This window comes from Heloderma suspectum, chromosome 1 (genome assembly GCF_057233095.1).
Source record: "Heloderma suspectum isolate Gila_16-S chromosome 1, 16-S_ref, whole genome shotgun sequence".
NCBI classification, from domain to species: domain Eukaryota; kingdom Metazoa; phylum Chordata; class Lepidosauria; order Squamata; family Helodermatidae; genus Heloderma; species Heloderma suspectum.
This window is the reverse complement of record NC_139458.1, coordinates 106,101,022-106,173,110: the sequence shown is the minus strand read 5'-3', so window position 1 is coordinate 106,173,110 and position 72,089 is coordinate 106,101,022. Positions and strand designations below refer to the sequence as shown.

Below are 72,089 nucleotides of genomic sequence, written 5' to 3'. Positions count from 1 at the left end.
CCACCCCTACTCTAAATGTCAGTCCTATTGAGTTTGATAGAATTAACTTTCAGACAAGCATACTCAGGTTTGCAGCCTTATTTTAATCTTCTGATTGAGTTACAATTTGTATGTGAAACGTGCCATTCCATCAAATAACAACATGGAGCCAGCACTGGAGGTGTGGGTGATTACTTATCTGGGTGAGTTCTTTCCCCTCCCAATGGTAGGCATGCCATTCACCATATACAATCGATTAGTAAAGTCTGAAGAATAATTCAGCGATAATTTTGATATATAACAAAACTAATAAGAGTGCTTATATTCTAAGGATGCAATCTTATCCATGTTTAGACAGAAAAAAAAGTCCCATAACTCCCAGCCATGCTGACTGGGGGACTTGTACGATTTTTTTTTTCCTGCCTAAACATGTATTGGATCACACTCCAACTCACTCATCTTCTCTCAGAGTTTGTTAAGTTCACTTGCTACAGTCTGACCATCAAATAAAACAGACAAAAAGGTTCCTGCCAAACTTATCCTGCCCCTTACCAGAAACAGCATCCTGTGCCTGATGGAGACTGAGATAGATTTTTAGTGAGATTTTTGCAGGATAAAATTAAATACAAATGCAATTTTCACAGAACTTTCCTTTCTGCTTAGTAAATTTGAACTGAAAAGAAAATCCAATTGATTGGTTATTTTATTATCCACGACAGCTTATTTTAAAACATTTTTGTGCAGGAAGGATTGTCAAATTATATTATCAAAATCTTCTTCTGCAACCCTATAATAAAGTTTCAAACCAATTCAACAGCATTTAGCAACTGAACTGGTAATTATAATTAGCACCTTTAGAAGAAAAGGAGTGTAGTGGGTGTGGATTTTATTTCAGTAAGGTCATTAGAATCAAGACCTATCACATCAAGTGATTAGAGATCTACTGGAGCAGGTGATCGACTGATCTGTTATTTATTCTAAGAAATATTTATATTTTATGTGTGTTATATTTAACAAAACATGAGAAGTTCACAGCTGCCTGTTACAAATTTATCCTCTAAAGTGAAATGGAAAAAGAACTCGTTAGTAAAAAAGAATCACATAGGCTTCAGTCCAGAGAAAGTTAGCCATACCTAAGTCCTGATGAAATCAATGAGACTTGTCAATCACAACTCATTGACTCAGTAATAATTTCATTAATTCTGAAAGCAATTAGGTCTGACAACTTTTCTTTGGATCAGGGTTATAGTTTTCGAAGGAGGCAAAAGCATTTCAGTCTGCTGCGTAATATTATAAACCTGAATTACATTAAAAAGTTTTCAGTCTTGTCTCTCAGCTCACTTAGAACTCTCTTCAGCTTGTTTCTCTCTGGAAATGCTATACCATTATGGATATATAAAGGTATCTTAAAAGGAGACCTATAATATAATTATAGGTTTATACAGTATTGTAATAGTGTAACATGGACAGGGCTGGCAAATGCATTTTGCTGCCTGAGACCAAGGAAAAAATGGTACCTCCCCCAGTTCCACATACAGAAGTGGAACTAGACTGGCAGCTGAATTTTACTTCAACACTGGTGATGGAACAGCATCCTTCGTTGCACCTGGGAGTAGCAGCAGGCCCGAAGCCAGGTGTGTGTGTATGTGTGTGTGTGTGTAGGGTCCTGAGGCCTTTTTTTTTTGGACTACCTCACAATCCCACTTCTAGTCACCACTTGTGCGGTTCCCTTTACCCCCCCCCCCCGGATGACTACAAAACTCCTTTTCACTGGGTCTGCCTTTCCTAGTCACCAGGTCAGCTGCTTTAGTCAGTGTTTCTTCTCACACTGCCACTTTTAGGCCCTCACCCACAACCCTCTGTTGGTGTGGTGTGATGCTTCAACACTCTCTCAATTGCTGCCACCAATAACCCTTTTAGAGCTGCTTTCTTCCTTTTGGGTAGCACAGACCAAGCAGCCAGCATGTGGGGGTTATTCCATAAAACCCTTCTTAATAAATAAAAAGGCAAATGTCTTTTAAAACTGAAAACAAAGAAGGTTTATTTGGTACAACAGGACTGGAAATAGGACCTGGGTTGGGATGAGGAAAGGATATCAGGAATGATTATTAAAATAAGGCAACACTATAAACTGCACAGTATAACTCCTGCTTTTTTGTTCTATATTCAAAACCCTTCACACCTTTTCTCACGCTATCTCACCCACAGACTATCTCACTAGATGTTCTCAGTTTTATCTTCCAATCTAATCCTAGACTTATCTAGGTGTTCCCAATCTATTTTACTCCCAGACTTATCTTACTCACAGAAGCAATCACTCCGCCTTTTATGCACAAGCTCTCATCCAATCACACTGCATTCCATTCTCACTCAGCCACTCCCCCTTTCTTCCACTTGCCAAACTGTCATTCTTGCCCACACTTTGCCAAACCCCGCCTTACACTCACCTGTCAATCATTCCAGATACATACCAGCGACCATACCTATATACAAACCTTTACTATTTACATGTTGTACATGGGGAATCGCTACGGTGGGAAGTAGGGGGAGCAGTTCCTCTGGTTTGCAGACCTTTTAAAGACAACATCTTAAGCTGTTTTTAATTATTTGTTTGTAAATAAAATAAGGGGGGGGGAGAAAGTGTAGGGGGGCAGGCCCCCATAGCCCACCCCTGGCTACAGGCCAGAGTAGGAGGTTAGCTTAGGGAAACGCAGGGTGGGCTGCAGCATGGCACACACAGCAATGTCCTCCAACATCTTGCTGCCACTCTCTGCCCCTCACCACCTGCTGCCTTCCTGATGTGGCTGACTCTCTCTCATGGTAGGGCTGGTCCACAGCATAGACTTCAAATGAGAATTTGCTTAACTCATTAGTCACAGTATGGTAATACCTTTGTTAGAATCAACCAAAATGTCAAGAAGTCATGAGCAAGCTTTCAGGTTCTCCAGGCCTCTTAATCAGTCAAGGGCCACCAACATGGTGCCTGCGGGGACCTCCAACAGTGCCCATGAAACTTTCCAGGCCCTGCCCCCTTCAAATATTTAAGAAAAACCTTGAAAAATGTTAGAGCCCAGGTTCTCCTTCCAGCTGCTGCAGATCAGTTGTTGGCAGGCAGGCAGTTCTCTAGTGTCACCCAGTCTTTGGCCCACACAGACCTTTTCCCTTTGCTCTCTCTCTCCCCACACTCCCAGTTTCTAGCCTTGCTATTTCTCTCCCCACTACCCCTTTGCCTTCCTATTTCCCCCTCCTTCCTAGCCTTTAGCTTCACTATTTCTCTCCCTCACCCCTCTTTAGCTCACTTTTGACTAGCCAGGCCCCTAGCCATTATGTGACTAGCCACATCCTAGGGAGCCATTTTGTAGTTGTGTCCACAGCAGTTTCTCAAATTCCCAAATGTGCCCATCGGTCCAAAAAGGTTGGGGGCTCCTAGGCTAGATGTTAAACAAACATGGGTAGGGGGAGCACAGAAACGAAACCTGAGCATAATATTGGCCCAAAGTCCACCTTTAACAGCCTTAAAATGGAGGGGAGGGAGCGTTAATTGGATTAACTTCACTAGGTGCAAGACAGATGGCAAGATGGACTCAGGGTTGTTGGGACAAAATAGCTGTTCCGCCCATTTTTGAAAATATAAAATCTAGTAGTTACTTACTCAGTTCTGTCTCATTACCTCATTAGTAAACAGAGCAATGAAATATTATCAGCAAATGTAGGGAAAAGATAAAATATACAAAGTACATGGAGAAACTGGGAGAGGGAGATATAAATGATTTACTTCTTTTATGATTAGACTATTGACTTTATCCTTAACATTTATTTAAAATGTGCCTGACCTTATAGCTCTGGTTGTATGAATTTAATCTCATTTTCTGATTTATTATTCAGTTCAACATTGTGAACTCCTAGTGTGAATCTATGAGTCCTTTGAAATCCAAGTGGATTTATTTTTAGCTCCCTCTGAATACTATAGCCATGTTTGTAGTAAAGTGTTGCCCTCTGCTGGATCTAATAGTGTATTTTTCAGAAAATCTTCAGGATATCCATTTTTTCCATCTGTAAAAACATTGACTATGCTGAAATGACAATAGACAAATAGGCAAACTGGTATTGTTTGACATTGCTTTTATTGTTTTATCAGACTAGATGCCATCAGTCAAATGTTTTGCTGGCTATTTCAATTTAATATGGGAACTTCAGTCTCTCACCCCTGCAGTTCTTGGCCATGTTCACTTTCCCCCGCTGCCCACTCTCTCTCCGAATTTGTTTTCCCTTCCCTGGCTCCTCCTTCCCTTGATTGCATTTATCTAGACTACGTCCTGTTCCTACCCATATTTCCTAGCCCCTCCTCCTCCTTTGCTAGGTCTCCTACTTGTTTAGGTGCCCATCTGTTCTATTTCCAGATTCTTCTACCCACTCATGATGCAGGGTAGGATCTGGGCAGGTTGGTCAGTGGCAGACAGATACTCTGCCTGCCCTTTCCTCCTTTGGAAATGTCCATCTCTTGGACATGACGAGAGAGCAGCCTGTCACTGTCAGATGCTTTGCCGCACCTCCTTCTGCATTTTCATCGCCCTTTACACATGGAGGGCAACAGCCTGGAGAGCCTCTTGTATCAGTGGAGGCTTTCCACATGACACAGTGCCCTGATTTTCCAGCGTTCTGGCTCATGTGGAAAACTTCCACAGATACAGGAGGTTCTCCTGTTCAGACTGTGGACCTCCATGAGTCCAGAGCGACAGAAATGCATTAGGAGAGGGGAGGGGTTAGAGCACTCCCTTTCCTCACATGCTGATTGAACTTGAAGAAAGTATGCCTGAATAGGGCTAAAGACATCACAAAATGCCTAGCGCTAGATCATAAAAACGGTCCACAGACCCGGAGAATGCATTTTGAGGTAGAGGACTTCTTCAGCAGCATTTATGTAACAATTCAAGTCTGATGAAAGAGCATAGCTGGGAAACCTCCCTGGCACTAAAGGCAGATAGGCAGTTTCATAAAGCTCCAGTACAGACCTTCCACTCTTGATAGCCACTCTCTAATTTCCATAGATTGAATTCATGGCCCACATATATCCAATAGGGATGCAGTTGCCAGCTCTGTCTGTAAAAAACTGGAGAGAACTATAATTGTATTCTATATACTCAAATGTGTATATATAATGTGCCACCCTGTTCTTTAGTGCAGGATTGGGCAGAAGGTAGATCTGGATCTACCAGTAGATCGCTGGGTGATTTGCAGTAGATGCCAAGGATTTCTGACTCCCATTTGTTTAACAGTAGCACCAACAATATGACTCCCATCACCACCCTAAATTATATGCTGAAATGAAGAAAGCTTGGGGTAATCAGGAGTGGATTTTTATTTTTTTTTTAACCAGACTCTGGTTGTTGGATCTCAAGATTCTAGTAAAAAGCAAAGTAGACCCACCCATGGAGTCTACTGAAGTCTGCCCACTCCTGACTTAGTGCATTGCACAGATTTCAAAATTATTGTGTTGAATCCATTGTTCCTGGATCTCTAATTACACAAATACCAAGATCCTGTGAAATCTAATCAATTACAACATTTAATTGTCATACAGTGCAATCCTATGCATGCTTTCTCAAATGTAAATTCCACTGAGTTCAAAAGGATTTCCTACCTAGTAGGTATGCTTAGGATTGGAGGCTCAGGTACTATGTCTGCCAGTTGACCCACTGATAATTTAATAGTTTAATTCCCGCTATAAATGTATGTGAAAGATATCTGAAATTGATAGTTTGCTATCTAGAAAAAAATGGTACAGCTGCAATCAAATGCAAAGCTAAACCAAAAATAAAGGCTTTCACTCTTTTGAATTCCTTGGAACTTACCAACTCAGTGATCGTGTAGGTATTGCTTTGCAATTATAAGAGGTAAAGGAAATTTAAGAGCAATATGATTTTTAAAATGACTGCATCTCTTTAATGTTAATACAATATTTTTAATTATAGATGCTTTTAACCTTTGATCCGGTTATATGCAGGTGTAGAAATCAGGTTATATCTTTTAAATAATCTTAATCGATAAAGTCATTTCCCAACATGATCAGTCAGTTAGAGAGAGAGTCAAACTTTTAAAACTGTCTGATGAAAATGGTTCATTGATAGGGCTCACCTATCTGAATTAAGGCAAAGCTACTTTCACAAGGTGAAAGAGGGATGGTATATACAATATAATTGTGGGTTGTACAATAGGGATGGTGTAAAAACAAGACACTCTACTAAAGTAGTTTTGGCAGCAATCCTATATGCATTTACCTGGACATAAGTCCCATTGAAAACAATTGGACTTTCTTTGGAGTAGACATATATAGGATTGTGTTGGAAAGTTTGGATAAAATAGATGAAACAGTTGATTACTGGATCCACAATCGATAACATAAGCAGTGGTTTCAAAAATCAAAGATAGGGGGATTAGGGCCTGGTGGAGACATAACACTGCCAGATTGCCTATGTTTAGGCAACTGAGAGTTCCCATTAGGGAGAGAGTCCCCAGTGTAATAGCAGTTTAGCATTGGAATAAGGCTCTGAGGGAGTATGTTGCAAGCCACATCTGGGGTTTCCTTTTTCCCGAGAAGAGGCAGGATAGGAAAGCAAAACATCCATAATAAATACAGGAATATCCTGTTTCAAGGCAGGGGAATTGAAAGTATTTAATAATCCTGCTATTCTATTCGAATAAAATTCAGGGGTGTTTGAATACAAAACCTTGTACTCTGACTCACCTTTTCTCTTCCTTCCCTAAAGCTTTTGTTACCAAAATCCAAAAGTTTTCCCTGTTAGTATTGCCTTCTCTTTTATTTTGGGCAGGCAGGTAGCAAAATGAGTGTAACCTGGTATCACAATTAAGGGTTGAGTGCAAAGACCTAGGACAGCCTTGTCCTTAAGCACTAGCCTGGTAGCCATAGGCAACCAATAATTCCATGGAGGTGAGTGGGGTGGTGGGCGAGGGATAGAGCACTTCACCCCTCCCGGGCCCCCAGCATAGAATCCAAGCAGGTTGCTAGAGGAGGGAGACCTCCTCATGTCTGCTTGTGGACTTCTCATAGGCATCTGGCTGGCCACTGTGGGAACAGAATGCCCAGCATCAAAATGCATCGCACTGTCCTTCTTCTGCCAGTCCACAGCAGGCAAGATTATTTTTTTGCTGGGGGGTGGGACAGGCTATCCACTTTTCAAGGCTTATTTACAAGGCTGACGGGTTGTTTCATTTTTATCTCCTTACCCTGCTGGCTCAAGCTCACACTCAGGGAACCCGAGACCCCAGTTTGTATGTCTGGGTAAATGAGTTCCCACTCACACACGTGTGATACGAAGAAAACAAAATAAATTTATTCAGCTACCAAAAATGGAACGCTAACCATGAGAGAGACCTGCTTGTTGGGCACATGTGAAACGGCTTTCTCCTGTATTGCTTCCAGACTACGGAATGTGCTCCCTCAAGAACTGTGATTGGCCCCCACACCCCCAGTTTTTTAGAAAGGGTGTAAATTTTGCCTTTTAAAATGTGTAGCTTAATGTTTTTATCATTTTTAATATCCCCGTGTTCGTTTCGTTTCATGTTTTGTTTCAAATTGTTGTATACCTCCTTGATGTTTTTCTAGCTGATAAGGCAGTATATAGATGCTGGTAATAAATAACTAACTAAACAAACAAACAAAATATGAAAACCTGTCTGCTTTGTCAAACACAAGTGCCCCACAAGTCCAAGGAATCTTTACCCAAGTTGAAAACAAATGTTTCTGAGTTCTACTCCATTTTCCTGTGGTGCAATTGCTGCCAAGCATCTAATACATCCTACTTCTGAAATTGAGGGTGCTTCCAGATGGAATGCTCAGAGCAGTACTAATCAGAAGGCACTGTGCAGCAACTGGCTTTTTTCCCCTAACTGATATTCCATGGTAAGAAAAAAGACAGAAGTGGTGATGGGCAAAAATGGGAGGGTTACAAGTAGATGATGGCATCATCTGGAGTCCCTGTAAAATTGTGATCAAAATTTACAAATTGTGTAAAAATGATCAAGGATGATGGCACTATAAATGCCTTATCTAGAAGCACCCTGAGAGCATTGCTGTTGTCAGGATGCAGCCTGACTTGCACATGAGACTCAGCATGGTACTCCATAGTTGGTGGTGTGCTAAGTAAGACAGGGGAGACCTGAGTTCAAGTCCCTACTCAGCCATGAAGCCAGTGATGGACCTTTGGCCAATCTCTCTCAGCCTAGCCTACTTTACAGGGTTGTTGAAGATAATGGTGGAGGAAACATGCACACCACACTGAGAAATTGCTTACTCCTGTACAGACCTGTCCAAACAGTGTGGTTATCTTTAGAGACTCTCCTTGTTGTACCACATCATGGAGATGCTCATCTGGCAATGACCAGAAGAGCTTTCTCGATGGCAATGCAATTTGTTTTGGAATAGCATCCTCCCAGATAAGACATGTGCCAATACTATTACAATTTTGGCACATGTTGAAGACTGTTTTATCAACCTTGGCAACTGGCAGCTTGTAATACTAGCTGTTATGGTTTTAAGTTGTTCTTAACCACTATGTATATTGGATAGTCTTGGATTTTATTTGTATGTTACGTGTGGAATTTTTATGTTTTACTCTTATTCTTGTACACTGCCTGGAAATGGTAATGTAACAGGCGGAATAGAACTACCGAAATAAATAACTCCTTGGAGGAATGGTGAGATAAACATATAAACAACTAACAAATAGTTCCTCAGCTATGATCCATGCCCTGGGAAACAGGGCCAGGCACCCATCTTCCTCAGTAAGTGAACACAGAACAAGGGCTGGATGACGGGGACCATGTCATCCTAGTGATGTGAGCTCTGGAGCCAGAAATGCAGTGCAAATAGTGGTATAACAAGTTGCTCCTTCTCTTTTCAGTAGTTTGTTAACCATGACCAGCAAAGACGTTTGTAGCAATAGCCTCCTCGGTCTATAAAAAGTGAGCTTGGAACCCTTTAGTACCTCTCTTTTCCCCAGACCATACATAGACATACCTTCAAAACAAAAACCACCGAGCCCTGAAAAAAATAATCTTCCTCCATTCTAGGTGTTTCTCTTCAGAACTTGCATTCCTATTATTTGCAGTACCATTCAGGTTTAGGGCAAGTCATTTCTTCCTCTGATAGCTGAGGCCCCGGAGCAAGTGTTGTAAGCCTAATTCTGGCATTACCACTTTACTGTTCCTACACTTCAAAAATCCCTACGACTAAACATGTAATTAAGACCCACCTAACTATAAAGTGTCTATGATGACGGCAATTCAGCAGGCAGCATGTTTCCCACCACTACGTGGCTGTCGCGTGGTTTACCATTTCCCAAAGTTTGTGTGTGCGCTGCTTAGCCTTTCACCTCAGGAAACTGGATTCAAATTGTGCCAAGGGCATAAGCAAAATGAGATTGATGACCTCCAGCCTGCTCCCATGTAAAAATAGATCCACATGATAAAAATCCATGAACTTCACTAAAACAGGGAGTCTTTGTTCTCCCAGTTCCAGGTTTCTGTGGTGAGAGAGGCTGAAGGTCAGACTTGAGATACATTTGAAATGTAGAGATAAAAGCTGACTCAATCTGCAGGCCTAGCTTTTTGTAGTGTTAGCAGTAATTACATTTCATGAGTCAGAAAAGCCAACAGGCTGAGAAGACCAACCACAGCACTTGGGAATTTGGGAAAGAAATGAGAAAAAGATAGGCAGCAATTAGTACTTGTTATGCTGAAGCGAAGAGTATAATCCTTTACAAAAACATCACAAATACAGAGTGTGTCTGGGTGTCTACCAATAATTATTAATTGCACAAACCAACGGCCAAGGGGCTCTACAATACATGAGTCATTTCATTTCCATGTTTACATTCAAACAGCATTTCTTTTCTTCCCTGCCAATTACCTGAAAACTGTAAGAATATGGTGGCAATTGCAGCTCCTCAGGAACTGTTTTGTCAGTTTTCAGTCCATTAATGAAAATATTTGCATCATTAATAAACTTGGTGACTAGACTCAAATTTAAGCAAATGTAATTAGCCGCACTGTTTGTATTTCATTTCTGACTGTTGAAACTTGTATTCCCTTTTAGTCACAGAAATCAGTGCACTAGAGAGTATCTTAACAGTGCAATCCTATGCATGTTTACTCAGCAATCAGCCTACAATGTTCAGTCTTGCTTACTCACAGATAAGCATACACAGGATTTGAACCTTAATATATATCTACTGAGACCAGCATGGCAAGAAATCTCTAGCCTAAACTTGAGCTTCAAGTACACCAGAACAAAATCAATGACACATCTATATAGGGGCCATACAGGGTGGGCAGACTTCTGGCTTGTGGAATCGTTTTTTAATGTACCCCTGAGATCCACCAACCTGACACAAAGGACATATAGATAGGCCCTGTTCAGGCATTCCGCTTGAACAGGGTAGGCTAAATGGGTAAGGCACGGGGCCATACATGCAGGACCCACCCCTTGCACCCTCAGACATGTGTAAAGGTCTACTCACATTCAAGCAAATGCAAGCAGAACTCCCATCCAGACCTTGCCGCTCTACAGCAAGGTCTGAATTGAGGGGGCAGGGCTGGCGTGCACTGGGACGTAGGGCGCTGGTGTACATGCATTGCCCTGCTCCCCACATGCACACTCGCCCTATCAGTTCAAGCTGAACTCCTTAAAATTAAAGAATTCTGAGCCCAAGAATTTGTTTTGAAAACAAAGCTGTACTGAGCTCACAGTCCTCTTATACAAAAATCCACTCCTGGTTACCCCAACCTTTATTTCAGTGGTATAATTTAGGGTGGGGGTAGGAGTCATATTGTTGTAGCTATTGTTAAACAATTGGGAGTCAGAAATCTTTGCCAATTTACTGCTAACCACCCTAGAACAAGAAGCCCCCTAAATCACAGGCCCCCTTCTACCTCAGACCTGGTGAGAAGTAGGGTCTGGTCGTGGTATTCTCCAATAGTCATAAGCTGAACTGCATTTTCAAGCTTATATCCACATTGCCCTTAAAGGGAAGGAACACAGCACAATGACAGCTGTGTGTTCATGTTTTCTTAGTTTACCTCTGCCAGCTCTCCTGGCGTTAGTAGTCCAGCCCAAAGTTTGAAGCTATCTAATGCAAGTGGTGGAATAACACCCTTGCTCCGCAATGCAAGTCATCCCTCTCCACAGGAATCCGCCTCCGACTCAATTGACAGCGTCACACTGTAAGACGGGCAGCTAAGAGTCTCATCGATGGGCAGTGCTGAGTTAAGGAAAACAAGGTGAACAAAATAGTAGCCCTCCAATACCTACAGGACCACATGCTAGATTAATACAACAGGAGCACACGCTAGATGAATTCATAGGCTCAGTACAGCCTCCAGGTGGTCAGCAGTGTTTCCTCTTCATTCCCAGTTTTTATTAGTTACCAATTAACTATCCAATCCAGCTGCCCAAAGTTCAATTAACTACACAATGACACCATGTCATGTCTAAAGATTTTTCAATACCCCCTTTTCAAATCCAAAATCTTTAGAACACTCTAAAGAAATGGTGGTGGGTTTTATAGAACAAACCTATGAATCTTTACTCAGAAGTAGGCCTCACAGTCTTGAATGGGGCTCACTCCCAAGTGTGAGCAACACTAAGACTGGCTGGATACAACACTTGGAGGACACAATCCTATGGGGATAGGCGGCTGCCTCCGAACTTGGAGGCGAGTGCCTATCCAATGGAGGGCAGGAGAAGCGCGGAGGCGGTCATCCCCTCCGCGCTTCAGCTGCCTTGCATTTGCAGCTAGACAGCCAATATCAGCTGTCTAGTTGTGGGAAGGCAGAGTGGGGGAAGTGGCTGCTGGATGACATATAGGACGTGTCGTACTGGCATTTCCGCCTTCCCCACCCTGGAACGCCCCGTTTTCGCCACTCCATGCTCCTCTTCGGAGTATGGAGCCGTTCTGAACTACCTGCGAGGCAGCAGGGGCAGCGGGGGGGGGGGGGGGGAGAGGTTGGTTCAGAATCTGATGCATCCTATGGCTGTCTAGCCACTGACTAGCGGCCATAGGATTGCTCCCTTAGTGTTGTATCCAACCAGTGTCCACTGGTGGAGCAGATTTCCCCCTTGCAGCCCACCTAAATCTGCTCCAGGGGATTGGTGGGCAACATGACCAAAATAGCAGCTCCCCAATACCTATGCTCAACAGTGAATGAACAGCAGCACATGCTAAGTAACCCCCTGGAGATTTGGGGGACCCAGAGTGAAGACAGAAAGTGCAAATCTGCTTGTGTGACACTGGATAGGGAGCTCAGCCTCCATTTTGGTATTTTTCCTGTCATGAATAAATGGAAGAAACTGAATTCATTATCCAGTAATTCAACAAAAGTTTCTGTAACTACATTAGCATGTAATACTATAGCCATTTCAACCCCTTTTCTCCTACTGCCAAAGTAAGAGCCCTTCTGCATCAAATCAAACAGGTATCAGGATGAAGTTTAGTCAGATTAAAAAGCAAAGGGATAAGCACCAAATACTTTGGCTCAAATCAATCTATTTATTAGCATGACTAGATAAATGACAGTAAGTACAGAAACGTTCTTCCTCTTGCAGACATGTTCATAAAGAAACTAAATTTACTTAATATTGCCTCTTTGCAAGGATCTCTAGTAGAAACAGTAATGTTTTCCTGCCAATAGAATAGATTTTTCTGAATGATCTTGAACATCTCATTTCTTCAGTATGCGCTATGCACCATCAGTTAATACTCATGGAATTATTTTGAAGTGTGCAGAGGATTGGAACCTGTGTTTTATTAACATACATGGAGCACCATACATGCTAGCCTTGAATGAACACTTCATGTTTAGTCAAAGAAATAATTTCCCAAAGAAAGCAGACAGAAACACAATGAAAGCAGACAGAAACACGAGCGCCACTGTCCACTTTGGCTTGTTTAAGCCATGGTGTGTGCTGGACTGTTTCTGAAAATTGACAGCTGCGGCTTTGTCATGTCATCTGGACCCAGGGGCTGTTATAAGAGGGTTAAACAATCCTTGCATAACTCATGGTCTGTTGTTAGGTTCTGCAAAAGTTGTTTAACCCTTGTATAACCCATGGTCCCTGGGTTCGGATGACAGGACAATCCACGGCTTGAATATTCAAAATGGCTGCCAGGATGCGCTGCGGCCCACCATGGCTTAAACTAGCCACGGTGAACTGTTCAATTATGTGAAAAGGTCCAATATATTTGAATTACTGTTTTTTGTTTCATCCTTACCAATTTAACACAAAAATTAACATCAACAGAATTGTATACGATAGTGTGCAGCAATACAGCTTGCAGATATGTATCTGCCAATACCAAAAAGTATAACTGATTTTATTTTGTGTAAAACAGTTGCAAAATTTTTTATCATATTGTAGCCTTTGCTACTTCCAAGAGACTAAAAATTTAATCTGTTCAAATAGCTTGCCGGCAGTTAGGCAGGCTGGTAAACAGTTTTAAGTGATGGCCAATTTTTGTACATATCTACATGACCTTCACTGTCATGATATATTATATCAATATATGAAATCCATTAAGGGCGCAATACTAACTAGATAGGCGGCCACCTCCGAACTTGGAGGAGACCACCTATCCAAAGCAAGGCAGGAGAGGCACGGGGGGGGGGGATCATTCCCTCCGCACCTCTCCTGCCTCGGTATTTTTCGCTAGACAGCCATTTTCGACTGTCTAGTGGTGGTGGTGGGGCCGACCGGGAGAGGAAGCTGCCATATGACACACTGTATATGTCGTACGTGCAGCTCTGCTCTCCCTGCCCCGGAACATCCCTTTTCAGTTGCTCCGTGCTCCTCTTTTGAGCACGGAGGACGGGGCTTCTCCGCGCTGCCTCCGAGGCAGCGTGGACGAGGGGTCGAGGTCAGTTTTCCGGGAACCGACCCCAGAGTCGGGCTCCAAGGTCGGTTCCCGGAAATCAGCATATCCTATGGCCCTCTAGACAGTGTCTAGTGGCCATAGGATTGCTCCCTAACTCAAACAAAGTTTCTCAAAACATTCTAAAGTTTTTTAATGTTAAGCCCATATTGATTTGGATGTATAAAAATTGTAGACAGCCATGATGGTCCACTAGAAAATATCTAGAAGCCATAGTAATACCTTTACTATTGAGCAATAATGACTGTGTGACATTTTGGTTGGTCCTAAAAACAGTATTGCCATACTGTGGCTTCTGGATTGATTTAGACATGAAGCAACATGTTCTTTTTATGAAAATGAGATGCCAGGTAGAGCAGTTTTAAAATTTAATAAGCCTTCCTACTGTGAACTTCTCTTTATAAGAATTTGCTAGCGGCTGGGCACAATTAATTTAGATATGACATAACTCTAGCCAAGAAGTAATATTTAACTAAATTAAAATGCAAGTGATATCAAATTATTTTAGTAATGTTTGGTCATATATTGTTATAGGTGACAATGAAATGGTTTCTATATACGTATACTGAAGTGACACACTATTGCCCCAATCCAGTGGCTCCTTGTATATATTCCAGTGTTCTTGGAGATCATCCACATGCACATTTTTTTCTACATCAAGCAAGGAGCAGCTCCACATGTGCAAATCAGAGCACCTATGGAATTTTAGATTAAAAGCTATGGATTGAATTCCACCTCCTCTAGTTTCCAATGACAGAACGCCACCAGCTTATTTGCTTTCCATTACAATTTGCTTTTCTAGGTCAGAACAGGTAACAGGATAAATTTCTTGCCATGAGCAAAGTCAAATTAAGCTCCAGGCATAATATTTAGAGCAACCTTCTATGTTTTACACATAATCTATGGTCTTAGCCCTACTTTCAAATGGTGGTCAGCTATCCTGACCAGGTCTCATTTACACAGTTATGATCCTGTACTCCAGGGGTAGGCAATGTGGTGCCCTCCAGATGTTTTAGACTACAACTCCCATAAGTCCCAGCCAACATGGCCACTGGTCAGGCATTATGGGAGTTGCGGTCCAAAATATATGGAGGTCACCATGTTGCTTACCCCTGCCTTACTCCCTGAGGTGTCAAAACTACAAAAATAGCCCTGTTCTAACCTTAGATTCTATTAGCAATATTCTTAATTTGAGGACATGTGAGGTTGTCCTATATCCTTGCGAAGAACAATGATTACGACATTTATAATACAAGATTCTGGTCTCCCTAGTTGTGCTCATATCATTTACATTCAAGTAAATAACTTGTCTGTTTCTCAAAAGCTAGAGAGGACTATCGTATTTCAGCCGAGAAGTTCTCTGTAAGGTTGCCTAGAGACTCAACTATAAAGTCCTCAAGCAGTGACTTCATATCATAAATGCTGTCTGAAGTTACATCTTTGATAATTGCTTTCCTCTCATCACAAGCAGTGAAATACTATTGAAAGCATAGGTTAGAATTCCTTTGCATTCAGATTTGAAAAAGCCATCCCAAATATTTGCGCTTTTGAAATGGGCCAATAATTCTTATTTTTTATTGAAAAAATGAAAATGTGTCATCTTCTTAAAAGCCTCAGTTTGACATTTATATTTTGTAACCACCATGCAACATAAAATTTATCAAACTGCCAATCTACCAAGTGCCAATACTGGTCATGGCTGCTAGAGCTTAAAGTGTCTGAAGTAGTGGTCACATTTTTGAAATTGGCAATCCTGGATTTTTCCTATGTGCAAAGAGGGGAAATGCATGGGAAAAGTATTCTCTCTACAGAGTACATGGCTAATACTATTCCTGTTAATCCATTTGTCCATTAATAAATTCTCAGATCATCAAGTAATGTTCTAGTTTTGTTTCTTTAGGGATGACAATGAGGTGTAATTAACTTTGACATACAGTCTTCACATATATCACATTGAACACTAACTGGAAATCTGAAGAAATTCTATGCATTTTTATATGTGAAAATCTTTAGAATGTCTGTGCTCAAATGACATATAGGCTATCCCACTTGCTTATTGCGAATGATTTCCCCTCCTTCTATCTCAATTTGCTCATACAGCCACTTGCGATCACAGCGGCACTCAGGTCCACACTTGCTGGAACTACACTTGGGACAAGCATAGAAACATCCCAGGCAATCTTCATCAAGACAGTCACAGAGGTCTATCCCACTATAAAGCAGAAGTCCTTGGCTATCGTATACTTTGCTCTTTGCGGGTATTAATTGCCTGGAGAAGAAAAAGAGCACAATTAACAGCAATTTGTAATCGTAGATCCTCCATTTTAAGTCACTGACAATTCAGTTTAAAGCTCTTGATAGTTACATTTACTCTGGTTAATTCCCTTATGCTGAGAAGTGGTAGATCTAAAAGCGATGAGTCATCCACAAGGAGGCTGCTAAGCGACCACTGGAAGATTCGAGTCTATGCAGAAGCCATTACATATACACGCAGTTTGGCATATTAACCAGCCCTAAAACATGAGAGTTTCTCCATGCAATAGATCTGCTCCAAGTGGTAACCTGAGGTCCGCACCACATGAAAATGTTTCTTGGTGGCTTCCATATGGGTGCTACAATATAGGGGAGTAGCTTTTTGTCTCACTATTAAAGAATATATCTGATATAGTTAGATCCGTATTATTTGTTCCAACACGAAGCAGAGCTCTCTTCCTTACTATGTATTCATATGCTAGTATTAACAGAATAATCCTAGTGCAGGTTATTTTGGCACTGGCATAAAGAGTTCATAAGACAAGACTGTGTCACTGTTTCATACTAAAATGCCACGACCAACATACAGAACCTCTGGTTGCAATCCTAAACACATTTAGTATTAAGTGTACTTTAAAAGACTTTCAAGGAACTATTTTAATTCTTTAGCACCATGAACTTAGTTTTAATTATTTAGTTAGAACTGATTTAGAAAAGCAACAAAACAAATCATTTTAGACAGTGTTTTGGTGCTTACCAATTCAGGCAAATTCTTAGCAGAATTCGGCTGTCAGCGTTTTAAGGACATTCTAAGAGGAAACTTAGCTAGGATACTGAGGAGGGAAGTGATGTAAGAAACACTTTCATGCTTGATAACACTAAAGGTTGTTTCCCAGAGCACAATGGCATTTGTAATGGACAGCAGTGAAGGTAGTGCAATCTTGAAACCTCTTGTTACACCTACTCAAGAAATTATGCAAGTGTAAGCAATTTACTGAGCCAGTTGCGAACTGGCTTCACTCCTTTGTTCACACTGTCCAAATTATTTGCATTGCAGCTCCCAGAGACCAAAAAGGGTGTTTTTTTCTCCCTATTATTGTACTCCTGAAAGTGCATTTCAGCAGTCACAGTCACTTTCTTACTTTAAAAAAAAAATTAAAAGAGGGAGGTGGGGTCATGAAGTAGGATCAGTCAATACTGATCCCACTGCTGCAACCCTAAACCCCAAATCAATCCAGGCTGCAAAACAGATCTACTGTCACAAAACAGATCTACTGGGGCAAATGTACATGGGCACAAAGTTGATGTACAGTTGCCAGGGGAAAAACCAGTATATTCACAGATAAATATTGGCTGGAGACAGACCTAATATTTTCAGAGATTTTCTCCCAAATTGCTTTGGTTGCTGCAACCCCAATCCAGCCTTAAAAACTTGATAACCAGACAAAAGTAACAAAGGTGACTGGAACCTTGCTAATCTACTCCAGGGATTTGGTGGCGATGAGGTGGCGATGGGAGGAATAGGGAGAAAGAATGCCTAACTTGGCTATGGTAATGTCATAAGTAGTAGCCAAAAGGAGTCTAATGCTACTGTGGACAAGCCTAATCAGCATTCACCTTCCTTCTCAGTGAAGTACTCTTTTCCCTGATTCAATACATATCATGCCAAAGAACATATTGGATTGGTTTATTTAGAGCCCACTTTGGGGCATAAAAAAAATGTTATCAAGCACTCAAAAAAGATTCTATCATCTCAAGCAGATCTGAAGCATAGTCCAGATGCAAGTAAGACTTTTCCCCAACAAGGGTACGAAAGCAAGGATGAGCGTAATCAGTGCAGAAAACCCACCTGTCTGAATTAATGGATGTGCTTTTTGTTTGCAGCCTTCTTTTTTCTCTTTTGTTTGCTTCTGGAGCAAATCCAGTATGCCGTCCTGGATTAGCAAACTGTAAGGACTTCAAGGCCTTTGCTGTACGCCCCTGAAGAAATACAGACAATTTCATTTGAACCAGCAACACAAAGCTTAATACATATGCCACTGCTAATCAAGTTAAGGCGTTGTCACATCTCACATAAAAGGCAGGTAGAAAGCTGAGGCCAAGTGTTACAAACTCCCACCTAGTAGAATTTCCTACAGATGCTGAGCACATAAATATAAGGAGGGGGGAATGGTTAAATCATATGCCTGTTTCCATGAACAGGGTACCCACTGTGAGTTGCTCTTGATCAATGGCAATTACAGGGCTATATAAAAATGTGAACAAGTGACTGCTACACATTGTGGTATAAAGCTACATCCCCCATGTCTTGTTAACAACATCACTTGTTTGTGCCTCTATGTTGCTCATAAGGTGACTCTAGATCAGGAAGAGGAGTGGTAAGGAAAGTTAAAAAAAAAGAAGCAAAGGTATTTTCTTATGGAGCAGATAAGTTGACCATGAGTATATCCTCATTGATACAAGTTAAAAGAAACAGAAATAGTGAATTGCTACTTTAATAAGTAAACAGGGCACTTTGTCAGTTTTGTCTTGACTTCCCTTTCCAAAATTTAGCTGCAGTATGTTGAGTACTGCAAAGCTGGAGAACAACTTCAGTCCAAAGACGTATAATTTACATTATGGTGCTCTTTACTGCTTGAAATAGATAACCTCCTCTATCAAGTTCTATAAGTATTCCTGGGAAGTGTACCACTTTAGACTGCAAGTAACAGATCACATTTCTGAACGCTCCACCTTGCAAAGTATATCCTGAGAGTAGAACAGTAGCCTAAGAAGAAGCAGCTAAACTAGAATCCGTCTCCCTGATGTGTGGGAGGGTTTTTTTTTTTTTACATTTTCAAGGAGCATTTTACACAGGGGAACATTTAAAAAAATGTGTTCCACCACCTGCAGTCTGAAGTAGTACAATCCACTCCAAGCCATCAAGACTCTTACACCTTGTTCTGCTGAATTTGTAGACTAGGCTCCACTGATTTCACAAAACATGTTGAGGTCTCACCTTGACTGCGCTGCTATGAATTCACTTCTCCTTACTATGGAGGAGTTCAGGTGATCATATCTCCGCTTAGTAACCTGATATAAGCATGAGCCACTTGGTAACTATGGCTAACAGCTGTTGAACAAGCTAGGATATTAAACCAACTTTAGTTTAATATCCTGGCTTGTTCAACAGCTGTTAATCACCATTTCCAGGTTCAGATAAAACAGGAAGCTACAGTTAATTGAAGACTTCCTAGTTTGTTTTGCCTGCTCATGTGAAGGGGCTGCATGTGTGGGGAAAAAGGCTTGTGCAGGCTTTGGCTTACTAAACTGAACACTGTCTCCCCATTCTTATGTAAAGTAATGGTCTCTCTTCCACAGGACTAGGGCTGATTCATACATGCATAATATATCATGTGAGGGCTTGCAGCTGGATATGGTCATACTCCATTGACCGTTATTGGATCTGACATGATGTGAGGTCACATGAAAGCTCCATTTTTGGTGTTTGATTTGTAAAGGCTGTTTCACACATGCACATTTTTTATGTTGCACTTACTGAGTGATGATCATACATGTGGGAACTGCAGAATACCTTAAATACCATTGGTATTTAAGAGGGTTTTAAAAAAATGTAGTTATACTATACTTTCTGTGCAGCCCAGTCCCTTGGTACATTTACTCAGAAGTATGTGCCAGCTTTTTCAATGGGGCTTACTCCCATCTAAATGTGCACAGGATTGCAGCCTTAGTCCAATATTTAGATAGGTGAAAAAAATGGTCCCATATACATACGTCTGTATCAAGTCTCCTTCGCTGACGGTCTTCAGAATCAACCTCTGCATTTCCATTTATTATCTGTGTACATTTTGGACAAAGCTTCCAGCCAGGTATAAACTGCCGTCCAAACTTGGCACTTAGAAAAGTTGCATCATCTATGTCAATTGCATGCAAGTTTTTCCTTGAACGTTTTTTGTGCATATTAAAAGGATCACAACATGACTTTTGCAAGTCTTCATATCTATCAAGGTAAACCTTAGCATGATGGAAGCAGATTGTATGGTTCTCTGAAAGAGTTATCCCAGTCCTAAGCTGAAGGAGTAACAGATCAGTTGATGATAATTCTTGCTTAGTCTTGAAGCCAGTGTGACAGGTAAAGTATGTTTTATGGCAATCACTGCTAGCTTGCAGCTCATTTCCAACTGAACATGGATCCATTTTACTTGACCAGTAAAATATATTTCATTGTCTACATTTGTCTTTGTCGTCTTTAGCAGCTGTTACGAGGATTATCCTGGAGAAAGCAGTGAAGTAAGTGAGATTCATGCTGCATACCTTTGTTTTCAACTAGATCCAAAACAACATCAACCCTAACATTAATGTTCAAGTCGTATGTCCCGTACGCTTATTATTGTTTCAGGGATGCAGCTGAATTATGCAGTTCTTTTTGCAGGCAACTTTTGTCTTTTTAAAAACATTGTAGACAATCATACAAATTTTGTGTACAGAAGAGGAACTTGGGGCCTAAACTTTAGATCTGGCCCTGTCCTACTGTAATGTTTAAGTCTAGAAACTAGAATTCTCAATTTATTTTATGTATTTATTCCATTTATATACTGCCCAACAGCTGAGGCTTCTAGGCAGTTCACAATGATTAAAACAATAAAATACAACACAATAAAACATAAGACTTTAAAAGTAGCATGTAAAACCAAAGTAAAACCCAATCAGGTTTTACATTTTATGTAAAACAGCAGTTACAACCCAGGGAAAGCCAGGGTGAAAAGGTGTGTTTTTAGGAGGCACTTGAAAGATGCCACATTTTCTGCCTCCCAAACTGAATGGGGGAGGGTTTTCCAGAGGGTGGGTGCTGCTACAGCTGGAGTGCACTAGCACAGGAGTTTCCATCAGATTCCATGCATGAAGTAACTGCCATCCCATTTAAGAAGCCATCTTATAGGCTTTCACAGACCAAAGGAATGCCAGAGACTGGTATAACTTCGCACTAGCCTCAAGAAGTGGAAATGAAGGAAGCTGAGAGCGGAGCCAGATGGATTGGCTTCTCTTTGCCAAATGAGAGGTGCTTTAGTAGCTACAGTGACACAAACCTCAGGCTTTCTGATATTTCAGGATGCTCACTGGTAAGAGTGCCAGGCCAATAATGGATATTTGTGTTAGTGTGATTGTTGGCATTAAGAATCTAGGGCTTCCCCCCAAACATGGTAAACTTTATTTGTTCAAAAACAGGATGTCAAGTTGTTAGCAAATTAGTGAGTCTTCTACTTACGCAGAAGAATCTGGCAACCGACCTGATGGAAAATCGTACGATTTTGTGGTAAAAAGTTGAGATCATTATATTAACCTAAAACTTATACTGATAACAATATTAAACAAGATGTCCAAGGAACATATTCTAATGGACACCTCTCGTTATTTTCCTGTGCATAATTTGTATGAGTGGAAGTAGTTGTAACATGTGTCTTTGTACCTTGGGAACAGACATCTCAAACATATTTTACTGAATATGGTAGTGAGATATGCAGCAGACTATTTCCCACATTAGAGGTGCATCTTCACACCACTTCCATTATTCTTCTTAAAGCAGGAGCAGCCATAAGAAAATCTAAATTTACATTTTCTAATGGCAGTTCATAGAATTATATATTCAAGCAGGAGTAATAGCTAGAGTTGGCAAGAAGGATGGCGGAAGCAAAGCCAAAATGCAGAAGCTGTGAAGCCACAATCAACATTACAGATATCTATGGTATCTAACAGCAGACATGCTCCAAAGCAGACCAGTTAACCCCCCCCCACCCCTGCAGCTTTTCTTCTCCACAAAGCAAGAATTGTATGTGTTTATGTTATGACTGATGTTTTTAGAAGGCGAAACTGATATTTTATTCTGAATAACTAGGATGTAGTTCTTAAAAACAAAACAAAACACTAGCATCACAACAGTCGTGGGTATTGGAGGGGCTATAGCACATGGCTGGCATGCAGAAGGTCCTGGGTTCAATCCCCAATATCTCCAGGTAGGGCTATGAAGGAATCCTGCCTGAAACCCTGGAGAGCCGCTGCTGCCAGTCAGTGTCGACAGTACTGGGCTAGATGGACCAATGGTCTGACTGAGTATAAGGTAGCTTCCTATTCCTACAGAACTTGTCTCAAATATACTCACAGCTCATGATCCAAAGAACTCCCGGTATGCATATAAACGCTTCTGCACATGCACAGGAACTACAACAAATTGTCCTTCCGGCTTCAACCTCAGATCACTTTGGATGCTTGTAACCTTCTAGAGCAGCTTTTCATTCAGGAGGACAAGAGGTCAAGATGAGGTTTCCCTCAAAAGTCCAAGTGTGTAGTGGAGACTTGCAATCAGTACTCTAGAACCTAACTAGAGTCTACTTTGAGTCTATTCCTCTTGCGTTCTTGAAGACCCTGCTTTGGGGCCTAAACCAAAATGATATGTGCACTTATGTCTGGGGATGTTTTAATTCTTTGTCTTATTTCTCATGCGGTATTATATTTTGCATTCTCTATTCTAGCTCAGGACTTTGTAGAAACTTGATACACAGAACAAACAGATTCCAGCCTCTCTACAAGTATTTGACTCCATTCTGAAAAATTTCACTTCGGGAGCTTAATCTAACAGATCGGTTGTAATGTTTTTTGTTCAGTGACCATATATTTTAATAGAAATGAAAAAGACAAACAGAAAACTATTATTTAACTGCTTAATAATTTTAACTGATGGTGTACTACTTTGCAGATCTAGAGACCTGCTAATATTCTAAATCCATTTGGAACAGAAAAAAGGTGTATAAAAAGGTATCCAGACCCAGTTTAAAATGACAGGGACAAGGTTTGAAAACTGTTGTCATTGGCAACATTTCACAATTATGAATGTTGCAACATCTGAAGCTTCAGTTTTGCTCAGCTCTGATGAAGCATATTTTAAGTGAGGTATGATAGTGGGCAAATATTATTAATAGAAGATGCCAAGGATATTGCATTAATTTCATGTAGGTGTGGAACGTAGAAGATAAAGTGCTGATGTCCTATGAAATGCTCATTAAAAACATAGCAGGTGGTATTACTGAGAAAGCAAGAAAAAACTGCTGGTGTTTATGAAGAGAAGGAAAGAGGGAGGAGACACTACATGGGCATCACTCTGACTTGGGGACAAGATGGAAGAGAAGAAGGAGAAACAGCAGCAACTTCAGGATCACATTCTTCATTATTGATAACTGGCATGTTTCTCCTACACACCTAGAATTGCATCTTTAATGGACAGTTTCTTCTTGTTTGGTATTTTCAGTTTCTTCAGAATGTCAGCATGTGACCTGCATCAATCCACACTGCAGTTTTGCCTTTGGTGAACAGGCTGCACGAGTGCTTCAACACAATCTCAAGACACAGGCAACCGCTACTGAAAGTGCTCAGATACTTCATCACGTGTGGGTATTTCGATGACCACTTCAGCGCTATGTAAATGCTGACATACTAAACTTTAGTAAGTAAAGCACTGTGGGATTTAGCTTGAAGGGGCAGGTGCTGTTTGCCAGATGTCTGTTTCCTTGGAATGAGCAGTAATTCCTAAGCAAGGCACCAAATAGGAAACTATATTAACTTTTCCTCCCCACTTGATTCCCCCCAATTTCTCACCTGCCACTGCATTAGTCTAGCTGCCTCTGTCCTACCCCTTTGAAACTAGGGCAGTCAGCCGAGAAACAGATGCTATTGTGAGTTCACACCCATGATCTCTTCCCTTTCTCTGCTCTCTACCTTCCTGGCCTTGGCAGCAGATGAGTTTGGCTGTGGGGAACAAGGGGTAAGAAATGACACCAGGGGGTAAGCAAGTGAACTGAGGGAAGGGGGAGAATGATTGGCCGGTGAACAACTATTAACAAGGCAACTATCTGTTGGACAACAAGAATTATTGGAAAGATTCTGGTCCAATGAAAGGTCTTTAGGTGGACAGTCCTTTTAAGGATGCAGTTGTATTTCCGTTTGCTGCTACAAATCTGAGATACTTGTTTTTAAATTATAATTTTAATGTTAAAAATTGACTACCTTTAGATATGTTTTATGCAAAGGTATTGTTTTTAATTATTGCCTAATTTGATTGAGGAGCTTGGAAGTAAAGGAGCATTTCAATGTAAGTTAAATCAAATGGTTCATGCCACACTCAGTTTCAACTTGTATATTGAAGAGTGTGTGTGTGTGTTGGGAAGCAGAATGAGGTCAAGAATTTACACTGGTTAATGCAACATGTTGCACTAACCACATAGAATCATAGGGTTGGAAGGGGCCTACAAGACCATCGAGTCCAACCTCCTGCTCAATGCAGGAAGCCTGATTCTGAGGGAGTCTCCCCTCCAAGTACTAACCAGGGCTGACCCTGCTTAGCTTCCGAGATCAGATGAGATCAGGTGCATCCACAGCCAAACACTGCCTGGGCTGCCGCAAAAGGTTGTGCTGTTCCCATAGAGATGAATCTGGTGTTGGTCTCAGGCAAGCAGTTGTTTACAAGGAGCTGCAGGGAAGGGAGCCTGCAGTTAAGACCAGGGCCTTGTCCACAGCATCATGGGGTGGCAGAAAGTTTTCTGGAAAGGGCCTATGGAGGGGCAGGAAACCATTATGTACAGATTCAGCTACAACACAAAGCTGGCAGTGGATTAAACTGAACAGGTGGACTGAAGCTACCTTGAGGAAACTCCTCCCACAGTTACAGGCAAAGGAAGTGCCCAGTCTCTTAGTGGGCTATAGATATCCCATAGGCAGGAGTCTACAAGTAGTCATTTAGACCATGCATTTAATGCTGGTGAACTGGGGAGCAGTATGCCACCAGTAGAGAGCTTTGGCTATTGGGCGGTATAGAAATGTAATAAATAAATACGTGCTGTATTTTTCCCTTTCAAAAAGAAGTGCCACTATCATCACTCCATGTAACAGCGAACTTGGCTGACAAGTATCAACAGCCACCGAGAAGCAGGAGGGAGATATCGGCATACCAAGTTTTGCAAAAGTATAAAAAATATTTAGGGAAAGAAGCCACAAAGAAAACAACCCAATAAGGACTAACCATGCTCAGTAGCCACAGAATGCTTTATGTCTGTTGGTGAAAAACTGGAAGGAGGGGAAGAGAAGAGAGAATGGAATGGAACAGCCTTCCCCAAACGGGTGCCCTTCGGATGTGTTGGACCACAAATCCTATCATCCCCAGCCAGAATGACCACTGGCCATGGGGGATGCATGGCTGGTGGGATTATGGGAGTTGTATTCTAACACCTGGAGGGCTCCAGGTTAGGGAAGACTGGAATGGGGTATCCTGGAAGAGGGCATGGCTGGCTTCATGCAGCAAAATTTTGTTGCAGGTTTCACTTGTTCCCTCTATTAGTGAACTCAGGTGACTGAGTGCCTCTCTGTTCGGAAACAAAAGGAGAGCATTCAAAAACAAGATAGTGGTTTCTACATAATCAGCAGAGCTCCCAATGGAGGTAAATACATCTGCACATTGAAAGAAAAGGATTTGTAAAGAAAAGCCCGAATAGCCTGAAAAGCACTGGTAAGCTTGCAGGATTTAGACTGCTGATAGCAGAGAGAGGGAAAAGGGGTCTAAAAAAGTGGGGTCAGAAAGACAGTAGTCCTGTTCAGGTGTTATTGCAAGACATATAGGGGCACTGAGGTGCATACATTGGCCCCATCCCCATCCACTCTACCCCATGTTGAACAGGAATACCTGAAGGTTTTTAAAAAATGTTTGTTCAGCTGAATACACATAAAGCCTCAGCACAAAGCATGGATGACATGTTTTATCAGGGCTCCTGATCACACAGAGGTTTCTCATGTCAATTGAATGCAGATGGAAGTCACCTTCAGATGCTCCACTCGACAGAGGGAGGTTTGGGATGGGGAGGGTCAGGGCTCTCATGGACACTGGGATGGCACCAGCGAGCACAGCCCTTTGGCCTCTACATGGGTTGCAACTCCTCAGGCATAAAGCCTGAACAGAGCTAGTGTGAGTCCACCAACAGCTGAAAGCTGCTGAAACACAACATGTTAGGAGGAAAAGAACTGCATGCACACACCCATTATATAGTTATAAAATGCTCTGGTTTGGGTTTGGCAGCTCTCTAACACTATATATGACAATGGGGAAGGAGTGGGGGTGGGACATGGTGTTCTTTACCAGTACCGTACTGCTGAAAGTGCCCACTTCCCCCTCAAAAGTATGAACAGAGCTACAAGGCTTCTGTTCCGGGCTGTCTGACGCCTTGAAAAGAACACCCTTCTCAGGGGCTGAGGAGATACTGCAACATTGTGAGGCAGGTCCCACCTGTTCTGTACAAAAGCAAAGTTGGATGATTGAGTGCTGACAGGATTGGAGTCAAAACAGGGGCTACTGAGAAACAAGAGGTATCTGTATGCTCAGCTGAAACTTAATGTACGCAGCAGGACAAAACAAAAGTTCCCCCCAGATGGAAAAGAAAAATGGAAAACCAGGGGTGGGGAGTGACTTGGCCTGCTTGATTCCGCCACAGTTTAAACTATTTTGGTGGGAGGGCATGACTGGCTGGAATTCTGAACAGGAGCACTCATGTTAAGGAGGATACAAATGAGGACTCGTGTAGGGGCAGCTACAAAGAATAGAGAGCCAGCCTAAGACAAGGGGAGAGTTGCAGAGGATGAAGGGGAAGCATTTTTGTGGAGAGCTTCTAGACGGGAGTCGGGAAAAATTAGGACTGGAACGTTTGGGTGAATTATGTTCTTTGGTTTTGTACAGTATACTTGCAATGGAGGTAGAGGCAGTGTTTAATTTCAAAAAGAACAGGGCAGGGGTTCAAGCCTGGGGAGGCCATGCCATCTACCCTATAAGCCTCTCTCATCGAATGGGGGGCAAACTGCACTTACCCAGTAGGAAGAAGCCCTCTGCATATGTTCAAAGGCTTTGTATATTACTGCTGGTTAGTAAAATTATTGCCAGCTACCAAGTCCAGCTGCAATCTGTGGATCCCTTGTTCATAACCCAGTGACACATTTAGAGGATGAAGCAGAATTAGGAGCGCACTTAGAGGAATGGACAAAAGCAGCAAACATCTCTGAGCCAGGCAATCACATGAAAACAAAAGAAAAGGGAGAGGTGGGAAAAGCTCCCCACCATTACTGATTGTATCTCTGGCCATACAGCTGGGATAGATTTTATGTTCCACTTACTTGAATTTAACCTGGAAACCAGCAATTACAGCATATTACAGACAAATATTAAAGCAAAGCAGGCTTTAGTTGGGCATCTGCAAAACGTTTTACAGAGACAGAAAGGGTACAAAGCACACAGTTTCACAACACAAAGATATAAAGCTAATAGAACATATGGGCTTGTACAGATTATTCTTTCTGCGCTACAACAGGAGCAATTTCCTTTTCGAATTCAAGTGGCACTGGTCCTGATTCAGCATCAATACCCTGATAACTATGAAAATGTAATGGGAGCAGGGAGAGAGATCCTCACAACATGGAACAAACCAGCTTACTCTGTTTTCCTAATTGAAGCTGTTGGTCTTGAATAACCTAAGGTTACCACAACAAACCCAGGTTTGCCACCAACTATACACTCAACAAGGAGTTACAGCCAGTGGCTGTCTCCTGACTGGTACACCTGATTGGCAAGCATATTTGCAAACCCATGCTTGTCACATTTATAAGTAAAACATCTTAGGTGTACACATAAGAATGTAGTGTGTAAAGTGGCTCTCATATTAGTTCCATACAAATGGAGTGGCAAAAGTGACTAAACCAGACTGAAGCAGCTTTAGCCTATTCAAATTTATATGTGAGAGTTTGCACCGCACCCCCTCCTTAAAGGCTATACGCGCACACATTTGGGTACACACGTATCTGTTTACATATCTAATGGGCTCATGGCTGTCACACCCAAAATATATGCACATGTATTGCTGCACAATCAGTCACACTTCTTAGGGATTGCTTTGTAAAACCTAAAAACTGGTTTGACCAAGGTGAAACACACACACACACACACTGACTGTGTGTAGCACGGCAATGACAACTCTACAGTACTGCATTCATGTTTCTGAAAAACTATTGTCTGCTGATGTTTCAAAGCAGTGAGATCACTTATACATATCAACACTTTCTGCCCTTTCTTAATCTTTCCCAACTTACCATAGCATCATGTATCCCAAATTACGATTTTGTGACCTGGAATGCTTCCATGGGACATCCCTGCAGCTTATTACATGGGAAAGGTGGAACATTTAACTAACTTTTTAAAAAGGTGGGGGTGCTACCGTAAATGTTATCTCTAATGGGTAGTTAGATATACCAGTCATCGTCTCTCTGCCTAAGCTACCCCACAGGATTGTTGTGAGGGGAAAGAACAATCCCGCGCTTTTTGGAAGAAGGGTGAGATTAACCATGTATCTATAATTCCTCCAACTATATCGATTCAACAATTACCAACATGAAAATAACTCTTGCCTTGTTAAAATCACAACGCGGGGAATAAAATCGAGTATAATCACTTTGCAGGCAGTAAGGATACTTGGCGCTCTCCCCCTTCCACGTGGTCGTCCAAGCGTTATGAGCGTTCGGGGGCGTTTTTATCACACTGTAGTGCTTGGCTGCTTCAAAGCCACGAGGTCCCCGCCCCACACCCCAGGAGGGCAAAACATAATCCTTTCCTTAAGCCTTCCCGGCCCCGACACGCTTGCGAAGCGGAGAACGAAACCACAGGATCCCCCCTTTAGCTCCATGTCTTCATCGGAAAAACTCACTTCCCTAAAACGTGGCGGGGACAAAGGCGGCCCGGCTCGCGGCCCTTCCCCTGCTTCCAGACGGCTCCACGCCGGCGCTTACCTTGCCATAGGCTTTCCTTCGGCCCAGTCCCGTCGTCACTCCAGAGCCCACCTCGCCCGTGGCCGCCATGAACCCGAGCCCGCCCCGCACGCCTCCCCGCCGACGGAAGGAAACGGAGCCCGGGACGAGCAGCAGACGGGGCTGCAGAGTAACGGCTCCCTAGCGCGACTTCCGGTTCCTGAGTACCGTGGGTGAACTCCTCCATGTGCGGGGCAAGAGCCGGGAAAAGACCAATGGAGCCTGGTGGTTCCGATTTCGGTGGGACTGTGCATCCATTCTGGGTTGCAGTCAGAACCAGCCAGAGCTCTAACGGAACTATCCAAGGTCCTGAGCCCATTTTGGGGACAGTGTCCAGCACTTTGGACAGCCCCCTTAAGAGTTCTGGCTGGTTCTGACTGAAGCCCAGAATGGATGCACAGCCCCACCGAAATGGGAGCTACCAGCCCCCACTGGAAAGGACGTAGCAGGAATGAATGTGAACACTCCGATAAAGCAGACGAAGCTAAATGGACCCTTCCGTGCTTTCTACCCTGGGGTCAAATATTTTCTTGGCGGACCAGCTCTCCTGCGCCTTTCAAGGCTGTGTGACAGGCAGAAGTTCAACCGAAACGAACACCATCTTATCTGTCGTGAAGATACACCGACGGGGGAAGGCTGCACCTTTCTGCCCGCCATGCGGTCTCCTAGGGCGCAATCCTATGCATGTTTAGGCAGAAAAAGGTCCTACAACTCCCAGCATGCCCCAGCCAGCTGGGCATGCTGGGAGGTGTAGGACCTTTTTCTGTCTAAACGTGCATAGGATTGCGCCCTTCATGGCCCAGGAGGTTTGTCCCGTAGAACGCAGCAGATGAGGCTGGCGGCTCCGATGTCAGCTGTAAATCCTCTCTGGGTTTCGATCAGGAACAGTCAGAACTCTAAAGGAGCTATCCAAGGCACTGAACCTAAATTGGCGGGCTGGGTTCAGCGCCTTGGATAGCCGCCTTAGAGTTCTGACTGGTTCTGACTGAAACCCAGAGCGCACTCATCGCCCCGCTGACATCGGAGCCGCCAGCCTCTACGGGAACTTAGGGCCCAATGCAACGCATGTTTAGGCAAAAAAAAAAAGTCCCACGTGCATGGCTGACTGGGGGAAGCTGGGAGGGGCTTTTTCCTGTCCAAACATGCGTCGGCTGGCGCCCTTAGATGGCTCAAAAAGGGGAATCGGCAAATTCACGGAGAATAAGGCTACTGGAGGCAGCGTACCAGTTGCTGGGGACACCCGAGCGGAAGGGTGCTATTGCACTCACGTCCTCCTTGTGGATGAGGCTGTCGATGGACCGATAGTCAGGACTGCAAAGGGGGCACCGAAGGGCTCGCTCCACTTAGTCAGTAAGCAAAGCAAACGGAACTTTGTACATCCAATACCAGCCTTTTAACTTGATTGCTCCCTTCTTCCTTCCCACACTCAATTCCTGTTTTCTTTGTATAAACCCAAGAGTCCCGTTAACAACGGGCGACGAGCGAGCAAAAGAACTCGGACCCTGCCTGTTATTATTACATTTATTGCATTTATGCACTTCGACCGGCCTTGCTCCGCATGGGGAGGACGCTGCTTGGAACAGGAAGTGATGGCTGCGAAAGACTGTTGACTGTTTATATCTCTTTGCTCCCAGGGCGAGGAAAGAATAGGAAGGGAGCCCAACAACCCGTTAACGCCTACTCTTACCAGGGCGCATGCGTAGCAACGGCCTCCCAGTCTTCCCAGAATTAGGGTCGCAGTAAGAGTTTAGCAGCTTCTCCTCCTCCTGGGTCTTGACCCCCCCGCATCAAAAGTCTGAGCGAAGTGAATAGAGAAGAGAAAGTTGGCACGACACTGATTTTTGGTGGGATGGTACTTCTGGTAAGCAACAGTAATGAAAAATGCAAAAGTAATCAAAGCAGTAGACCTATGAGATTGCAGTGTAATGCCCACTTATCAGGGAGGAAGGCCCATAGACCCCAGCAAGATTCATTTCTGAGTAAATATGCATGTGATTGCACAGTTAGTAAGCAAAAAGAATTTTTTGTTCAGTTTTCGTTTGCGCGTTGGGAGTTGATTTGCTTCATTTTTAAAAGATCCGTATGTGACCTTTAAAAGGGGATGGTGTCAAAGCCGGAATGGAGCAGAGCAGGTTGGAACGGCCCTTTGAATTCAGAAAACCGTTCCAAAAATAGTGGCATGTGTTAGAGACACTGGAGAACAGTATTTTAGGACTAAAACCATTGCAATATTATATTATTAACCCCATAATGCTCATAATGGAAGGGCCAGAACGGCCACTTCTGAATGAGCTAAATCAGCCAAATTCACCAGTCACACATAACTACAAAGGGCTGATGCAATAAGCCACAAAACGTCCACAGGCTCCACGTTCCAATACCCATTCCGGGCAACAGTCTGTATTCAAGAAAAATGGCCTGGAACAGCAACTTCCAAATGAGCCAAATCAACAAAATTCACCAGTCACAGATGGGATCGATAAGATAAGCCACCATGATCCCATGCCCCCTCCCCTCCCCTCCCCTCCCCTCTCCTGATCATTGGTTCCTGTAACATGATTGATGGCCCCACCCCATTCCCCCACTCCTCCACAGCAGTAGGGAAGTCGGAAGCACTTTTAGTGGCCTGGATAGGGGGCTATGGGAGCTTGTCTCCTCTTTCTTCCAAGGGAGAGAGATCAGTGACTTACCACGAGGTTGCTGGCACTGCTAGTCCTTCTCTGCTAAATATGTCAGCGTGTGATGGAATTAAATGCAGTACATTGCTTGTACTACTGAGTTTGAAGGGTACACTGATTTCCAGGTTCCCAACTACAGAAGTAAGAAATCCACAAATGGACTTGCATACAGCCAATGCACCAAGCCATCCCTAGCCACCCCCCCTCCTGGTGACCACTTCACGGGGGACACCTTCTTCATTAGACCTGGCTTTCTTCCCCCCTCTCCTTGCACTGTTGTTGCTCTTCCCCCTTATTCTGGCTTCCCAATGACCCTGCAAGGTGGGCTAGGAGAAGAGATAGTGGCTGGCTAGGTGGGAGGGAGTACTGTGGAAAACCACCTCAGCATTACTGCCTTATCTAAAACAACTCCACACCCAAAAAGGAAACTATTAAAACTGACCATTCCAAGCTCTGCATGATGAATTTATTCAGGGGAGGAGAAAAGGTACTTTCAATACCCATTGAATTCCTAACTGTCAAGCCTTTCTCCTGTGTGGCTGAGAAGGGAGACTCCCCCCATCCACCCTCGGAGGAAAAAAGCCAATCAGTCTGGTGAGCAAAAGGGAGAAGAAGCAGTCAGTGAAGTCAATGAGAGGGGGAGGTTCAAAGTAAATGCATTGAAGGGGATGGGAGACCTTAAGACTGCTACTCTAAGTAGACATACAGTGCATTCCTATGCATGCCTACTCAGAAGCGAGCCACACAGATTTCAATGGCACTTACTCCCAGGGAAGGAAAGCCTTACAGCCTGTGAGTTTTCTAAGAAGTAAGCATTGCTGTGTTCAGGGGGATCTCGGAGCCCGTAGTGGAATGGGAGAGAGGCAGAAATGGTCACTGGAAGCACGGTCGGTAACCTGCCCCCCTCCCACCAATTTGTTGTTATGACAATGTTATTCATCACCGCCTAGCAGCACCACCTAGCACACACCTACACAAAGCAGGGATGGCTATTGCGGAATGGCTATTGAAATGTGGTTTCTTTTGAAGTTTTGTAGCTTATTATATTATATATGTATATTATATTAATGTGTGACTGATGAGTTAGTTTGATTTGGCTCACCTGGAAGTTGTATTTTGGGCCATTTTGCAGAAAATTGACTATTGCCCAGAATGGCTACTGAAATGTGATTTCTGTGGACATTTTGTGGGTCATTCCAGGCCTCCCATGTAGTTATGTGCGACTGGTGAATTTGGTTGAGTTGGCGCACTTGGAAGTTGCCTGTTCAGGCCATTTTTGGAGACTGTCAACTATTGGCCAGAACCGGTATCTGAATGTGGTATCTGTGGAAATTTTGTGGCTTATTACATCCCTCCCATACAGTTACGTGTGACTGCTGAATTCGACTGATGTGGCTTGCTTGGAAGTGGCCGTTCTGAGCCATGTTTCAAGAATACAGACTGTTACCTGGAACAGGTACTTGAACATGGTTTCTGGGGAGGTTTTGTAGCTTATTGCATCAGTCCCATGTAGTTACGTGTGTCTGGTGAATTTGATTCATTTGGCTCATTTGGAAGCGGCTGTCTTGGGCCATTCCATTCTGTTTTGGATATATTCTGGGCATTAAGTGGTTAATAATAATATAATTTGGCAAGGGTTTCTGTCCTAAAATATTGTTCTCAGGTGTCTCTAACACATGCCGTAGTGTTTGGCATTTTTTTCAGTGAGATTAGGTATGTCTACTCTGAACAGAATCTGGATGCGTTGCTGAGATCCTATGTAGCTACCTGGGAATAAGTCCCATTAAGCTCAGTGGGAGTGTCTTCGTGTAGGCATGTGTAGGATTGGGCTGCAAGAGTTCAGTTCAGCTCTAAGCATGTTTACTCAGAAGTGAGTTTCACCAAGCTTGCTGTGGCTTACTCCCACAGAGCTGTGTACAGGCCCATAGATTCTGAAACAGTTTCATTTAGCAGTGATTCAGGGATGGTTCACGTGCATGTTTCCTTGATGGCTGTAGTGTCAAATGATGCCTTGCATGTGTGAATAAGCCACCTCAGTTCGAACACCACAGAGCCAAATTTCATCGCAGCTTCCACTACCTTGACACACAATTACTTCAAGCCCATGGAACATCACACATTCAGGTGTGTGTTGTCAAAGGTTGCATAATCATAGACTAATTTGTTTCTTTGATTTAAGGAATGTATAACCCACTTTTCCCTTCCCCAAAAAGGGTGAAAGGAGTTGCTAAAAATGGCTATACAAAATATAAAAAGCATAAAAATGGTAACCAGTCACTAAAAGGCAGTTATGACAAGCTAAAGGCAGCAGCAGAGACAAAAACACTAAGATCCAAAAGTAACACTCAAATAAAATTAAGCAACAACAGAGTCAAATACTAGTTTAAAGAGAAATGTCTTCTTGTAGGCCCCTTCCAACCCTACTATTCTATGATTCTATGAATTGCCTGCTGAACACAGTTCAATAGGAAGATGACCTACTCTAAATTATATAGATATTTATGTGAACTGGCTCTTAAAAGCTGATTCAACCATTCAGGTTTGTTTATGGTATATTACTCTATCCTACTGTATGATAATACATTTGCCCCCAAATGACCCATATGCACATTGATTTAATTGCCACTTCTGCTTCCTGGGTCTCATTTCGGTTTCCCCCTGCATTTCTTTGGAATGCTACAGAAACATGCAAAAATAGTGTGATTAGAGACCATGGAGAGATGGCAGGGTGGTGGTGGGGTTGGTGGGTGGGGAGAAGGGAATGAATGTTTACTGTGGGCAATGTTAGCTGTACAAAAGGGTCTGTGGTCTGTATACAGCCTCTGGGCTGAACTACCTGTGACATGAGATCTGTGATGATTGGTGCTCAAATTATGGGAGAAAATATAGGGGATCCTTAATGAAATCTACAAGCTCCGCTCCTGATTCCTAATCTTAGCCAAATCATGGCCTCGGTAGCCTTCTAAAAACAGTTGTGAGGGGGGCTGACACAGAAGGTAAGGTGGCTGTGAGGCCTTTCTGATTCCCCCGCTCCTGTAATTTGAACACTGGCAGGGCCAGCCCAATACATTTTGCTGCCTGATGCTTCCCCCCTCCCCCGCCAAACACAGTCCATAATACCAAAAGCCAGTCAAGTTATTTTGGTACTTGTGGCCAGCTGACAAAAGCGTATTATGCTATAATACATTTGTGAGTCTTCAAGGTGCCACAAGACACTTTGTGGCTCTTGAACTCCAAAGAAGAAGACCTCCCTATGTTTCTTCACATCTGTTCACCTTTCTCTAGCAAGTGCAAACAGCTGCTGTCAAGGAGGCCTATGCACCCACCAGAGCCTGGCTGCCTCATGGATCATGCAACCAACAGGTGTACTCCAGAAAGATGCCTTGAGAGCCAAGGAGATCCAAACACACTTAAGCAAGTCAAGCCAGGCCACACTACACACTCATGTATTACCTTGCCCCTAGACCAAACATTGCTGCTCACATCTCTTTTTGCTGAAATACTACTTTGGTCCCCCTGTCCCAGATGAGGAGCCTGGGCCAGCTTGAAAGAAGCAACGGGTAAAGAAGGCCTCTGACACTCCATTGAACATGTCGGCAGCCAGTGCACCTGCCCTCCCTCACTGCCTACAGGGGCAAAGTGTAGTAACTGGCTGAGCCAATTGGCTGTCTCAGCATAATCAGGCACCAGCTTACCATGGTGTTGTTAAGCAATTTTAGATCCTGGATGTAATAGTTTTATAGCCACCTTTATATCTTCAAATACATCACTTCACTTCAAATGGCAGGTATACCTTCCACACTCTACAGCTGCTACATTCCTGATGCTAGAGCTATAATAATGTATATTTTAAAGATTCCACACATGTGCAGAGTTTCACATTTTAAACTCACTTAAGGTGATCCTATGCGTGTTTAGAAAGAAAAGGTTCCTACAACTCTCAGCATGTCCCAGCCAGCCATGCTGGCTAGGGGATTCTAGGAGTTGTAGGACTTTTTTCTGTCTAAACGTGGATAGGACTAAATGTGCCTTTAACTCATCATGTCACACTAGCGTGACTACAGGAATAAAATAGGATTTCCTTCTGCTGCCTTGATGCTGAACACACTTACTTAGGAGTAAGCACCATTTTGTTATAGGAAAGGATAATATATATTTTAATTAAAATGTGTTACCTATCTGTCAACATGTATAGAGTTTTCCCATGGAAAATGTGGCTGGTTTGGTGTTATGATTATTTGACTGGGGCTGAAATGTAGTTATCCATGACTGAAGAAAGGGCACGCTATATATGTTCAGGGGCACTAAACATATCTGTACTTCTTATAGTCTTTAAATATGGTTAAACGTCCCACAGTGTCTTGCTATTCTGTTTCTGCAATGCCTTCTTTTGTATCCCCTTCTCCTGCCTTTCCTCCAGTCTGCCTTCTTTTTCAGGCTGCAGTCCTATGCACATTTACCTCAGAGTAAGTCTTATTGATCTTCATGGGATTAACTTCTGAGTAGACACACTTGGGATTGTGCTGCAACTCTTATTTTTAAGGTAACACAAGACACCCACCCACTACGTTTATCAAAAGAACCGCTTGCTGATTACTGCATTGTATTTGTTTGAAAAAAGGGGGGGTGGGACACCCTAAAATTAGCAGGGGCAGACAGGAGTTGTTGTAGCACTCCTGGGCTGTGGCAGACCTGAACCTGGATGCAGAAAGGCTTGGCAGGATCCTCTTTACCCAGGCAGGGCCTCAGAGCATTGCAGCTGTTGGTTTGTTTTTTTCTTCCCCTTTCAGATTCCAGAAGCTGCTCTCTCTCAATCTCTCACTCACTGTAGCAGTAGGGGGCACAGGGCTGGTTGGGACTGGAGGGCAAAAGCTCAACAGGGGAGAAGGCCCCAATCTGCCACTCCCTCCACCCCTCCAAATAGAGGCTTCACTCTAGTATTTATTTATTTATTTCATTTCATTTCTATACCTCCCAATAGCCGAAGCTCTCTGGGCGGTTCACAAAATACATCAAAACATCAAAGTACATCAAAGGACCGGCAAAACAGCATTCGGGAGAGGAGGGAGGCACCAGGGGCAGTCCCAATCTGCTGCTCCTTGCAGGGCCTGCCGCCCGATGCAGAAGTCTCAGTCTGCATAATGGATGGGCCAGCCTTAAGCACTGGTGATCATCCTCCAGGCATTTCATTTCATTTATTTATTTTTATTATTTATATTCCAACTTTCAGGGTACAAACCCTTCCAACTAACATCAACAGTAACAACCAGCGATATATATTTTAAAAAATAACAAGTGTGATAAGGATCTTCTTCCCCACAGGGCAGTTGGTGATAAATGACCCTGTGGAGTAGGGTGGGGTGGGGGCTCAGTCCAGCTAGAGGTAGTATTCACCTGCCTGCCTGCCTCACTCTTCTGGGATCCTTTCCACAGGGCAGATGGTGGGAGATGGTTCTCTGCAGGAGGAGGATAGCACAGCTCCAAGGTGGTATTCACTTGCCTGCCTCTTTCTTCTAGGATCCTAAACACTGAGCATTTAGTCGTAATGGTTCTGTGGGAGGCTCCGAGGGGGTATTTATCCCTCTGTCTTCTAGTAAACTTTTCCTTTCCACTTCAAAGCAGCCAGGAGAGAAACTGGATTAGAGCAGTTGTGTGTGTATGTGTGTGAATCCTTTCTCCCCTTGCCGTTTCCCTGACCTATCCACGCGAGCTACAATATTAACCCCGCTGTGGAAAAAAATAAAATACAGATGCCTGTATTTTTTCCCCCACTTTGGAGCTACTAGCAGCTTTGGGCGCAAGCCATTTAGATTAGGGGAGTGGGTTCATCCCCTTTCCCCAATTTAAAGCTTCCCCCACCCCCGGTGCTATAAAGTAAGAATGAAAGCAGTGAGAGAACCAATCACATTTCTCCCATTAGGGATGTCAGAGAAATCCACAACGGAACCACATGAGTTCAGATTTTCATGACTCCGACCTGCGGATTCTGTAGTGGACTGGCTTTCCCCATCAGGAGGATCTGTGGACTTCCAGACCGGATTTCTCACTTTCCCAAATCTTGCACAAATTTTGTCTTAGAAAAATATGAAAAAACCCAGCCAGAAACGCGCATTCCCCCGATAGGTGAAAGTGTGAAAATGCACATTTTGGGGGAATGTGCACATTTTTGCACATGCAAATTTGTGCATTTGTGCAAATTCCGAAACAAAAAAAAATCTGATTTTGTCAATGAGCAGATAGTGAAACAAAAGGTGCCTGACAATCCGTGAAACACAGACTTGAATGGATTTTACACAATCCCTACGTATGATGTGTGGTTTGTCCGTCAGACGCACTGAAAACTGGACTGGTTTTGATTCTTGTTTAAAAGGACAACTGATACTGAAAAAGTCATATAATGTGCACAGGTTCGCCAGTGTAGGGCCCCTACATGCAGTGCACCTATGCCATGAAGGTAATGTGAGTAGTTCACATTAAAAAGCCAAAATTTGCTTTGCATTTTCATCCATCGGTTCTAGTCCTGCCCTCTGGGGTAACAGAAAACAATTCTGCTTCATCTTCTTGAAGCCCTTCACATAGTTGAAGATCGCTATCTTGCCTCCCCTTAATGGCCCCTTCTCCAGGCTAAACATACCCAGCTCGTTCTTACAGCACTTGGCTTCCAGACCCCATACCATCAATCCTCCTCCTGTGGACATGCTCCGGTTTGTCAATATCCTTTCTAAAATATGGTACCCAGAACTAGATATAATACTCCAGGTACAGCCTGACCAGTGCAGAATAGAGTGGAACTATTCTTGTGATTTGAACACTAATGCAGCCTAAGACTCCATTCACTTTTTTTTAGCAGCCACATCACACTGTTGGCTCATGTTCAGCTTGTGATCCACTGAGATCCTTTTCACATGCGCTGCTTGCCAAGCTAGGTCTTCCCTATGTACCCTTGTGTGCCACTGATTTTTAAATTTCTTTTTGTCCCAAAATGCGGGACTTTACATTCATCTCTGTTGAATTTAATCCAGTTGGTTTCTGCCCAGTGTTCCAGCGTGTCCAGATACTTTGAATCTTGATTCTTTCTTTCCCGGTGTTAGCTGTTACTCCCAGGTTCGTGTCATCTGCAGTTCTGGTAAGTCCTGTACAGTTATGAAGTTACAGATGCAATATCACACCTGTGCAGTGGAAAGATGCTCATATTGCTGTACAGTGTAACCGTCATTATGTATGTAACATAAATAGTTTGCACTGGCATCCATGTATTTTTCAGAGCTGGGCAGCTCTGCACACAACCATTATTTTTCTTTGACTTTTTCTGAGCACAGTCTGTAGTAAATATCTTTCTAGCAGCCCGGTGTAGTACTGTTACAGAGCCAGCAGAGGGCAGGCCAACTCTAATTTTGGAATGTATAAGGTTCTGGATACATTCTTTATATATATATATATATATATATATATATACACACACACACACACACACGGTCTGAATTTGCAGTTGTAAAAGAGATGGTGAAGTCGAAGATTTTTCTTGAGAACAATTTTTACTCCAAAACTGCCACTATGTCACATAGTGAAAGGGGAGAAAAGAACATACAAAGAAGAAATAAATAGTTTATAAATACTAACAACCCCTTCATGGATCACAGCCTTGTTGTGGCGAAGGGGCTTGCGTAACTCAGTGAAGCCATAAGCTATGCCGTGCAGGGCCACCCAAGACGGACAGGTCATGGCGGAGAGTTCTGACAAAATGTGGTCCACTGGAGAAGGAAATGGCAACCCACTCCAGTATTCTTGCCAAGAAAACCCCATGGAACGTATCACAAGGCTAAAAGAGATGACGCCGGAAGATGACGCCCTCAGGTTGGAAGGTATCCAATATACTACTGGGGAAGAGCAGAGGGTATTTCCAAGTAGCACCAGAAAGAGTGAAGCAGCTGGGCCAAAGCCGAAAGGACACTCAGCTGTGGATGTGTCTGGTGGTGAAAAGAACGTCTGATGCTGTAAAGAACAATATTGTTTAGGAACCTGGAATGTCAGATCACTGAATCAAGGCAAGCTGGAGGTGGTCAAACATGAGATGGCAAGATTGAACATCGACATCTTGGGAATCAGCGAACTAAAATGGACAAACATGGGCGAATTTAATTCAGGTGACCATTATATCTACTACTGTGGGCAAGAATCCCTTAGAAGAAATGGAGTAGCACTCATAGTCAACAAAAGGGTGGGAAAAGCAGTACTGGGGTACAATCTCAAAATGAATGATCTCAGTACGAATCCAAGGCAAACCATTCAACATCACAGTAATTCAAGTCTATGCCCCAGCCACTGAGGCCGAAGAAGCTGAGGTTGATCGGTTCTATGAAGACCTACAACACCTTCTAGACCTAACACCAAAAAAAGATGTCCTCTTCATCATAGGGGATTGGAATGCTAAAGTAGGAAGTCAAGAAATCACCAGGATAACAGGCAAGCATGGCCTTGGTGTACAAAATGAAGCAGGACAAAGGCTAATCGGGTTTTGCCAAGAGAACACGCTGATCATAGCAAACACTCTTTTCCAACAGCACAAGAGGCGACTCTACACATGGACATCACCAGATGGTCAATATCGAAATCAGATTGATTATGTCCTTTGCAGCCAAAGATGGAGAAGCTCCATACAGTCAGTAAAAACAAGACCTGGAGCTGACTGTGGGCTCCCCATGAGCTTCTTATTGCAAAATTTCGGCTTAAATTGAAGAACGTCGGGAAAACCACTCAACCATTCAGGTATGACCTAAATCATATCCCTTATGAATATACAGTGGAGGTGAGGAATAGATTTCAGGGATTAGACCTGATAGACAGAGTGCCTGAGGAACTATGGACGGAGGTCCGTAACATTGTTCAGGAGGCAGCAACTCCATCCATCCCCAAGAAAAAGAAATGCAAGAAAGCAAAGTGGCTGCCTGATGAGGCTTTACAAGTAGCTGAGGAAAGAAGCGAAAAGCAAGGGACAAAGGGGAAGATATATCCAACTGAATGCAAAGTTCCAGAGACTAGCAAGGAGAGACAAGAAGGCCTTCTTAAATGAACAATGCAAAGAAATCGAGGAAGACAATAGAATGGGAAAGACTAGAGATCTTTTCAAGAAAATCAGAGATCTCAAGGGAACGTTTTGTGCAAAGATGGGCATGATAAAGGACAAAGAAGGCAGGGACCTAACAGAAGCAGATGAGATTAAGAAGAGGTGGAAAGAATACACAGAAGAACTATACAGGAAAGATCTGAATGCCCCTGATAGCCATGATAGTGCGGTCATTGAACTTGAGCCGGACATCCTAGAGAGTGAAGTCAAGTGGGCCTTAGGAAGCATGACTAACAACAAAGCTAGCGGAGATGACAGTCTTCCAGCTGAGCTATTTAAAATCCTAAAAGATGATGCTGTTAAAGTGCTGCACTCAATATGCCAACAAATCTGGAACACTCAACAGTGGCCAGAAGACTGGAAAAGGTCAGTTTACATTCCAATTCCAAAGAAGGGCAACGCCAAAGAGTGTTCAAACTACCGCACAATTGCGCTCATTTCACATGCCAGCAAGGTGATGCTCAAAATCCTACAAGCTAGGCTTCAGCAGTATGTGAACCGAGAACTACCGGAAGTACAAGCGGGGTTTCGAAGAGGCAGAGGAACTACAGATCAAATCGCCAACATTCGCTGGATGATGGAGAAAGCAAGAGAATTCCAGAAAAACGTCTATTTCTACTTCATTGACTATGCTAAAGCCTTTGATTGTGTGGATCACAACAAACTGTGGCAAATTCTGAAAGAGTTGGGAGTACCAGACCACCTTACCTGTCTCCTGAGAAACCTGTATGAGGGTCAAGAAGCAACAGTAAGAACCAGACATGGAACAACCAATTGGTTCAAAATTGGGAAAGGAGTACGACAAGGCTGTGTATTGTTGCCCTGCTTATTTAATTTATATGCAGAGTGCTTCATGAGAAATGCCGGGTTGGATGAATCACAGGTCACAATTAAGATTGACGGGAGAATTATCAACAACCTCAGATATGCAGACGATACCACCCTAATGGCAGAAAGTGAAGAGGATCTAAAGAGCCTCTTGTTGAGGGCGAAAATAGAGAGTGCAAAAGCTGGTTTGAAACTCAACATTAAAAAAACGAAGATCATGGCATCTGGCCCTATCACTTCCTGGCATATAGAAGGGGAAGAAATGGAAGCAGTGACAGATTTACTTTCTTGGGCTCCAAGATTATCGCAGATGGTGACTGTAGCCATGAAATTAAAAGACGCTTGCTCCTTGGGAGGAAAGCTATGGCACACCTAGACAGCATAGTAAGAAGCAGAGACATCACCTTGCCGACAAAGGTTCGTATAATCAAAGCTATGTTTTTCCCAGTAGTAACGTATGGCTGTGAGAGCTGGACTATAAGGAAGGCTGAGCGCCGAAGAATTGATGCTTTCGAACTGTGATGCTGGAGAAGACTCTTAGGAGTCCCCTGGACTGCAAGGAGGTCAAATCAGTCCATCCTAAAGGAAATCAACCCTGAGTGCTCATTGGAAGGACAGATACTGAAGCTGAAGCTCAAATATTTTGGCCACCTAAATGCGAAGAGAAAACTCTCTGGAAAAGACCCTGATGCTGGGAAAGACTGAAGGCAAAAGGAGAAGGGCACGGCTGAGGATGAGATGGCTAGCATCACCGATGCAATGAATATGAACTTGAGCACACTCCTGGAGAGAGCGAAGGACAGGAAAGCCTGGCGTGCTATGGTCCATGGGGTCATGAAGAGTCGGACATGACTTAACGACTGAACAACAACAACAAAATAGTAACAATCCTTTGTTGTTATTGTTTAAAAAAAATCCATAAAAGTAGCCATTTTAGTTTTTTTTGCAGTATCTGGATTTATAAATAATACTATGTATAACAGAGTCATTACATGTTTCCTTGCCAAAGAGCCAGTGAGCAAGCAGATGAAGGCAGCTGCTTTTTCTCCTTCTCACCACTTCCGTCATCCACTTGCTCCTTCCGGGCCAGAGGGAGAGGGCAGGTGAGCAAATAGGTGGGAGTTGTGAGGTCCAGGGTATTCTTGATGGTGTGGCCCTGGCTGGTGCATGAGCCTCAGCAGGCCCTGCATAGGGTGGCCATGAGTTCTGCTTCACACAGGACAGTTCTCTATTTGAAGGGCTGCCCCAGGGCCATCCTATATTTGAATGCATCCTTTATATGAAGAGGCTCTGCAGTCCAAGTGCGCTTTAAAAATAAAAACCATAAGAAGACAGAGGTGGGGCCTTGAAGGTGCCATTAGCTCCTGGAGAGCAGACTGAGCAATCACATGCAGATCACCTAGTCACAGTCTTCCCCACTATGGGAAGCTATATTATATCGCTATTTAAATTATAGTAACAATTTCTAATTTTGCATATGCACATATACATCAGCATACGCAAATTTTATGTAGATCGGTGTCCTCTTTGTTTCTCTTTTTAGGTGTTGCATTTCCTCTTGTGGGGGGGGGGGAATGTGTCACCCTAGTTCCGCCACTTGTTGAAATGTTATTTCACCCACAACACTTAACCACCAAGACACTCAGCAGTGCCAGCTATAACAGTCTCCTGGGCATCCATTGCTTATTCATGCTTAGATTGTAATGGTTTGCAGGCATGGCTGCTGCATTTGTACAGAGCACCTATGGCCATATGTGTGAGCACTGAGCAATGTTGCTTGGATAATATGAGCTCCAATGCTTTAACTGCTATTTTGTTCAAACACAGATGAATAGTTTTCGGTCTGTGACATTCATCTGCAGTCACAAGAAATGCATTTTCTGTATTGTGCCTGTATGTGGTGCTCAACTCTTTTATATAATGTGCTTGTTTGTTTTCCCTTTGGATTCATTCCAGATAATACTGCTAAATGCTTCATCCTAGCTATAGTATCAAATTAGTTGCAAATAAAATATTAAAAGGTCAGTTGCTTATGAGACTGAGGAAACAACACGGTCAGTTCCACACTGTTTAGTTAACTGTTAGTTGCTTAGTTTTAACTGTTTAATCGTGCATTCATCAGGCGCTAAGATGATGATGATAATGATGGTTACTATTATTTAAGATGAAACTTGGTTGCAAGAAATCCAGCAAGCCACAGTTCGAATCTGAGAAATCGTTTTAATGAGACAAACAACCTAACATTACTAACAGGCTAGTGGGTAATAGCAGGCCTGTTGCCACTCGTGCAACAGAGTTGATGTGGAACGTGACAGCAGATGACACCACATTCTCATGCCATTGCTTTCAGAAGCAGTCATGGGATGAGGGTCAGTAAAGACTCAAGTGGAAGAGGCTGTGATGGAAACCCACCCTGACTTTTAGAATTAAAATTGCTGACATCCTAAGGGAGTTCCACTGAGAGACATGGGGCTTTCTAAAAGAACATAGATTTTAAAACCAAGATATACACCATCCTCAAACTAAGACGAGGAGTGTTCAGATTTGAATAATGTTCCTGAGCTTTTCAGGATACATCCGGTAAGAGCAAATGTAGGTAGAGCATCAGTCCAGCAAACATCACAGAAACAAAAGAAGCTGCCTTAAAGCAAGTCAGAACATTGCCCTTCCTAGCTCAGTATTGCCTAGACTGACTGGCAGCAGCTCTCCTGGGTTTCAGACAGGAGACTGTCAGTGTAGGCTGGTGGTGCTGATGTCAGTGAGGCAGTGAATCCGCTCCAGCTTTTAGTCCGACCTAGTCAGAACTAGCTCCTTTATTCTGACTGGTTCGGACTGAAACTCAGAGTGGATTCACTACCCCATTGACATTGAAGCCACCAGCCTCCACTGGAGCCTTTCAGAAACACTAATGACTCCAGGGGTTCAACCTGTAGCCACTACATGCTAAGTATGTGTTTTATCACTGAGTAATGGTGTGACATTCCTGCTCCAGGGTTATTCCTTTTCCAGCTTTGACCCGTGGAAACTAGAAAACCCCTCAGGATGTCGGCCTCCAGTTTGGTCAGTTATCCTCAGTTACACACAACGCTTCAGCCTTTTTACTCTGAGGCAAGGAGACACTCAGTATGATTAATTGGTTTCTTCCACCCCTCACAGGAGAACTAACAAGGAGAGAGACTTTTCTATTCGGTAGCGTTAATAAAACAAACCAGCATGTGGAATTTTGTATTTATAATAAAACAAATACAATTTATTAAACACAAAGTTATACATGCTATTCTTAATAAATCTATAGTTGGTTCTAACCTGCCTACCTACTCTACCCCTTTAAAACCCTATTCCCCAAACCCCACTCCCTAGGTGTATACTCCTTCAATCCCTAATCCCTATCTGACCATTTAACTGGCAGTTCTCCTATCTTTAAGCCTCAGAAAACTCTCACAAGCCCCTCCCACCTTTCACTCACCCTCTAACGTTCTGTTAACCCTGACTTACCTTGATCACATTTTACAAATCCCAACACGTGCATTTATATTAACAAGCATTTCTTACTGGCGGCCACTCCAGAATAGATAAACATGGATTTATTTTTTTAAAGAGTTCAAAATAACTGCTGTGGTTGCTTCTGAGTCCAACAGCTAGTGGGTTTTCTTTTGTTTTGTCTGCCACTGGCTAAGAAGAAGGTTTGTATTCTGAAACTGGTCTGTTCTTTCCCATGCACAAAATTAGGACCAGTGTGGTGCTGGGGCAGACTAGGACAGGACCAGGGAGATCCAAGTTCAAATTCCCACTGAGCCATGAAGGTGAATTGGGTCAGTCACTACCTCTCAGGGCAGGTCCAATGGGGTGCTCACGCCCCCGCTGATTCCTTTATGCACCCCTGATTCCCTTCCGTAAGCGGTGGGTCCTGCCTGTTCTGTTGCACAAGCAGGAACCACCACTTGCGCAAGGGAGATTAGCACTTCCTAGGGGAAGCCTCGAAATGATCGGAAATGCTTGTTTCTGGAAGGAGGCAGGTTGGTAAGAGGAGCTCCCTTATGCCAGTTCTGCCAACCTGCCCCCTTCCAGAAATGAGTGTTTCTGCTCATTTCGGGTTGCCCTGGAAGTACGAAGCTGTTGCTCAAGCGGTGGGGGCCTCTTGCCGAGTGCAATTGGCAGGGCCTAAGAAAATCAGTGGGGGCGCAAGTACCCTATTGGATTCTGCCCTCAGTCAGCCTTCCCCAACCTGGTGCCCTCCAGATGTGTTGGACTGCAGCATGTCCAGCAGGGAGTTGCAGTCCAGCACAACTGGAGCACATCGGACTGAGGAAGCCCGGCTGTGTCTAATCTACCCCACTAATGACAATAAAAATAGGGGGTGGGGACAGTGTATGCTGTCTTGATCTCCTTGGAAGAAAGTTGGTTTATTAATAATCACAACTCAGCTTTTAAATTATTTTTTAAAATTAAAATATATGTGACTGTTGAAATTGGCAGTGGATTTAAATATGGATCTGATTCAGGTATCTTTAAAAAGTTTCGCTAGAGAGTCATTGGGGGAGTTAGATGGATATCAGAAATTATTAAATGTTTATAAAGGTGAGCATGAATAGTGTTTTACCTGCAGGAGCAATTCAGGCAGGGCTGGCTAGGAAGCACCACGGAGCTGTCAATGTGCTACTCGCTGGATTCAGGAAATCTTGTTTGCCTTGTTTTCATCAAACTATTAATGGAAAGCCATTCTAAAGTCAATTTATAATACTTCCATCATACATTGGCCCAAGTCTGACAGAGAAGCAGTAAAGTGCTATCAGTCAAGGACGGTGGTAAGGCTTCCCTTACAGAGTAGCACCATCTGTGGTGAAATTAATGAATAACAAATGAGGAAGGGTTTTGTTTATACAGGCTAGCACATCAATTTATATTAAACAACAGAGGAAATGGTTATAAATTCTTTTTTGCCAGTGGAATTCATTGAATCAGCATTATGAAATAGACACCTGTTTCATTCCTGTTGGTGGCGGTCCAGAATAAAATCAACATAGTAGGAAATTGAGATGAGGTAGGGGATGTACAGTGCAATCCTAGACATGCCTACTCAGAAGTAAACCCCACTGAGTTCAATGGGACTTTCTTCCAGGTAAGTGTATATAGGACTGTAGTCTCAAAAGGTGAATTTTTCATAATGGATAGAGAAGTGCTACAACGCTGTGTGTGTGTTAGAAGACAATGGCCAGTGTCCTATTGGGCACTAGCACTAATATAAATGATGTTGCACTAGCACAAGCTACCTCTAGCACAATGCCAATAGCATTTGCTGGCATGACAATTTCTCCTGGAAAACCTGTGGCACCAGCAAACGCTATTGCCAGTGCGCTAAAGGTAGCTCAAGCTACCACAACATAATTTACGTTAGCGCTTGTGCCGAATAGGATACTGTCCCATGTAGTTTGATATAAACAGGAATGATCCGAAAAGGAATACTTAGATTGGTTGCTTCTGAAGGGGACAGCAGTTACAAATGAAAGGATTTTATGGCACAGGAAGAGTGGGAAAATAAGTGCCAGATGAAATTTAATGTAGATATGTATGTGTATCAGCACTTCTCTTAGTTTGCAGTCCTTTGCACACTCTCCTGGAAGTAAGCCCCACTGAGCACAATGGAACTTACTTCTGAGTAAAAATGCATAGGATTTTATCATTAATATCCCATCATGATCCCTTGGATTGATGAAGAGCACACTCTTAACAGCTCATCAGTGCACCAAGGTATCTCTTTCTGTGTGCACCTTGTGAACAAGAAAGAGATATTTTGGGATTGCCTCACAACTCTGAATCTCTTTTCCACTAGAGCTTCACTAGCATCAGTGTCTGAACATCTTTCTTTAAAAGACTGAGCTCATCTTTAATGGTGTGAACTAAGCTGCAGTGTGGATATTTTAACTTGCAGTACCATTAACCCGTTCCACTTGTTTTATTTGGCCATAGTGGCTAGAATTCAACACAGCAGGCTTATTTCAGTGGGCTTAAGGACAACCAGGTCTTTATTGGATTGTTTGCGGCATTGTGTATTTCTTTTAAAAATGCATCTATTCTGTTGGTTTCTTTTTCTAAAATATAGCGTGCAATGCACATATGTATGAAATATGCATCAAAGAACTATACTGAGTCATAAGAAATTAGGTCCATTATTAATATTTGACTATATATTTGTTGTTATTCCAGTAATTCATATACGGTAGAGAGCTTCAACAAACCTATCATGTTCCTGCCTGCCTTCATTTGCTCCAAGTGTATGTACCCATGTATGTGTATAGTTCTAGCATTTGTTGTGCCTCTGTATTGGTTGTGCTAAAACAATCTAAATAAAAATACAGTGAGGCTCAGATGCTTCATAAGGCAATACAGGACCAGGACAACGTGGAGCATCTTTGCTGGTCCCAGGCACTCCATCCTCCCAATCTGGATTTGGGACGGAAAGACCCAGGAGAAGTGTGGGCGCTTGGAGGCTATGTTGTAAGCAAGCACAATTTGTGACATTGCACAACGTCATGACTGATCACGGGGCACATCAGATAAGGCATCAGCCGTAGCTTCCAATTCCCTGGCTTTGTAGAGTTCGGACCAATGAGAGATAGCCTTATTATCTGGTCTTTTAAACCAGCAGGCTTTTTGATGGTTGAATATATATACAAGAAGAAGATTATTTCTCTAGAAGAACCCAGTTCATGAACATCAAGCAACAGCTCTTAAGGCAGAACAAGAAGCCTACTGCCAGTGTAAAGTGTAGGCAGCTCTCGGTAGAGACAGTCTCTTGTCATGTTTATGTGTACAATGCTTGTACTCAGTTGGGTCCCTAAATACACTGCTAGTGAAATACACATAACAAGCATATGAGATGGCTTCCTGCCTCAACACTTTCAAAGAAAGCAGCCTTTGCAAGCCCTGAAGGCAAGGCATGATCCAGCTGGATAGTGGGAAGAAATGTCCCAGTCCTACCAATTAAAGATCTACTTCCTGAACCTTCTGGAGAAAAATAAAAGCCATGCATACTGTTGCAATGCTACCAGCTGTCTCTGCACTTCCTCTCTAGGGAATTAGTGTTATCATTTGCTGTTAATTTTGACATGCATAAACACACACCATTGTCAAGTCATTGTCAAGCTAAAGTTGTAGCTTTAGCTACAAATAAAAGCAAAGAACCTTAGCTGTAATTAGCACTTACTAAAAATGATTTGCCATGACAAGACAACAAGACTCTTAAGGACTGGATCCCGCCTTCCCCTTTTCTGTCCTGAACAGACTGCAGAGGCAGGGTAGAAAAGGTCAGGGTAGTAGTGTTGGGATTAGAATTCCTGTTCTGAGTTGATGTTTATCTTGTTGATGGGTTTGATTGCACAGATGAATGGGATCTGTGTAGATTGTGAGTGGGTGGGTATGTACTGGGTGTTGAACCTCTTTCAGCTTGAGGGACAAATTCCATTTTGGAGAAGCTATTGGGGGCTGCATTCCAGTGGTATGTGGGGCTGAAGACAAAAGCAGTGGGGCTAAAGGTACTGGCATATTTTAGCTTAAAGTACTTCCTTCTAGTAACTAAACCTTAAGAGATGAATGTCAGCCTTTTAGAATGGGGGGAAAACCCTAGATTAAAGTCAGGAAACCACCAAATGATTGGTGGTCAGGAGAAAGGGGATGGAGCCAGGGGAAAGGGCAAGGCCATCTAGAGAACCCCGGAGGGCCAGATTGGGTCCCCAGGCAGGCTGTATTTGTTTCCTGGGCCAAAGGTTCTACACCCCAAGTATAGGATTCTGTGCTTGCCTGAAATGCAGTGTAAAGGGGGGTGGGGGGAGAGGAGATATGTGTGTCTGCAATACATAGGGGGCAATGAATGGAAGGCAGGAGTATCTCAAGGGCTCCATCACACAGGCGGAGAATTCCACATCTTTCCCCATCCAGTATCATTGCAGGACTGGGTCGGTCTCTTTGTCCCCATCATGATATTTTTTGTTTCTTTCCTTCTCATGGGGGTGGTGATGCTGCTCAGAGGCATCGCCGCCATTCCGCAAAAAAGCATTACAGAGCTTGGGGTGTAGCGACAGCTCCTCCCTGGTTCCTGCCCCTTTCCCTCCCCTTGTACATTACTGGTGGATGGGGACTGACACACAGACAGTCCCCCCCACCAATCTCCCCGGGCCTCTTACTTCCCCGTTCAGTGTTTTTGACAATCTCTGCTGTTTACCCAGCCATTTACTCGCTGGGAATGCACAGCGGGGGCGTCGGGGAGGGTCCTGGCAGGTTGGAAGGCCAGCACACTGCTCTGCCTCCTTGCTGCTCCGCCACCTTGCTGCTTTGTTCGGAACACCGCAGGATGAAAATGGCAAGGACCCAAAGTGGTGCAGGCACGGGAAGGTGACATGCCCCACAGCCCGTTGTCATCACCGTAACCATTATGACCGTACCCCCAACAGCCCAAAACAACTGTCCACAGCCGCCAACACACAGCTGTTCATTTGCGCTAGGGGAGAAATACACAGGGAGGTCATGTCACTCCATTTGTGCGTATTTGGAAAAATACCACATTTTTTTCCGTTTGAGGAAAACATAGGAGAGGTGGGTGGGAATGGTGAGATAATGACTGGACGATGACGACGTCATGTAATGGACCCACACAATTCAGTGAATGGCCAATCATGAATGTGAAATAAACTGGAGGTGCAGAGATGCCCAAAGACATTCCTAGCTTCCTGGGGAAAATTCTTGAAGGTTCTCTGCTACTGCCATTTTGCCTAGCATGTACCATGGAGTTTGGAGGAACAGCTAGAGCAGATGAATCTAATGCAAGGAGGGTGGTATTTGCAGTGTGTAGCATTTTCAGTCTTTGCAGGTGCAACATATAATAAACAGTGTGAGGAGGGATGCTCTGTTGAGAGGCCTGGTTCAGCAGCTCTGTCAAGATTCTTATTTACTTACTTATTTCATTTCTATACCACTCAGTAGCCAAAGCTTTTATAAACACGTCCAGTAACAATGAAGCTGCTTCCCCATGGTATGGTAACAGACTAGAGGTGAATGAGTGTGAATATGCCATCTACATGGGTAAAGGTCAGTCTCACAGGTCTTTCCCACTGGATCAGCCCTGAGTCCTGGTGGGGAGCTGGTCAGGTGGAAAATATCCATGAGATCAACTCCATCCATGAAGATGGAGAATTCTCTCACACACAGAGTGGGATTGTACTATGGAGAAAAAGGGTGACGTGTGTGTGAAGCAGGCCTCACTCAGTCTATGGAACGTCAGTGGAGTGCTGGTAGTATTTGCTTGGGGGAATGAGATGGAGTGATTCCCAGTGAATCTGGAACAGGGTGTCTTGCGATGGGCTGTACTTCCTAATTGCGTCATTGGATGGACGGGTCTGGATGGAATATCTTCATTGCACTGAATGTTGCGAGTTGAATTCAACACATTTTTAATGTGTTTGGACTGCTGTGATTACAGTGTCCTCTCACGACAGTTTGGCATAAAGTATTGCATAATGGGATTCAAGAATTGACAAAAGAACTTAAAGATTCAGAATCACAATTGCTTTGGCAGTTTACACGCACCTGCCAAACCCTGGGTACCTGCGCGGTTTGTGCTCTACAGATGTGTGTGAGAGAAACAGCCAACTGGCATCTTGGATTTAGAGAGAGCCCAAAGTTTCTAGGAGGAGTCAGCTGAAACTGGGGGTGCAGCCTTGGAGCTAGCTGCAAAAGCTGCTCTCTGGGAGCCATGTAAATGGGTGTGCTATCTTCATATAACAGTGTTCTTGTCCCTATCATGCTCTGTCCATATATTTGTAAATAAAGCAAATATTACAAAGATGCTCTGCTGTGCTTTTTCATCCAGAGGAAATGAACCCCTGGAGTGCTGCCAGTGGGACTCTGCACTAGGTGAAGTGGAGAACATAAAACACTGGTGTCCGCTGTGGGGTGGTGTTCCCTTGGCAAATAATTATGAGTTAACAATTGAGCCAGAAGGAAGTAAATAGTAGTGGCAACGAAAACAACCCTGACAGACATCAGAGCATCCTGACAGCAAATGGAGGGCCTTAAAGTAAGCCTGAAAATACTTTAAAGCAGCCACCTCCAACCTGATGCCCTCCAGATGTGTGTAAGGCCTCGGGCCTGAACCAAGCTATCAGGAGTTTTAGAGGGGTTTAGATGATCCATAATGCTCTCTGGCTTTGGTCAGTTGGCTGCTGTTTTTCCTAACAGGCCTCTTGATTTACCAGGATGAGTCAAAGGTCGATAGAGAGTAGCCTCAGTGCATTCCATGCTAGCAAGCTGGAGTGCCTTATCAAGATGTGCCTGGGAAGTGAGGCTTGTTTGCCTTAAAGCTGAAGGTGTCTGTGGTGAGAAAGTCCTGGTCATTTCCCTTCTGACCAAGCACTGTTAGTCTATGCTGGGAATACATGCTAATTAGCGCTTGCTGCTGTCATGCTGCCTCACTGCTAACATGTATGGTATAAAACCCATTTTACCCCATGGCTCTGGGTTCACAGACGCTGTCTGATCCAACCATTGGGTATGCCTGTGTGCTGTAAGTTACTCAATAAAGTACTCCTTGTAAGTAAACCTGGATCTGATTTTTCACTATCTTGGCACCTCTAAATTAAGAGTTCAAAGCCTATTGCAGGGGCAATACAATGTGTTGGACTTCAACTCCCATTGCCATACTAGTTGGGGCTGATGGGAGTTGAACACATCTGGAGGACACCAGGTTGGCGAAGTCTGCTTCGAAAGCAAGTCTGGGCAGCCAAGTGCTCTCTCTCTCTCTCTCTCTCTCACACGCACACATCTCTGTTGAAGGTAGGTCAGAAAGAGATTCCGAAGTGGCCAAAAGATAATCATTCTTCCACTTTGGGGGACAGAACATCACCCAGCTAAAGATGCAATGCCTGGCGAGCATAGTGAGCAGGCTGGGGCAACTGCTTCTTCCAATAGGCACTGCTTGTATATTTGTAAATGAAAACAACTATTATAAAGATACCAAGGGCTGGGGTTGGTAGTGTTCGGAACCTGCCAAGGCTCACTCCCCAGCAGGGCCCTCCTGGTCTTGCTGCTCTCCTCCTTGCAGTTGCTATTTGCTCACCTGCCCTCTCCAAGCCTGTAAGGAGTGACAAGAAAGAGGAGATGGAGCAGCCCCTTCCCCTAGCTGTGCGGTTGTGCAATTGCATCCAGAGGGGGAAGGCAAGCAAATGGTCAGCAGTGACAGTGAGGAGGAGGTGGACACACTGTGAAAGAGGAGCCCAGTGAGGGCATTTTGTCCAACCCCCCTCCCAACACCAGGACACCCTGAGCCTCCAATCCCTGGAGCTGGCATGGAAGGCATTCTAGGGCTGGTTCACACAATCACTGCAGCCCACTGTGGGTTGTTTAAGCCATAGTGGGTTGTGGCACATGCCAGTGGCCATTTTGAATATCTAACCCCCAGCGGGGGGGGGGGGGGTTGCCATGGTTTGCTTTGTCATCCAAACCTGAATGGCAGGGGCTATGCGGGGTGGTGATGGTGGGGGGAAACAATCATCAAATAACCCATGGTCTGTTGTAGGGTTAAATAAACCATGGTAGGCTGTGGTGATCATGTGAACCCAGTCAATGACTGGGTTCACGCGACCATGGAGGAAAAATAAGCCATGGTGGCTTATTTTCTCTCCCAGCGTGTGCTGGTCGCAACCCACCTAATTAACATAAATATCCCCACCGGGCGCAGGTTGTCATGATGTCCAAACCTGGTAATGGTGGTGGCTGGGGTGGTTTACAAACTACCCTGAAAACCATGGCTTGTTCTAGGGATTCAGGGTGGTTTATGAACCATCCTAGCCACCCACCCTCACCAGGTTTAGACATCACCACAACCCATGCCCAGTGAGGGTAATTATGCTAATTAGGCAGCATGTACACAGAGGGAAAATAAGCCACCGTGCCTTATTTTCCCTCCATGATTGTGTGAACCCACCTGATGTCTCCAGTGCTTCTCACCCAAAGGAAACTAAACTGCCCTGGAATGTTTCACTGTTGGGGAAGAGTGGAGCACACACAAGGTGACTGCGTTAACAGGATAGTGCATATGTGTTGAAATAGATTGTGGCATAAGATAACGACCAGCTTTTTGCTCTTTGTGAAACAGCTTGGGCTCTTAAGAGAAAGGGTCTTCAGCAGTTCTCATATCCACAGGCCACTGTCTACTTGATTACTGGCTTTGTTGAAGGAGACGTCAACCTCCTTTCGTTTTTCGTTTCATGGTATGGCCACTGCTTTGTTGTTCTCTCCTTTTTCATTTTTTTTTTTTAATGTAAAGAGAGTTGGTCTACTGGAACGTTGAAGATTGAACCCAGAGGTCATTAACTATGCCATTCCGCTAAACAGCAGAAACAGTCCTAAACGTTTACACTGAAGGATTGCAAGAGAAACAATGGGCAGGAGCAAAAATAAAAATCAAAAAAATCTGAAAAGCAACTTTTAACCTCATCTCTAGGGGAAGAATGTTTCCAAGATGAAATAATTAACATCAAAATAATCCCAAAGTGTTGTTACTGTCAGAGAAGTGACTAGATAAAAATGTCACCTTCCCACTCAATCTATCTGCCCCCATGTGCCTTTGAGTCATATCTTCTCTCATTTGACTGACAGAAACATTAACTCTTTGAGCACTACATATTGACGTACTGATATGGAAGAAGTAAGATGTAGCCTCTGACGTTCCCTTGTGCTTATCAGTCAAAAAGATCAGCTCCCTTTCCTCATCGGAGGTTCTATCCATCTTTGTGTTAATGCTGGGAAAGAGCGATTCAATGAGCATCTCTCAGTTTGCATTTCCAACCAAATATTAGCTTAGCATTCTGGTGGAAATAAAGTAGATTCTTTTGAACAGTATGAGAAATGTATAAAATTTATACAGTCTGAGAAAGAGAGGTTGGCACAAGAGGGGAGAGGCCAGTCAGAGAATAAAGGAAAGGACGGAAGCCCTAAATGCTCACCTTGGCAGTTTCCTGCTTTTTATCCCATGCAAAAGTTTGAAAAACGACAGTTCTCTTGCTATGTACTCATTCCTGCTAGAGGTTAGGGACAGTTACCACATGCTCATACTCTGCTTGGTTGATTGCCACTTGATACCCAAATACTTCAGGAATGCATGAACGTATTCAGTTGAAGATCAGTGGAAGTGATCTTGTGGTGTTATGGTAATCATGTGGGATTTGATTTTGCTATTATCATCAAATAATGAACATATGCAAACCAACCATAGTGCCTCATTGTTCCCTGCCTTGGGGCTTCTTCAAGCTCATTCTTGCACACGAAGGCACATGTAGTTTTTAATGGAGGAAAGGCTGAGTCACTGCAACCTTGCAATCAGCTGCTCACCCTGGGCAAGTAGTAATGTTTTCCAGGTGAGTGACTAGCTTGAGAGGATTACTTCTCAGGCTGCCTTATGAAAATATAGATCTGTGTAGGCAGGCAGAGTGCTGAGTTTAACCCAGTAATAATTCCTAATGGAGGTATGGGACAGCTCACACATGCTTATACATTGCTTGATTCATTACCACTTGATAATCAAGCTGGAATTCCCCCCCCCCCCAGCTTGTGGCTGGGTTAAAATTTCCAATCTTACATACACCCTAATTGATATGTTAGGAAACTGATCTTGCATTGGCTCCCAACTTGAATGTGGGGTGACAAAAAAAGTGCATCGGTGTGACATCATAGCTCAGTGGTAATGCACATGCTTTATAGGCATGACAATCCCAGATTCAGGCTGCCTTTACATTAAAGAAAAAACTTGCAGTCCTCCCATTGTGAAGCCTTTCCACGTTTACAATGGGCTCCCAGACAGTGACCCTGTGATTGCTGAGAGGGGACGTTTTTAATTTTCAAGGTTCCATAGAGATCTGTGAAACAGCACCATCTAGTGGCTGTTTTAATAGCATAACAATCCAACTTAAACAGATAGTTCATTATTTCCAGATCTTTTTGAGATGGAATAACCAGGAAATACCTCTGGATGAGCCCTGGAGATTGGCAACATCATGAAAAGGACCTGCAAACGTCCGTGAGTGAGCAATCTCAATAGCAGGATAAAAGGTCTGTGTAAAGAAGCCCTCAGACCCTGGTAACTCTAGTTAAAAGGATCTTAGGTTAGTTGAGCTGGGAAAGATCTTGGCCAGACACCTTAGGAAGCTGCTGTCAATCAGAGCAGGCAATACTGGTCTAGATAGCCCAGTGGCCTGATTCGTGAGGAAGTTTCACATGGGTAGCTGTACCTGTTTCACAGCAAACCGCACTCTTGCATGCAAGAAGAGAGAGAGCTAAGCTTGCATACATAGTCTATCAGCATGGACAGGATGGCCTTGCTTAGGCAATGTGGACCGCAGAGTAGAAATAGGGAAAACTGTACGGTGTTGAAAGAATGTAGATTATCTGGAAGGGAGCTATAGTGGGGCTGGATACAACAGAACCTCCTGAGAATAAATGTAGAGGGTCTCTGCTCTAGGCTTTCTGTAATCGGCTTGGTGTATTTTCGGATTGAAGTAGCCTGTAAGTTAGTCATTAGCAATTAGGCCTGAAACCTTAAACTGCACATGTCTGATATACCTTGCTTTCAAATTTTCCAGCTTTTCTAAGATGTACTTGAAATTAACTAATTTGCTTACTGGATAAATATCCATACTTGGTTTCTTGGACACAGCATGCCTCTAATTGGCTTTTGAAATATGGCATCACTGGATAGCTCTTTTATGTTTTAATGTTACAGTATCTCGTAACTGTACAACGAGTTACAGTTGGAAAATTTGGGCCTCATAAACTCTTTCATAATCCTTATGATGCCTGCAAGACATATTTCTGCTTCCAAAGTTCGGTGGAAATTATTTATTTGAAAAGGATTAAAGCCGTTGAAGTGTTATTGGTTTGTTAGCCTGGGAGTGTTTGGGTCAGGAGATAAATATTACCTGGCTGAAAAAACGAATGTGCATTCTGAGCACGTCTATGTAAATGGATAGCTTTTTTTCATATTTAATCCAGTGCCAGAAGTAGACGCAGAAGATGGATAAGGAAGGGGAGGGCTTTAATAATATTGTGTATTCATCACATACGTTTCCTTCCATCCCTCCAGAGAACTAAGAAGGCCATATATGGGGTGATCCCATTTGATTTTGTCTTCACCACAACCTGGTTAGGCTGATATATGACCAGTGGAGGCTGGTGCTCTGATGTCAGTGGGGTGGTGAATCTGTTCCGGATTTCAGTCAGAACTCTAAAGGAGCTACTGCATCTTGGATAGCTCCTTTAGAGTTCTTACTGGTTCTGACTGAACCCTGGAGCAGATTCACCATCCCACTGACATCAGAGCACCAGCCTCCACTGATGATGACTTGCCAAAGGCCACCAATACCAGTGGATTTCATGGCTGAGCAGGGATGCAAACCCCGGTCTTTCTAATCCAAGGCCAAATACTACACCCTTTTAATGCAAGGAATATCCTATTTTATAGTAAATAGTGAACCTTTTCAGTAAATCACATGGTTTACAAAGCCCTGGTCCTTAAAACCAAGGACTCTAATACACAAATTCTGTTCTGCAAAGCAATTGTACTGAGTTGTCTTGAAGTCAGGATTACTCCCAGACTAGGTGACCTAAAGTAATGTTTCATCCAGCTGGTGTCTCTTCCAGGCTAGGACTGTGCATTTGGTTTAGATGGCTTTGGATTTCAGATTAGAAAAGGTACACCAGTGAAGTTGGTGAGCAGGGGACAGTGAGCAGGAGAGAGTGCTTGCCTCTGAATGCATATCAAAGGAGATGTTTTTGAGGATGTTCTCTGCATACAGTACAAGATGACATCTGTTTGAAAAATACCTTCTTAATTTTTCCATGCTGCTGCTCCCTCATGCTAGAAATAAGCTAACTCAAGTCTTTAGCATGTCACAGTGTTCATTTTCTTAGACTGATAATTTAACAGTCTACTCCTAAGTAGGTTTACTTCGAAGTAAGACTGAATTATTTCAATGAGATTTCAAGAAGCACTTCGAAGGTTTGCTTGGAAGTTAGAGTCCACTGAAATGAAATTATTCTCAGACAACACATTTAAGATCTGTGCGTAACTCTAAACTGCCTAGTAAATATCTTTCTGGGATATAAAGAAGATTTATTCTTTAGTGCTGTAATGAAATGACGGACTTGCCCCTGTGACTTGGATCACTAAACCTGAAAAACAAGGGTTTGATGATCAGGATAAAATACCCTTGTAGTTTGATGCAGGTGCTGAATTTGGTGTGAGTTTGTTTTTAAAGCAAGTATTTTTTTTCAACACAGCCCAGCCCAGTGTCCCAAACAATTTGACAAGTACTGCACTGTATGTGGCTCATGGGAGTAAAGTGTCTGATGGGATCTCAGTTCCATATCTCTATGCTTTATTCACCCATCAGCTATGATGTCATTTTCCCATAGAGATTAGGGAAGAGAAACAATAGCTTATTATCCATTAACTCACTTGACATCAAGATCCATTATATGCCCAAACCCAGGTGTTATGGCACTGGAACATCAAGCCATAGATCAGATGCCCAAGGATCTAGGTATGTAGAGATGGATCCCAGCACAAGGGCGCAATTGGTTTTCTTTCATCAGCAACAAGAACCATACTCAGCCAAACACTGCCATTCATGCTCGTGGGCCTGCAGTGGGGTACATAACAGCATGTGCTGTGCAAAATGGGTAAAAGGAATGGATAGGGGATAATGAATTTGAGCACTTCCATCTGAAAATGAAAATGTACAATAAAAGTTCTCAAATACATAAAGGGGCTTAATGCCCATTCTGTGGTTACTTGAGGCTTGCAGGAGTAGCTGGTAGCATCTGATGGCACTCAGATTAAGCAGTAGTTCCATCTAGTAAGCCGAATAAGGTCGTCATAGATTAAGCAGATATAGTCCAGTCAAAGTAGACAGGTCAAGGTATGACAGGTAAGATAAAGGCAAAAGAAAATAGGGCCTTGGATAGCTCTAAGCGAGTCTTGCTGGCTGGAACTCTCTCCTACAACAGGAGGATGTAGTCTCAGCAGGGAGCTAGAAACAACTGAAGTCTTATGTAGGCTGACAAGACTTGTGGTGTGGTCAGCTCCACCCCTCGTGATTTTGTAGCCTGAGACTTCTGTGAGGCTGGGGAGATGGAGGTTCTGCCAGGGACTCATCCTCTGAGTCAGGGATGTACGAAACTCTTACCTGGCTCCATGCCAGGCAATCCACCATGGGGGGGAGGCGCTCTGTCCCTCCCCTCGGAATCCTCCCTGGCCGGCTCTGCTCCGCGGCGACTCTGCGGAGCCGCTGGCCAGGGCCGCCCACAGCCAGACATCTGGCCGCTGGGCTGCAAAGGGATGCAAATGACGGCTGCCGTAGCTGCCGCCATTTGCGTCCGTGTCTTTAGCCGTGATAAGCTACGTAAATATATACGTAGCCTATCACGGCTAAAGACATGGACGCAAATGGCAGTTATGGCAGCTGCCATTTGCATTCCTTCCTATTGCTGTGATAGGCTACATATATATTTACGTAGCCTATCACGGCAAAAGACAGGGGCGCAAATGGCGGCCGCTACGCCATTTGTGCCCCTTTTTTTTGCCGTGATAGGCTACGTAAATATATACATAGCCTATCACGGCTAAAGACACGGATGTAAATGGCGGCTACGCCATTTACATAGATACTTAAGTAGCCTATCATGGCTTGCCAGGGACGCAAATGGCGACCGGCGTAGCGGCTGCCATTTGTGGCCGCAGCCTGGCAGCAGCTGGAGCCACTGGAGCTGCCGCTGCCAGAGCCACAACCAGGTAGGCTCCGTTTCGCGGGGCTTTCGTGGGGTGGTGGGGTGGGTTGCTCCATTCAGCCACGGATTCCAGGGGGCTGAATTCACTGGAATTTGGCCTCCCTGGGATCCGTGGTGGAATTCTCTAACATCCCTAGAGTCAGAGAATGATGGCAGGGCTGTGTCCTCTGTCCAGGAGTGCCCTGAATAAGGCACTAACTTCCTGAGGAAGTAGCCTACTCCTCGTCTTCATCAGAATCGTCTGCTGCACACTGGAAGGTCGAAGGGCCAGGGGTCATGACACTTACTAAGCCTTTTACATAGAATTTTTAAAGGGTTTCAGTCACAAGGATTATCTCTGCCCCCGCAGAATCATATTTTGGCTTTCCTAAGATTAAGTCCTTGGATGTGTACAAGGTAGACCTGGCAAATTGTTTGCCAAGAACAAGATCTGCTATAGCTATTTCAGCTACAGTGGATCTGTTGGACCATTTTGCTAGGCACATTATAAATCTAAGGCAATCTTGTTGTGAGTCTTAATTTTTATACCTTATTATCTGTTATGCAACTCTTATTGGATATGTCCAGAACTTTTATTCCCAGTGGTTTCTTACATACAGAAACTGATCTTTGGAAACCTGTCAGCCCTAGGCAGAGAAATGTCTTGATATTTATATGGACATGTTCTACCTAGTCGAAATAAATGATTTACAAAGATTAGTTTATGAGGCCTTGGGACTGTATTAGAGCTTGTGGAGATGTAGCAATCTTTGGAAAATGAAAGATGATACAAATGGAATCCTGCACACATCTAAGTTTCGGTAGTTTAGCAGCTAAGATTGCAAGCTAATCTCACCATGAATGGCCAGTGTGGGAATAATAATATTGACCTATCCCACCAGGTTGCTGTAAATCGATACTGAGATAATGTAAGTATGTAAAGGGTTTTAAACATGCCAAAACAAACTATATAACAGTATAATGTTGCTCCTGTTGTTATTGTCGCTTTTGTTTGTTATATTATTTTGTCTCCTTTCAGTACATTTTTCATCTATGGGCTTTTCCAGACGAGTATTTATTGAAGAATCACTGTGGCTCATTCATGGGATTGTCATCATCCTTTTGTAATCCGCCTGTGTTTTCCCAGCAGTGTTTCCGACTTCTTGCTTAACATGGAAAATCCGTTAAGGAGGGAAAGAGCAGAACAGCTGTGCATTTTCTTTGATGGTGTGGACAGGAAAATGCTTCCACACTAGCTCATTTGTCTGCATCGCTACCCAAGACAGTTTGCTGACTGAGGTGAAGGACAATTTGCTCTCCCACCCCCCATCCCCATGCCACATACAAAAGCCAACCTGGCTGACAACTGGATCTGTCAACATTGGTGATGAGATAACATCCTCTACTCCAAGGGAGCATTCCAGTGTTTTCTGTGTGGTTCATGCTGTATGTATGTTGGTAATAAAATGCAATTGCAGCACCAGCCTCTCTTGTATGTACAGGCAAAATGCTATTGAGGCTTGTCAGGGCTCCTGGGCCTTTAATTAGAACTGGCCTTGGGGCCATCTTCACAGTCCATTTAGTGCAGAGTAGGAGCACTTTGAGGTTGTTCACATCACATGACATTGTCTCCAATCCGCAGCTATCCAGCAGCTTCCCTCCTGAAAAGCTGCATTTTTGGAAACTCCTTTTACTCCATTTTTAAAAGTTAAAGCGGCTCCCAAGTGGTCCCGCTGCTGTGTGCCCCATTCACCCCCGCATTAAATCCTGGGTGTGCCTCTGTGACCTGGCAGTGACATAGTCAAGGGTTGAGGCCACCCCCCATTCCCTTTTTCCTATTCACAGTAGGGGCTTATGGAGGCGTCCTTTCCCACTTCCTGCTGTAGCCTCTTCGCCCATTCACAGCAAGCAGCCTGCCTTTTGGTCAGTGCACCCATTCATGGTTCCGCAGCCCATGTTTCCCATTCATCAAATCAGGTGAGGGAACAGGAAGCCGCCATCGCCACTTCCTCCTCTGGGAGGGCGGCAAGTCCCTCCTTCCTCTGTGAGTCAGCGAGCGAGAGGCAGCAGGGATGGTGGGGTTGGGGAGTGAAGTAGCAGCTCTACTCTCTGCTGTTTCTCACCCATAGGTCAGGTGGGGGGAAGAGGAAGTAGCCATCCCTCCTCCTCCTACAGAAGGGTGGCAAGTCCCATTGAAGTACATTGCCATTCTGACAGGGAGGAATAGCGCTGTGGTGCTTTTATGCGTGACCAAGGCAGGCTAGTTAAGTCCCATTGAGGTAAATCTCCATTCTAACAGAGAGGTATAGCAGGTTGATGAATGGGCAAGGCCAGCTTGTTACAGAATTGGTATTACTTGCTCTCTGGTTCATAAGAGCTGGGGGAGCTAGGGGTGGGAAACAAGCTGCTCTCATTTGCTGAGCGGCGCTTCCCAGGTTGATAACATTCAGCTCTCCTCCTAGTCTTCACCCACCCAACCCTGACGTTTCAAGCCCCGTGTGACTGGAAAAGTGGTTTTTTGGTGCTGTATACTTCGGGGTTGTTTTTTTTTTTTGCTTTGTGTGTCCCTAATGGACCAAAGCTGATTTCATGAAAATCAGGATAATACCCCGAAGCGCTTCTCATTCTCTGGTTGTGTAGACCCAGCCCTTGTTTGCCAGTCCTGCCTGTTTTATTGCTTCATATTGGTCGCAGCTGGGAGATTAGTGATGAATAACTTCTTAACTGCCTGTTCAGTATCTCCTCTTGATTGCCTCAATGCCAGTTTCTGTTCCCAGAGAAGGACATTTTAGTTACTGATTTCTCTTCCTCCCCCTCCCCCTTTTTCCCCTGGTGGAATAATACTATTTTGCTATTAAAATGGAAAGAAAAAACCAGTTAGAGTTAACCAGTAGGGTAGGAAGAGAAACTGACATTTGGACAATTAACACAGGTGATTCAAGGGTCAATTAATAGGCCTTTTGAACACATTTAAAATATAAAAAAAAATACACATCCTCAGTTAAAACATTTTAAATCAGGGAACTTACAGTCTACAAACGGGGTGGCATATTCAGTCAGGGAAGGCCTGGGTAAAAAGGTAGGTCTTTAATTGGTACCTAAAAGATGCCACAGTTGGTGTCAAGACATGGATAACCTATGGGAACTAACTGGTTCCTCTGAAATCCCAATAATGGATGTATGGAATAGCAAATATAGAACAAAGTTGGCTTCTACTGCAAATATTGCAGTTGAAACCCAAGATTTATTTCCTCTATCTCAAGACTTTCTTATATATTCTTGAAGTTAATAGCACAGTATGTATAGAAATCTTTATATTTTCTAGTCGGAAAATAAGGTAGAAAATCAATCAGAAAGGGGTGCCAGGTGGGGGCTGGGGGATCACTATACATGACCACAAAATAGATATGTTGTCAATTTCAGGTCAACTTCAATGAAAATATTTATGTGCCTTTAAAGGTTTTTCCATATGAAGTGTTCTTTGAGTGTCAGGTATGCTAATTCAACACATATCCACAACACGCATAAGCACTCTGTCAAACTGTGCTTGTCACTGCTTGTCCAAACTATTAACTGGTGAAGAGCTGGCTCAGTGTGTGTGCCACTGTCCAAAACAGGGACTGTACCGCAGAAGCCTGACTATAATTGGTGATAGTTATTGCTTTTTTCAGGTACCACCAACATCCTGAAGTGTTACAGTGTTACAGTGGCAAGAGCAAGTCATGGAGGAAGTTATCTGGATCTTCATTCTAGAGGAGTTATGAGCCTCATCCCTTTTAGTGCTATTTATGGTTTTACCAATGGCAGCTGGTGACTCCAGTTCCGGGGGGGGGGGGGCTGTGATTCCATTCAAGGTTTTAGTTACCACCAACCAAAACTCTATCCAAGGTTCTGAAAGGTGTTATCCAAGGTCCTGAACTCATTTGGGGGATAGGGTTCAGCACCTTGGATAGCACCATTAGTGTTTTGGCTGGCCACTGGGTGGCACCCACCGTAATCACGGAGCCAGAAACAGGAGAATTCTGTGGATATGATGGAATGGTGAATTTCCTTCAGGGCTGACTCTTGTATTCGTCCCTCACCCCATCTTGAAAGGTTTCTGAAATGAATGAGCATTGATATGAAGATGGGGTAGGCTGGGTTGATGGTGATATTATGTGAAAGTTCACCATATTTATTTGTTTACACATTTTTTTGCCTCGCCTTTTATACACAGAGCCCCCTATGGTGGCTCACAACATGTTAAAAACAATATCCTATAAAACTGTAACATTAAAATACAGCTAATAAGGGACAGCTAAAAGCAACCACACAGCTGGAGCCAAGTAACATTGTTCATAGCAGCAAGGAAGAAAACCAACTAAACCAATCCAAATGCTTCGTAAAATAAAAATGTCTTCACAATTTGCATAAATGCCAAAAGGGAAGGAGTCAACCTGGCTTCCTGAGGCAGGGTGTTCCATAGTTCTGTCTGTCTGTCTGTCTGTCTGTCTGTCTGTCTTTTTAAAAAAGGGCTGAACAAGTACTTATGAAGCCAAATGCATATTCTGAAAATGCATATTCAAACTTCCCACAACCAATGAAAAATATGCACACCACAATACATTAAAAAAAAAAAAGATCATAGGTAGCTTGCCTTATACTGAGTCAGAGCATTGGTCCATCTAGCCCAGTACTGTCGACACTGATTGGCAGCATCTCTCCAGGGTTTCAGGCACGAGCTTTTCCAGCCCTATCTGGAGATGCTGGGGGTTGAACCCGGGAGTTTCTTCATGCAAAGCATATGCTCTACCACTGCCCTTCCATGTATTCTCCCAATCAGAATTTCATGCAGATGAGAAGTGGGGAGAATGAGATGCTCATGAGAGTTGCATCACGGCACAGCCAGTGACAGTTGGATGGAAGCTCCTGCTGGAGGGGAGAAGTGGTTTGATCAGCAACACTGAAATGTGGTCTGACTGCTGGATTATCCACAATGGAAGTGAAACCTGAAAGACAGATGTCTGTTTTCCCCACAAGGAAACAAGCATAATAGTGCTGTTGTATCTCAAAAACAATGAATGGGTTGGATGCAGACTTGTGCTCTGTACAGTTCTGTTAGTGCTGGAGGAAGAGCGTGGGGTGGCACTTTTCTCTGATCCCGCCTTCCTGCTACAGCCCCCAGGGCCACGTCTCATGCTGTTCTGGATGGCTGGGGGACCATCTGGAAAAGTATTGGCATTGAGGACTGCAGGGAGAAGGGGAAATTGTAGAAAATTGCTGCCTCACCCCCTTACTCCACTGGGAACTCAGTTCCCTCTGCAAATGGAAGGAACCCTTCCATTTGTGGAAGGGTAAGTCTCAATCCAATCCAATGTGTGTAGTGTACAACCCCCTCCCCACCACTCAGCTAGTTATTCTGAAGATTCTGTTATTGTTACTTACCAATACAGTGACCCAGAAAGTGCTTTTCCTAAAGGCCTTCATTCGCTTGGGAGCTATTGCTGCAATGTGTAAAATTTTGTGACATTCCTAATTTTTAAGGCTTATTAACTTGAGTGTTATCAAAGCCCAACTGCTACTTATTATGCAGGAACAAGCCAATTTACAGCAAATCAAGTCAAGCAATCTTAGATTGAAATTTCACACCACACTTTTAAAAAGCCTTTTTAAGAATGCAGCTTGTCATTTTGATCATTGATTTATCAGAGATATTGTCATTTTAGCTTTCAACAGGACAAAGGAAGGCAGAATGTAAAAATTCAACCTGGGATTTCTAGATGGGAGCATTTTTTCAAGCCACTGCAAAGAAGCATATTGCATATAACTCTGTTACCTTATTGAATCCTTTCCCCAACTTGGTGCCCTCCAGATGTGTTGGACTGTAACTCCCATCACTCACATGCTGGCTGGGAAGGCTGCCTTATTGTCTGAGAGGTAGAAAGGCAATGCATTATAAAATATTATTTGCAATGGTGAAAGCCAGAATTGCTTTTTGTTTAAAGACAAAACAGTGATTCCAAAATGGAATCAAAATGGCTTTCGCAAAGGTAAGTCCTGTCTCACTAACCTTTTAGAGTTCTTTGAGAGTGTCAACAAACATGTAGACAGGGGTGATCCAGTAGATATTGTTTACTTGGACTTGCAAGTCCCTCACCCAAGACTCCTGAACAAACTTAGCAGTCATGGAATAGGAAGACAAGTCCTCTTATGGATCAGTAACTGGTTAAAGAACAGAAAACAGAGAGCAGGAATAAATGGTAAATTCTCCCAATGGAGAGAAGTAAATAGTAGGGTCCCACAGGGGTCTGTTTTAGGACCAATGCTTTTCAACCTGTTCATAAATGATCTGGAATTAGGAGTGAGCAGTGAAATGGCCAGGTTTGCTGATGACACCAAACTATTTAGTGTGGTTAAAACAAAAAGGGATTGTGAGGAGATCCAAAAGGATCTCTCCAAACTGGGAGAATGGGCATCTAAATGGCAAATGCAGTTCAGTGTAAGCAAGTGTAAAGTGATGCACACTGGGGGCCAAAATTCCCAACTTTAAGTATAACCTCATGGGATTTGAGCTAGCGGTGACCAACTAAGAAAGATGTTGGTGTTGTGGTGGACAGCTCAATGAAGATGTCAACCCAGTGTGCAGCCACTGTAAAAAAGACAAACTCCATGTTAGGCATAATTAGGAAAGGAATTGAGAATAGAACAGCCAATATCATACTGCATTTTTGTAAATCTATGGTGCGACCACACTTGGAATACTGTGTAGAGTTCTGGTCACCACACCTAAAAAAAGATATTGTAGAGCTGAAAAAGTGCAGAAAAGGGCAACTAAAATGATCAAGAGGCTGGAGCATCTCCCCTATGAGAGAAGGTTACAACAGCTGGGATTGTTTAGCTTGGAAAAAAAGAGGGTAAGGGGAGACATGATAGAGGTCTACAAAATTATGCATGGTGTGGAGAATGTGGATAGGGAGACATTTTTCTCCCTCTCTCATAATAATAGAACCCAGGGTCATCCCATGAAGCTGATTGGTGGGCAATTAAGGACAGATAAAAGGAAGTACTTCTTCACACAGCACACAGTTAAACTATGGAATTGTCTACCACAAGATGTAGTGATTGCCAACAATTTGGATGGCTTTAAAAAGGGGGTTAAATTCATGGAGGAGAAGGCTATCAATGGCTACTAGTCCTGATGGCTATGTGCTACCTCCAGTATCAGAGGCAGTAAGCCTATGTACACCAGTTGCTGGGGAACATGGGCAGGAAGGTGCTGATGCACTTGTGTCCTGCTTGTGTATTCCCAGTTGACAGCTGGTTGGCCACTGTGTGAACAGAGTGCTGGACTAGATGGATCCTTGGTCTGATCCAGCACAGCTCTTCTTCTGTTCTTATGGTGTGCTGTTGTCACTCCACATGCAGAATGTTCCATAAAAAGTATGGCCATCAGGACCATTTTGTAGAGTGTCTACAGCAGAGTGCCATTTTGGTAAATGTCCATTAAGTTAGGGTGCATTTTTTTTTGCTGCAGTGTGAGTTCTGCTTCTCCTTGTCTTCATGCCTCCAAGGAGATACATAAAGTTACATATTGAATTCTGAAAAGTTAATGGCTTGGGGATTGACCCAGAGGCCAACCAGTCAGTGTTATGTAGAGCCCTTCTCCAAGAAAGGAAGCAGAGGTGGATTCATGATTGGCACAACGGTTGACTTGTGCCGATTTGAATTCTGCTGAAAACTGAAAGAATAGATTTTCCCCTGAGCTCGGTCCAGGGGAGACGGTTGTTATATACACCTAAAATGCAGTGAATGCAAAATTAAAGTTAGTTACAAGGGCTAGTGGGGTAAATTAATGTGCAAGGCTGCTTGATTATATGACTGAAGATGTTGTGTTAGTTTGGGGTGAAATTTGGGAACTGGTTTAGTCACTTCTCCCAGTTGTAAAACTTGGAATTCCAGTGATGGGATGGTTATAGTGAAGAATGCAAAGCAATTGTGTGTCTCTTTGTGTGCTGTTTGTTTATATGTTTGTATGTAAATGGTTTTATAATGCATTTTAATGGTTTTTTAATGTTTATAAACCACCCAGAGATCTTCAGCTATTCAGTGGTATAGAAATGTAATAAATGAAATCAAATGAATGAACTGAGATTGACTTGCTACACAGTTAAATTCTGTAGTGGTCACAAAAGTTCTGTTACTGGCACCTGCTCTGCTTCTTGTTAGTCCCTCTATTTTTCTGGCATTCTGTTTGCTACAGGTATTTATGTTCAAACACCACAGTAGCAATCTTCTGTAAGAGATACTTTGTCTTGAGCCTTAACTCCTACTTTTCCTGGTGAAATATGTTCCAGCTGTGTTCTCTGACTGGGATGAGCACTTATGAATCATCCTAAAAGAGGTAATGCATCACTCCCCCCCCCCACAAAAGGACAAAAGAGAACACCAATTTGCATACAATTTGCTTATGCTAATTTGTTTAGATGCAAATTTAGAAGTGATTATTATAATTTAAGTAGAAATGAGGTACATCTCACCATGGTGTGGAAGACTGAGACCAGGTGAGCTGTGTGCCTTGCTCAGTCTACTGCCCAGGTGCTGTTGATGGGCAGCTCATGACCCAGCTCTTCCTTCTGATGGTTCTTTATTTTTAAGCCGGACTTGGACTGGATAGCCCTTCAAATAGAGGAGGCCTTCAAAACACAGTTCTCTGACAGCCCTTCAAATAGAGGACTATCCTCTGTAAAAGAGGACACATGGCCCCCTAAAATATCAGGTAAAGGTGTCCCCAGCCAGTCGTGTCCGACTCTAGGGTGCGGTGCTCATCCCCGTTTCTAAGCCGAAGAGCCAGCGCTGTTGGAAGACGCTTCCGTGGTCATGTGTCCGGCATGACTGAACACCGAGGTGCATGGAACGCTGTTACCTTTCCCGCCGAAGTGGTGCCTATTTATCTACTTGCAATTTCTTGCTTTCGAACTGCTAGGTTGGCAGGAGCTGGGACTGAAGACGGGAGCTCACTTGGTCACGCGGCACTCGGGTCTCGAACTGCTGTCCTGCCGACCTTCCGGTCTGCAGTTCAGCATTTTAACCACTAAGCCACTGCGCCCCCCCCCCAAATATCAGACCTATATGCATATATTGATAGATCGATTTATGTTTTTACCCCACCTTTCCTCCAAGGAGCTTAGGGTGGAGTACATGGTTTTTCCCCCTCACCCAGAGCCATTTTATCTTCTGGTGAGGTAGAGTAGGCTGAGAGTTTCTGGCCCAGGGTCACCCCCTGAACCAACTGGGGATCTGAATCTGAGTTCCCTGTTCCAAGTTGAACACTCTAAGCACCACACCACACTGGCTCAGTATATATTCAGCATATACTACATATTCCAATCAAGTTTTCAGTCAAGAAGGACATGTTTAGATTTCCAGTCTGAGCATAATCCCTATATTTTTACTCCCAGTTCAATGTGCCCAGCAGGGGTTGTGATTTATTTATGTATTTCTAGCAACAGCAGTGGCAACAACACCCTTCCTGCCTGTGCTGCATGGCCAGCTGCATTTTGAAATTTGAATAGATTTTCCAAAGCCCTTGCAATGTATTAGGAAAGGCTCATCAGATCCCAGCGCTGCCATATGGTTCAAACACCTCTGGGATCACTTAATAATGGAAAGGTTCACTGATCAAATGAAGCAAGTGTAAGGACAGGCTAACCCCAAAATGTTTTGCATGAGCTTGTATCCTTTTCTAGATTGCATAGATCACATTTGGGCTCCATGTGTAACTGTAACAAGCTCCAGTCAACAGTCTGAAAACAGTCTGGCCACAGCATTCTAGCCCAGCTGAAGTTTCTGAACAGTTTGCAAAGGGAGCCCCATGTACAGTGTGTTACAGTAGTCCAAACAGGATGTAACTAAGGCATATGTAACCATGGCCAGATCAGACTTCTCTAGGAATGGGCCCAGTTGGCACACTAGCCTCAGCAAATGCACTCCTGGCCAGCCCTGTGATCTGGGCATGCAGGTTCAGGGCAGAGTCCAGGAGTACCCCCAAACTGCCAGCCCTCTTCAGAGGGAGTGTAACCCCATCCTGTGCAAGCTGAATCCCTATTCCCTAATCTGCCTTTTGACTAACCAGGAGCACCTCTGTCTTGTTTGGATTTAGCTTAAGTTTGTTTGCCCTCATGCAGTCCATTATCATCATCAGACACTGATTGAGAATTAGAACAGCTTCTTTGGATTTAGATGGAAAGGAGAGATAGAGCTGGGTGTCATCAACATACTGGTGGCATCGAACCCCCAAACTCTAGACAATCTCTCTGAGAGGTTTCATGTATATGTTAAACCGCATGGGGGATAAAATGGAATGCTGAGGAACACCACAGTCCAACAGCCATGGCATTGAACAGGAATCCCCCAGCACCACTTTCTGAGATCGCCCCTCCAAGAAGGACTGGAGCCACCATATAATAGTGCCTCTGAGTCTCACTTCAGACTGACACCTCAGAAGGATACCTTGGTCAATGGTATAAAAAGCCGCTGAGAGTATGGTACCTGTATCTTCTTCAGGTTTATTTGTATTATCCATTAATTTCTAAAAGCATTTTCAACATGATATGAGGAGTGGCTATTTAATAAAAAAGGACAGCATTCGTTACTATGCCTGTGCGAGGTTTTTGTTTTGTTTTGGGATTCCATTCATTTTAATTCCTGAAAGACAATTTGTTTCGTGTTTTGTTCATGAAAATAGTTCAAATATCATTTGTTTTGCTGCTCACATTTTTCTTTGGGTGTTTTTCCCCTTAACGTTTGATTTTTTTTTCCCACTGGAGAAGGAGAGCGTACATTGCCAACCGCTTCCTGGTGAGCACCATTTTGGTTTTCCCCGGATGGCTGAGACATTCTGAGGCACTTTGGGGGAGCACCACAAAAATAAAATACATACATACATACATACATAAATGGCAGTCCCCATTAGTGACTGCAACTGTTTGTTCACTCAGCACTCCCAGAGTAATACAACATCCGGGACATTCTGGGGAAAACAAAATGGCAGCTGAAGACAGTTCTTGCTGCTGGTGGTGAAAAATGTAACCCTTCCTCTGCTGAATGGAATAAATGGGCACAAATAGGAATTCCTCTGCATTCATCTTGGGATTAATGGAAATGGAGTCAAATGAGCCCTATTTGGTTCAGTTTTTCATTCATCCTGAAACAAATTACATCCCTAATCAGAAGTCTGGCTCCAGTCTTTAATTGTAAATTCCTGGTGGCAAAATATCTTGGTAGAGAGGGGAAGTTCAGTAGCATTAGCTTATTTTAATTCATTGGAGTCCTTTGCCCATTCAGTAGGGGTTCATTTTGCTGCAACATATTGTCCATTTGTGCTATTAAAATGAATTGTTAGCTTAATAGAAATTAGTTCACTCAGCAAATGTTAAGATCAGAGCCAAATTAAGAAAAGCATTGAATGAAGGTAAAAATACAATTAGAAAGAAAAGAGATGGATGAATTCCTTTGGTTCCTATGCTTGGCATGTGCAAAAGAATTCACAAAAGGGATAGAATGCCAGTGAAAAATCAATGCAATCTGATGTACATATTATCAGAGAAAATGTTACACTGCAGTGAGGTTTTTATTTTCTTGTCTTTTCTTTCTTGTTTAACATGGAGGCTTTAAAAATTAGAATGGGGTACAGCAAGCAGACGGGAGCTGTACAGATTGCCAAAGCTAGCACACACGTCCCTGTTGCAAAGCACGTTCATCTCGGCCCAAGAGCAGAGAACACAGTGTTGGAACAGGGTGATTTGTGTGTGTGCTGCCACATCATCTGTGAAGTTTCTCAAACCACTTGAAATGGAAATACGAAGCAGCAGCCAAAACCCTGCTCAGTGAAGGAGATAAAATGCCTTCTGTTTGCAGCAAGAATAAATGTATCGAGGATTTGGAGAAGTCAGACCAGGATGGGTCTGTTGGAATTTAGGGGTGGTTCACTCATGCTTGTCCTTCACTTGATTGCAGCCTTAAGCATTGATGAGCACGTGTGAATGAGCCTTTGCAGAAAACAATGACAGCACAGATAAAACTTTTCTGACAACAGCCGTGCTTTTCAATGGACTGTTATAAGAACATAAGAACACAAGAAGAGCCATGCTGGATCAGACCGAGGGTCCATCTAGTCCAGCATTCCGTTCACACAGTGGCCAACCAGCTGTCGACCAGGAACCCACAAGCAGAGCATGAGCGCAACAGCACCCTCCCACCCATGTTCCCCAGCATCTGGTGCACATAGGCTCACTGTCTCTGGTTGTGTGGTTGAGCTGCAGGCAGGAAGCAGTGGCCACTTCTGAGCAGCAGCCAAGGTGAGCTTCCCATACTAATCTGGTTGGCAGATTTAAGGGTCGTTCACACATGCCTGACCATCACTTGATCGCAGCATTAGGCATTGACTAGCATGTGTGAATGAGCCTTTGCAAAAAACAGTGACAGAACAGATGAAGATTTTCCTGACGACAGGCATGCTTTTCAATGGACTGTTATGGTTGTGTGGTTGAGCTGCAGGTGGCAAGCAGTGGCCACTTTTGAGCAGCAGCCTAGGTGAGCTTCCCATATTAATCT

General features: G+C 43.5%; 1 protein-coding gene and 1 long non-coding RNA gene across 3 annotated transcripts; one reads left to right on the top strand and one right to left on the bottom strand.

Moving 5' to 3' along the window:
• Positions 1-14,257: 14,257 nt before the first annotated feature.
• On the bottom strand, positions 14,258-29,129 carry ARL14EP (ARF like GTPase 14 effector protein). 2 transcript variants are annotated; one of them, XM_084852855.1, is made up of 4 exons: positions 28,662-29,129; positions 19,953-20,451; positions 18,028-18,158; positions 14,258-16,194 (listed from the first exon to the last, which is right to left on the bottom strand). In XM_084852855.1, the coding sequence occupies exons 2-4, from the start codon at positions 20,373-20,375 to the stop codon at positions 15,966-15,968; spliced, it is 783 nt and encodes a 260-aa protein (XP_084708981.1). In that variant the 5' UTR covers positions 20,376-20,451; positions 28,662-29,129; the 3' UTR covers positions 14,258-15,965. The 2 variants fall into 2 exon arrangements, with proteins under 2 accessions (XP_084708981.1, XP_084708974.1); XM_084852848.1 differs by having other exon boundaries at positions 14,260-16,194; positions 29,040-29,129.
• A 1,104-nt stretch (positions 29,130-30,233) lies between these two features.
• On the top strand, positions 30,234-60,980 carry LOC146357648 (uncharacterized). Its single transcript, XR_014790591.1, has 3 exons — positions 30,234-30,407; positions 30,692-30,918; positions 60,646-60,980. It is a non-coding gene; the product is annotated as an uncharacterized LOC146357648 (long non-coding RNA).
• Positions 60,981-72,089: the final 11,109 nt, after the last annotated feature.

What these genes read in the sequence shown, in the direction of transcription:
- ARL14EP (XM_084852855.1), bottom strand. Translation starts at nt 20,375, where the DNA reads ATGGATCCATGTTCAGTTGGAAATGAGCTGCAAGCTAGCAGTGATTGC. An exon ending in GAAGGAGACTTGATACAGAC is followed by an intron (nt 18,159 to 19,952) that starts GTATGTATATGG and finishes GTATTTCTTCAG; the next exon opens with GGGCGTACAGCAAAGGCCTT. An exon ending in ACATCCATTAATTCAGACAG is followed by an intron (nt 16,195 to 18,027) that starts GTGGGTTTTCTG and finishes TTTCTTCTCCAG; the next exon opens with GCAATTAATACCCGCAAAGA.